Source organism: Pseudophryne corroboree (assembly GCF_028390025.1).
Source record: "Pseudophryne corroboree isolate aPseCor3 chromosome 3 unlocalized genomic scaffold, aPseCor3.hap2 SUPER_3_unloc_2, whole genome shotgun sequence".
Taxonomy (NCBI): Eukaryota; Metazoa; Chordata; class Amphibia; order Anura; family Myobatrachidae; genus Pseudophryne; species Pseudophryne corroboree.
This window is the reverse complement of record NW_026967508.1, coordinates 3,140,018-3,212,106: the sequence shown is the minus strand read 5'-3', so window position 1 is coordinate 3,212,106 and position 72,089 is coordinate 3,140,018. Positions and strand designations below refer to the sequence as shown.

The 72,089-nt window shown below is 47.6% G+C and overlaps 1 protein-coding gene across 2 annotated transcripts; it reads right to left on the bottom strand.

The window, feature by feature from the left end:
- Positions 1-22,509: 22,509 nt before the first annotated feature.
- On the bottom strand, positions 22,510-69,188 carry LOC134983610 (gastrula zinc finger protein XlCGF57.1-like). 2 transcript variants are annotated; one of them, XM_063949282.1, is made up of 7 exons: positions 68,990-69,188; positions 50,030-50,154; positions 34,400-34,591; positions 33,999-34,122; positions 33,785-33,882; positions 31,437-31,593; positions 22,510-23,770 (listed from the first exon to the last, which is right to left on the bottom strand). In XM_063949282.1, the coding sequence occupies exons 2-7, from the start codon at positions 50,105-50,107 to the stop codon at positions 22,686-22,688; spliced, it is 1,734 nt and encodes a 577-aa protein (XP_063805352.1). In that variant the 5' UTR covers positions 50,108-50,154; positions 68,990-69,188; the 3' UTR covers positions 22,510-22,685. The 2 variants fall into 2 exon arrangements, with proteins under 2 accessions (XP_063805352.1, XP_063805353.1); XM_063949283.1 differs by lacking the exon at positions 68,990-69,188 and adding an exon at positions 37,483-38,303 and having other exon boundaries at positions 50,030-50,096.
- Between the last annotated feature and the right edge of the window lie 2,901 nt (positions 69,189-72,089).

The window sequence follows — 72,089 nt, the reverse complement described above, 5'->3', positions numbered from 1 at the left end:
AATATATCATAGACAGGAATATTTAGACTATATACTATCTAAGAGTACAGAGGCAGCATGCACTCCAAGAAATAGAATAGTCCCGGCAACAGATGATTTGATTGAGGAAAATTATTTAATTACCTCTCCTGGGCTATTAATGCCGGGCGTCCCCGGTGTGATCCAATAGAGCCCTTTCTGTGAATAAATGCTTTTAGCAAATTGCTCTGATGAAGGTTGTTCCCATGTAATGGGAAGTATCTCTGTGTTAGACGGCTTTTTACTGTGATCTCCCGTGGGCTGGTGAAAATCCTTTAATATGCCCACTTACGTGCAGTGAGGAGTAAGCCGTCCAGTGCCGTTAGATGCTGTTAGCAGAGTTGCTGTATTTCTCGTGCATCAGCGCTATCCAGAATTTCCTGATGTAATAAGGTAAGTTATCTCACTGAGACTGGGATGTCCGTAAGCGGCAGCCGCCGCTAGCAGCAGAATGGAATCGCTCAGTGAGAAGCGCTGGCCGAAGCCGTCCGTGATGGAGCCGCTCGGTAAGAAGCGCTGGCTGGAGCCGTCCGTGATGAGTATGTGCAATGCCAAAAGTGGATGGGTCAGCAGTCAGAGAAATAAGGCTAGCAATCAACTTCACTGGTTGCAGACTACAGGTGTGGCCCAACCTCTATTGTATATTGTGACCTTCCCGCAGCGCACTGGCAGCTACCATATGTGAGGGGGGGTAACTGAGAATTTTTGGAGGTCTGCCAGTCCCTCCTAGGTGGGTAGCTCCTTGTTTCCCCTGCATGTGGCTCATAACTTCTCCTATGCGATTCCTGATCCCAATTATGTGTATTATAGTGTGGTTCATATCCTGGTCTAGGGGGTCGGTATACCTTGTGTGTGTTTTTATACCTACAATTCCGTGCAAAATGTCCTTCCTTCTGACAGTTATAGCATACTACTACACGTGACTTACCATCAGGGGTCTGGGGTTTTGGCTGATGCGGTTTTGTTGTAAGAGCATTTATACTTACTGTCATCAGCTTATCCCCCTGAGACTCCCTGTGCTAAATGACGTTCCGATCGTGCTCGATAGCGGACTCTCTTAATGCAGCCACCGAGATACCTCTCCAGTTAGGTAGAGTGGTTTGTACCCTTGTTCTTAATGCCTCTTTTAACCCGTCCATTAATGCTGACACAGCTACCTCCCTGTGATGTGCATTGTCCTTAATGTCCTCGATCCCAGTGTATCTAGCCATTTCCTGCAGTGCTCGGTGGAAATATTCAGATGCCATTTCACCTTCTTTTTGTCTTATAGAAAAGATTGTATTCCATTTGACAACAGTAGGGAAATATACTCCTAATTGCAGATTGATTTGTCGTACATTCTCCTGAGTGTACTCATCAGTGAGAGGTACTTCTGCGTCTAATTTACAATCAGTAATGAATTTTGCGGGGTCAATATTGGAAGGTAAACTTACTCGTAGCACTGTTCGCCAATCTTTGTGGGTTCGGTAGCGTTACCTAACTCTTTAATGAACCTCTGGCATGCGACTAGATCCTTTCTGGGATCGGGAAATTCTGACATAATTGCCCTCAATTCTGTCTGGGACCAGGGACAATGCATAGCAATGTTCCTTATGGGAGTGACTCCATGAGCGTCAGTCCTCCTATTGGGGACTGCTATCACCCTGACAGGATTTAATTCAATTACATCATTCTGAGTTGACTCCACAATCTGAGGTGCTATTGTCTCTGCATAATGTATGGTACCATACTTACCTGTGGACACGACCTCACTTATCCCTCCGCTAGGGGGCCTTACTACTGCTTTTGCTGGTTGGGCCGTGCCCACCTGAGTATTCTGTATGGTGGCTGCTGGAGAGAGTGCCGATATCGTGCTGGGCTCATCTTCCTGCTCGCAGTACTGAGGAAAATTTAAAATGGGATACAACTGGCAAGGGTTAGCGTTAGTACATTTATCAACTATACTCATACCAATATGCCATTGTCTGTAGCCAATATACGGTGGTGGTGGTGCGGTTGCCATAATTTTCCTGCTAGGTTTGGAACCTGCTACGTGAGATAATTCTCTTTGCATATCACCCTCTTGCTGCCATAAATTTAAACAATCTGTGTGTCTGACCCTTTGTTTTCGGGATTTTATCAGACATATCCTAATCCTTAAATTCTGCAATACCTCTGGTTCAAAACTGCCTACCTTAGGGAATGGTTCCCTATCTTCCGCAGTCATACGTTCCCATTCATTGCATAAAACTTCTGTGTGTGGTCCATACTTCTCACACATTATGAACCTCGCTGACCTCCTAGGCCGCGGTATGTCAACCTGAACCCTGGTTGAACGTCCCTTACTTGAGCAACTGGCCCCCATATTTTGCAGGTATTGCCCTTTCGGCTAATCCCACAAAAAAAACAAAATACTCAATATAAGGCAATGGTGAAAGTTCTCCGTGCGCTCTTCACCCGCTCACCGCCCACGTTGGCCAGTACTACCATACACTGTCGATAGCGAAGGCAATGTACCCAACTTAGGGCCCCTATGTAACCTCTATTTACTGGAAGTTTCTGGGAATAATTTACCCTTTCCAGTAAATATAGGCCGTTGGAGATTTCCTGAGAGAGGCCAGCGAAAACTCCCTAAACCTTTATTATAGTTTATACACAAATCACGCTTGCGTATGCTATATACTATACCGCGATTTTACGCAAAGCTCGTAAAAAGGTATCACGTTGCGCTAAATATTGCACCCACGAACGCGCGGTCCAATCGCACAGCGTATAGGTACTTTTTACTTATCCGCCGTACGACCACTGGAATCGAATCACAAGCTGTGAAACCTCAGCCGAAGCGTATAAAAAAAAACTAAATGGGTAAACCTCGCTAACCCCCTGGGCCGCGTTACTCTAACACAATTGCCTACCTTGCTCCTTTGTACTTAAATCTTATATTAACATGAGTCAGCTGCCTCACGCCACCAAGTCTCCACTCACTTGATGTACCACTCGACGGGATCCCGAATTCCCTGGGTAAACTACGTTCTTTGTTACGTTCTCTCACTTACGTTCGCTCACTCAAATACACTTTGGTTTTTCTGTACAGAAAATTATCTTTCATTCAGATAAACAGCTTTACTCAGAGGTAATACAGTAGAAAAGGTTTTATTGAAACTAAATCTTGGAAACCGAGCAATTTGTGCTAATGTAGCGTGGCTACTGTCCCGCCCCTAAACTAAACAATGCTATTGTGTAATTTGTACTTAGCGGTCGTACCCTTACGCACGTTGCGTAAACACATGAACGTGTGTATGTCTTTACGTTGCGTACGCAGTCCAGTACATTGTCCGAGACACGTGTACAAAAACCGTACGTCCGCAATAGTACAAATCCCACACTTCTATAAATGTAAGCGATATTACCTATAAATCGCTCACTTAACACAACAGTTTCTTTTTGTATAAACCTTTTTAACTAGGCCAGACTGTGTTTGTGTTTTATGTTTACTTCCTTAATATTTATTCTATATTTTAACTAAATAGCAACAAATTTCTCCGCACAGGTCTAAATGATTCTAGTAATCAGTACTTATGGCAACAATGTGAGCAGGTATACAGAGTACAGGTGTACGCTTGTGTTGTGTGCGCATTTGGCACCAAACAGAAATTCACAGACTTTTTAAATAGCTTTGCGTATTTACTTTATGGGTCCCACCAGCATCCCTAAAAACCATGCAGAGCAGACGCCATCTGATCAGCAAGAAAATAGGGTTTCCAGTGTATCCGCCGGCCGGCCAGTTTACGTAAGATACCTGTCCGGCCTTTGCTGATAGATAAAGTCTGCTTTAACCTGCTAGGCTGCGGGTATGTGAAAAAAACGGACGATGCCCCCAATTGATAATGTCGATATTATCTTAAAACATAAAGCTATACCTTTAAACACACTTTTACCATGGAGCCGCTGCGGCCGCTAGACTTAACGTGCACTCTACATACCTTTTACGCTATTTGAGTAAATGAGTCCCGTACCATGTACGGACTCTGCGTACAAACGCTGCGCTGTCGATACAAAGTGCTCGCAGCGCGTCCACACCCAATTAACACACTTTTAAACCTTAAACAGTTAGGCAATGTAATACACTTTAAACCTTAGCAGGGTAAAGAGGACACAACACCGATTTGTAGCAGAACCGCGGGAGCGACCATACGCAAATTGCGGATATGTGCACGTACGGCAGAACAAGTGCACGCGCAGTGGGCATGTGTGTGTATTTTGTACGTGATGTGTGCTTTGCAATATTTTTCGACTTTGACAGTATACATCTGCTTTTGTTGTATCTCGGTAACTCTGAATAGCACACAACTCGTAAATTCCCCCGCGTATTGTGCATTGAGTACGTGAGATGACCCATTTCAGTCTACCATCCCAACTCAGCCGTTGCAAAGGAAAGGATAACTTTCCTCAGGTACAACTGTGCAGCACAGACTGGATAACCACAGAGGGTCACCGCACTCTACAAGCAATTGAATATAAATGTAGAGAGGACAAACCTATCCTAGCACCCCATAGCTACACAATCCCAAATGTTACACACCTGCTTGAAGTTCTGCATGAGTCCTATTCATAGATAGGTCCTGTTGAGGGTCCTACGGGTTCCTGATGTCTCAACCTTCTTGAGATCCTTTCTCAATGCAGGAACATGACCATAGACACAAAGAGGGACACTAATATAGTATGGTATTTTGTTAATATGGTATGTATGAAGTATCATTGTCAAGATCCATGACAGTGCATATCGACGTCAGTATGTCCACTTTATGAATGCTGACATGGTGAGCTACCACGATATAATAGGATTTTGGTTACCTATCGGTAAATCCTTTTCTTATAGTCCGTAGAGGATGCTGGAGTCCACATTAGTACCATGGGGTATAGGCAGGTCCACCAGGAGCCATTGGCACCTTAAGAGTTTGAGAGTGTGGGCTGGCTCCTCCCTCTATACCCCTCCTACCAGACTCAGTCTAGAAACTGTGCCCGAGGAAACGGACATCTTCGAGAGAAGGATTTTACACAGATAAGAGGCGAGATTCACACCAGCTCACACACAAGGCACATCAAGCTAACTAGCTTGAAACACAGCAACCGCTGAGACATTACTTACCAAGTAACAATGCAGTACTCAACTAAAACTAAGTTGTACTGTACCAAATAACGATAGCAGAAAAACGAAGCACTGGGCGGGCGCCAAGCGTCCTCTACGGACTACAAGAAAAGGATTTACCGGTAGGTAACTAAAATCCTACTTTCTCTTACTTCCTAGAGCAGGGGTGGGCAATTAATTTCTGTAGGTGGCCACATGAAAAATCTGAACTGTGTTGGAGGGCCGTACCAATGATGCTGATGTTACTTGCGGTGGTTTATACCGCCACTGTTAGTACGTGATTCTATATTTAATTGTATGATATAACCAACTGAGGGATCTATCTATCAGCTCCATTCGGTGGCACTCAGGAGTAATCAGCAAACACCGGTTTTATACCATATCAACGTTTCACTGCTATAAGCATTATCATCATCAGGACCTTATACCATTGAAATGTTGATATGGTATAAAACCGGTGTTTGCTGATTATTCCAGAGTACCACCGAATGGAGCTTTTATATTATCACTGCTACGCAGTACACAACGTAGGGTACACACATACACATAATATTAATATTTTTTTTTTTTTTATGTACAGGGGATAGAATGTGTACCTGCCCAGAATCTCTATATTGGGGGTAGGAGAACGGTCCTCTATTCAGCAACGTTACAATACAGTACATGCCGGCCCCGGACAGTGATCTTGCTGTGTGCAGTTGTTACACAGCATGGTGCTGACTGAGCGGCGCACTGTCAGGCAAGGAAGGACGACGGACGTATCAGGAGGCGCCTTGGGAACATGCTGGCGGTGACTGACAGGGGAGGCAGGCAATGGGGAACGATTGTGTCCTGCAGGATGTTTTGTGAGTCACTCGTTCTGTGTGCGCCTCAGCAAATAGCATTTCAGTATTGGCTGAGGCACACACAGGACTGTGATTCACAGCGCGTCCTGCAGGACCCGAGCATAAAAATAAACATATCCATGATGCGGAGAGCCTACGCGGGCCAGACAGGGATTGCCAAAGGGCCGTATGTGGCCCGCGGCCCGTACTTTACCCAGGTCTGTCCTAGAGGATGCTGGGGTCCACATTAGTACCATGGGGATGTTCCAAAGCTCCCAGAACGGGAGGGAGAGCGCGGAGGCTCCTGCAGAACTGATAGACTGAACTTCAGGTCCTCAGCGTCCAAAGTATCAAACTTGATGAACTTTGCAAACGTGTTCTACCCAGACCAAGTAGCTGCTTGGCAAAGCTGTAAAGCCGAGACACCCCGGGCAGCCGCCCAGGAAGAACCCACCTGACAAGTAGAGTGGGCCTTAACAGACGTAGGATACGGCAATCATGCTGTATAATACGCATGCTGGATAGTGAACCTGATCCAGCGGGAGATTGTCTGCTTAGAAGCAGGACACCCAAGTTTCTTGGGATCATACAGGACAAACAGAGAGTCCGATTTTCTGTGACGAGCAGTCCTCTTCACAGATTTTCAGAGCCCTTACAACATCCAAGGACTTTGAAGAAATTGAGGAGTCAGTAGCAACTGGCACCACAATAGGTTGGTCCAAAGCTCAGCCCTATCTTCATGGAAGATCAAGTATGGGCTTCTACAGGACAAAGCCCCCAACTCCAACACACGTCTAGCAGAAGCTAAGGCCAACAAAGTGACAGCCTTCCCCGTGAGAAACATGACCTCAACCTCCTGTAGAGGCTCAAACCAGTCCAACTGGAGTAACTGCAACTTCACGTTAAGATCCCAGGGCGCCATAGGCAGCACAAAGGGAGGTTGGATGTGCAGAACTCCCTTCAAAAAAGTCTCAACCTCAGGGGGGGGCAGCCAACTGTTTTTGGAAGAAAATGGATAGGGCCGAAATTTGTACCTTAATGGATCCCAACCTCAGGCCCATATCCACACCTGCTAGCAGGAAGAGGAGAAAACGTCCCAGTTGAAACTCCACCGTAGGAAACTTCTTGGATTCACACCAAGATACATATTTTTTTCAAATACGATGGTAATGTTTAGACGGAACTCCTTTCCTAGCCTGTATCAGGGTAGGAATAACCTTTGTTCGGAATACCCTTCCGAGGCGGGTCAGTGATGAGGCGATTTTATAGACACGCCCTGGCTCCGCCCCTGTCCAGCATCACCCCTCCTGCATCACAGTACCCAGTATGCCGACCCATGCCCCCCCGCCACGCCGGCTGACTCCTCCCGCAGGATGCAGCCTAAATATCTGCAAGTATGATTAACATTATTACTCATAGAAAAATAATATACATATTGGTTACAGCAAGGCCATGAGGGGTCTATATACAAGTAGACGGAGATAAAGTACCAGCCAATCAGCTCCTATCTGTCGTGTTACAGGCTGTTTGAAAATTGAGTTACGAGCTGGTTGGACGGTACTTTATCTCTCTCCACTTTATCTCAGTCCAAGGCTTAGTAAATAGGCCGCTCAGGAGAGGGGGCCCTTGTGCTCTCTCTGTGCAGTCCACCCTCTATCGTTTCCGCTGAGCAGGTCCCAGAGTCTACTGTGCACGTGAAGGTCTCCAGGAAAATGGCACCGGCGCCATTTTCCCAGTGATTCCTGTACTGCACACGCGCAGATCTCCAGTAAAATGCCTCTGACCCCATTTCTCCAGTGCTCGCCCAATTTTCAAACTGCTGCACTACACTGACCTTTACTAGATGTTTTGTTTCTGTGCAGGGTAAATACCGGCTGCTTTATTTTTACACTGCAATTTAGATTTCAGTTTGAACACACCCCACCCAAATCTAACTCTCTCTGCATGTTACATCTGCCCCACCTGCAGTGCACGAGGGATAATTCGGACCTGATCGCTAGCAAGCGATTCTTGCACTGCTGCAGATAGTCGCCACCTACAGAGGGTGTGTATTTTAGCTGTGCAAGTGTGCGAACGCATGTGTAGCCGAGCTGTACAAACAGATCTTGTGCAGACTCTGCACAGCCCAGGACTTACTCAGCCGCTGCGATCACTTCAGCCTGTCCGGGACCGGAATTGACGTCAAGATCCCTCCCTGCAAACGCTTGGACATGCCTGCGTTTTTCCAAACACTCCCTGAAAACGGTCAGTTGCCACGCACAAACGCATGCCTGCGCATTGTGGTACACAGCAACCAACCAGATTCTAGCTACCACTTTATAGGATGTGTAGGCCCCACCTCCCAATGTTTGCTTTAGGTTTTATAAATCTCACCCTAAGTGAAATGTGTTCGCACTTCTTACATCTAGATGCTTTCTAATATTTCATCCTTACTGATTTATGAATTTATATATGTTCTCACTGCTGCTTCTTGGTACACAAGCTAACTCTGATAGGGTTCATTCGTACTCATTAACTCAGGGTGGTTCCCCTCTATGAATCATCTGAGGTAACAGCAGATACGGAGCAACATTACACATATACTGTACCTGTATACATAAAAGGGTGCTCTCATTGACTCGTCCAATGGTGGTCATTCCGAGTTGTTCGCTCGGTAAATTTCATCGCATCGCAGCGATTTTCCGCTTAGTGCGCATGCGCAATGTTCACACTGCGACTGCGCCAAGTAAATTTGCTATGCAGTTAGGAATTTTACTCACGGCTTTTTCTTCGTTCAGGCGATCGTAATGTGATTGACAGGAAATGGGTGTTACTGGGCGGAAACAGGCCGTTTTATGGGCGTGTGGGGAAAAACGCTACCGTTTCTGGGAAAAACGCGGGAGTGGCCGGAGAAACGGGGGAGTGTCTGGGCGAACGCTGGGTGTGTTTGTGACGTCAAACCAGGAACGACAAGCACTGAACTGATCGCACAGGCAGAGTAAGTCTGGAGCTACTCAGAAACTGCACAGAGAGGTCTTATCGCAATGTTGCGAATCTTTCGTTCGCAATTTTAAGATGCTAAGATTCACTCCCAGTAGGCGGCGGCTTAGCGTGTGCAAAGCTGCTAAAAGCAGCTTGCGAGCGAACAACTCGGAATGACCCCCAATGTCCTATCCGGACACAACGGACAAGAGCAGAAGCCCTGTATCTGATGTATGTGTGCCTTCCTTCCTTCCTTCACAAACTTCCTTCTTTTTGTATCATTTTGATATCATCTTATCTGTGTATGCACATATTACATGTGTGGCAACACTTTGGGTATTGTAGACTGCCCACTGAGGGGTACATTAACTAAATCTTCTAAAAATGAAGAGCGGATGTTGCCCATAGCAACCAATCAGATTCTGTCTATCATTTCTCTATTGCACCCTAGAAAATGATAGAATGTGATTGTTTGCTATGGGCAACATCACCTCTTCCCATTTTTAGACGTTTTAGTAAATTTACCCCTAAGGGGTATATTCAATAGGTGTCGGATCCTTTTGCGACAAGCATTGTCCGCACTATTCAATAAACTGCCAAATTCGACTGTCGGATTTGGCCGCTGCTGCTGCTCACCCCGATCCCAGTGCCGGCTGGGCATCCTCAACCTCCCCGCTGCTGCGGCTGCTGCTCCCCTCCCCGCCGGCTGGGCGTCCTCATCTTCTGTGCTGCTGCTGACCCCGGCGCAGACATGTCCCCGCGCTGTCAGCTCGTCCCGCCGATCTCAGCTCCCCCAGCCGCCCGCAGTACAGCTCGTCTCCTCACCTCAATCCGACTTGTTTTCAAGTCGGATTGAGTTTGTCGGAAAGGGGACCAAAACCGGTCGGATTTGGTGCCATTTCCAACAGAAGCACGCGGATCTGCGGCTATTCCGATCCACGTGTCGGGAATCCCCAAGTTGTCGGAAAAAAATCAGTCCCTATTGAATAGGTCGGAAGCCCTTCCGACCTATTTCTGTCGGAAACTGCCGTCTTTCCGACAAGACTGCAGCTTCCGACAGTTATTTATTTTATTTTTTTAAATTCAATACATTTTTATTTGATTTTCTGACATACATGTAAACCATAACAATAACAACAATAAAAATAAAAAAAAAAGGAAAACGAGAGCATGTGCTACGTGTGGTCGTTCTTGATTGATCAGTTATTGTAATCATCTACATAGCATCTCATAAGTATATAGAGAGTTGCAGACAGCTACATTGTATACACAATAAGCATCACTTTTGCATCACAGTAGGTCATATAATAATATTATATAGATTGATCAGAGACTAACAGTGGGGAAAAGCATGAGTATATTAGCACCATGGTGACGATAGCCACCTATCCCATATCTTGTAGTATTTTCCCGGGGTTTTCCTAGAAATGTAAACAAACTTTTCATGGGACACAACCGAATTGACTAGTGGTATCCATTTATTAACCTCCGGGCCAGCAGCCGCCATCCATGAGCGTGCTATCAGTACCTTGGCCAGAGCGCATAGGTTAAGGATATATCTCCTGGAATGGGTATCCAGTATGTCATCATCTATGACCCCGAGGATGCACACAAGGGGGGTAAGCACATCCAAGGAGATTCCCGTAGCGGCTATAATCCGTATCACCTCCCGCCAAAAGTCCCGCACCACCGGGCAGGCCCATAATAAATGCCAGAAGGTACCGTCAAGAGAGGCACACTTCGGGCATCTAGAGTCGCACCGTCCCCCTATATTGACAAGACGTCTGGGAGTGATGTAGACTCTGTGTAGTATAAACAGGTGTATCTGCTGAAAACGGGCCGATGTGGTAGCTGCACGCGCAGCCCCCAGGGCTTCCTCCCATATTTCTAGGGAGATCGGTCCTAAATCCACCTCCCATTTAGCTTTAAGGTATAAGAGACTGTCAGAATGATGGGCACCGAGCAGAGCGGAGTAGAGAGCGGAGACCGACCCCGCTCCTAGGCCATCAGACCGGAGCAGGTGAGCCGGAGACTTCCGAAGGAGAGGCGGAGCAGCCCCAAACTGAGACGCGCAAGCGTGGCGAAGCTGAATATATCTGTATTAGTAGGATGCTGGTATATTAAACTCAGTTTGCATTTGTCCAAAGGAAATGAATGTACCCGAGGAATATAAATGATTGATGGAATAAACTCCCCAGCGTCCCCACACCGATCCCACATGTAGGGATGTGAAGTGCGTGAGAGCCCGAGTGTACATCAATGGGGTGTCAGGATCCCATCCCTCCCCTCCCAACAGGGAGTGTATCTGTCTCCAAACCATAATCGCTTGTTTGACCAACGGCATCTTTAGGAGTGCAACATTATCACTAAGCAGGAGCTGGAGGGGTGACAAATTTATGTTAAGCGCTAGTAAGACATTAGAGATTAATAAGTCCCTGGACGAGTCAGATACCCAAGGAATTAGATGGAACAGCTGAGCTGCCAAGTAGTAAAATCTAAATTTCGGGAGAGCCAGACCACCCGAGTCCCGGGGCCTAGTTAAAGTGTCTAGTCTAATCCGAGCCCTACGATTGGACCAAACCAGTGAAGACAAGATACCATCTATGATACTAAATAATCTCTGGGGGAGGTAGACCGGGGAGTGTTGGAGGACATATAGCATTTTAGGTAATACAACCATTTTGATTAGGTTTATCCTACCCGTAACTGTAAGTGGCAGTTTACTCCACACCCTGACACGAGACCGCATATAGTCTATTTGTGGACGTATATTCAGCTCAATAAATTGCGAGGACCGGTTAGTAACCCATACCCCCAGGTATTTGAAAGAGTCCACCCAGCGAAGCGGCAGGTCCCCGGGAGGGCAGACAGGACAGGGGCCTCTTAACGGAAGGACACAGGACTTGTCCCAATTAATGGACAAACCAGAGAATCCCCCAAAAGTGACGATAATTTCCAAAATATGAGGCATAGTAGCAAAATAATCAGGAACAAACAACAATATGTCGTCTGCATAAAGAGCAATTTTGTCTGTCCTGCCACCCAACCGGAGGCCCGCCACCCACGAAGAAGATCTAACAATGCCGGCCAAAGGCACTATTGCCAGAGCGAATAAGATCGGGGACAGAGGACAGCCCTGCCTCGTCCCTCTCTGCAAGGAGAAAGAGGAGGATATATGGCCGTTAACTGAAACCCTAGCCTGGGGTGCAGAATAAAGCAACTGGACCCACTTTTTAAAAATAGGTCCGAACCCAAGTCTGTCCAGCGTCCCCCACAAGAAGCCCCACTTCACAGAATCAAATGCCTTAGCTGCATCCAGGGAGACTATGGCTGAGGAGCAGGACCCCTCGCGAGGGGCTTGGAGGTGCGTATATAGTCTGCGCAGATTAGGTAGAGTGGACCGGCCCGGCATAAACCCTGATTGATCTTCTAATTGTAGAATCACCTCACCGAGCCTTGTTGCTAGAATTTTAGCTAAAATCTTAACGTCAGTTGTTAACAAGAAGATCGGACGGTAAGATTCGACCCGTGTTGGGTCCTTATCTGGCTTAAGGAGGACTATAATTAGGGCCTCAGCCATAGAGTCAGGCAACCTACCCTGCACAAACAGAGTATTGTATAGAGTAAGGAGTTTAGGGCCATAAAAGGGTAAATGCTTTTTATACAGTTCCAGGGGGACTCCATCAAGGCCCGGGGTCTTCCCTCCCGGAAATGAATTGATCGCTGATTCCACCTCAGTCAGTGTCAAGGGGGAGTCCAGAAAAGCTGTAGCGTCTTGGGACAGCTTGGGTAATGGAATATTAGCTAAATACGCCTCTATTTCCATCTCGAAGTAAGTATGCCTAGAGCTATACAGTCGTCTATAGTAATCTACGAAGTCCCCCACAATATCAGGCGTGTTAAAATGGGTAATATTGTCACTGGTACAAATTGCAGGCACCGTATTAGATGCTCTGTCCGCGCCCGTCAGCACTGCCATGAAGCTACCAGGCCTATCACCCGTTGCATAGTACGTGTGTTGAGCATAGAGTAGGCGGTATTTAGCCTTCTCGGCCAAACAATCACGCCATTCAGCCTGCGCAAGCAGCCACCTCTCCCTCGTAGTATCCAGACCATCAGCCATATATTGCAGCTCCAGCCTCCTACATCCCGCTTTAAGGTTACGCTCATCCCGGGCATAGCCAGATTTCAAAGCTGCCACTCTCTTGATCAGGGTGCCACGGACGTGTGCCTTAAAGGCATCCCATCTTATTGTGTCAGACACCGAACCTTGATTTTCCCGCAAAAAGACCTCCCACATCTCCTCCAACTCCGCACCGGTGCCCATCTGAGTCAGCCAAAAGGGATTAAACCTCCCAAACCGTGCCCCCCTAACATCCCCCATATCTAGACTAAGGATTACCGGGGAATGATCTGATATGCCCCTAGTAGCATATTGAACGTCAACTACCCGCGGCAGCAGGCCTTTAGAGGTGAGGGCCAGATCTATCCTAGAAAAGGATGAGTAGGTAGGAGAAAAGCATGTATACTGTTGTGCACCAGGATGATGAACCCTCCACGCATCGACCAAGCCCAGACTGTCCACCAGTAGCGCAAAGTCCCTCCTCCGCACCACAGGAGCATCAGGGGACCGTCTAGTTCGATCTAGAGCTTGGTCGAGGACATTATTAAAATCCCCTAGACAAACTATAGCAACATTTGGGTACTTCGTGATAAACTCAGCTGCCTTGCTGAGAACCGCCGGGGAATAGGGGGGCGGTATATAGACAGCCAGGATAAGTACAGACATAGCATAAACTTGACATTTTATAAAGACATATCTGCCCCACTGGTCCAATTGGACCTGATCAAGGACAAACGGGACCGACCTCCAAACTAGAATTGACACACCCCGTGAATGCGTCGTGTGAGTGGAGTGATAAGCCCATCCAACCCACGGTTTCTTAAGAGCTAGGACCTTTGCCCCCACTAAGTGTGTCTCCATGAGGCAAACAATATCTGCAGCATACTGTTTAACATGTCGAAGCACTAGTGAACGTTTGACCCTATCGTTTAGCCCCCGGACATTCCAGGATAGTAATTTGAGTTGATTAGAGGCCATAAGTCAGGACAAAACAAATGATATGACCGGTCCCGCCTATCCCCGCCAGGCCCTCTACTTCACAATGAGATGCAGTAGTAAAAATCAATGAACCCATAGCGTCTGCAACACATACCAGAAAGGAAAAAAAACAAACAAACAACAACATACATTCCCTCCCATCCTGCCCCCCCACCCTGTATACCCTCCCGAACTGAGGCATACCTTCCCCCATTAACCTGTTCCCCTTCAACAAAGAGAAAAACAAAAAAGAACGAACACTAGCCTAACATAGAAGGGCAATGAATAAAATGACCCAAAGACAAAAAGCGTAGGTCCCCCTCCCTCAGCTAGAAAAGGTGAGGAGATCCCACCCCGAGCCCTAAGCATAGACATCAACAAAATCAGAAAGAAAACTTTGGCGGAAGTAATACAGTGTTAGCCTAGTAATGTACTGCAATATGGATAACAGTAAAAAAAAAAAAAAAAAAAATACCATCCTATACATAGGAATTCACATTACACATTAAGGATCAGGAGCAAGCGCCCGTCTGGCCGGGGCCCATCGATCCAACCACTGGGCAGCGTCCCGAGGTGTAGCAAAAAATTTTGATTCTCCGTCCGCCACTACCCTCAGTCTAGAGGGAAACAGCATCGCATATTGTAGATTAAGTTCCCTGAGGCGTCTTTTAATCGGAACAAATTGCGCACGCTCCTTTTGCACCTCCAGCGCAAAGTCCGGAAACACTGAAAATTTGGAACCATTCCACAACAGGGGCCCCTTGGTGCGTGCCAAGGATAGAACAGCATCCCGATCACGATAGTGGAGGAATTTCGCTATGAGTGTGCGCGGCGGCGCAGCCGGCGGCAGCGGCCTGAAAGAAGCGGCCTGAAAGGGATTCTGTAGGCTCGTTCCACCGTGAAGAATGGCGTGAAGGAGTCAGCTCCAAGAGAATTTTTCAGCCAAGATTCCACGAATTGTTCAGGGAGATTTATGCTGATTCTTCACCATTTTGTAGATATCTTAGAGTAGTGCAGAAACAGTAGTTCAGAGAGTATCAATCAGCAGCCCAGAGGTTATGTGGTTCAGAATAACAGTGAAGTATGCACACACTGGAAACAGCAGGATACAGCCTCAGCTCCTCAGACAACCACATATAGCAGTTCAGTGCATAAGCACACAGGGGAGACCACTGAGGAAGAGACCCGGCCCCTATAATATATGGGCTTCCCAACCCAAGGCTGTTTAGCACTCAAGCAGCACAGGAGATATGAGGGAACGGTGCACAGGGCCCAGCAGTCCAGTATCTTATTCCCCCAGGAGAGGGGGGGGGGGCCGCGGGCAGCACAGCACACAGCAGCTGAAAGAAAGAGGGCAGGCTCCAGCAGGGTCTTTCTTCTGTTCCCCGTGTGAGCGGCACCCGCACAGCGCGTGTTCCAGGGGCCGCGCCAGAGAGCCGGGACCGGAAGTCACGGCGCCATTTTAGGTGTGGAGGGAGGCCAGAGGAGAGAAACTTCGGCGCTCTGTAACTCCGCAATCCGCGCCCATCCGGCGGCTCCCGATGGCCACACTACTGCCCAGGACCTTCCCACGCCTGCCGAGGTAATTTGGGCTCGGGGGGTCCTCACAGGATATACTTTCGGATGTATGGGAGTGGAGAGCACTCACGCCGAGCTGCTACTCCATGTCCCATTAGGCCACGCCCCTCAGCTTCCGACAGTTATTGAATACACCCCTAAGTGTACATTCTGTTGCAGCAGACTTTACTCAACTCTAAGCAGAATTGCAGAGTACAATATGTCACATTCTTTTTAGAATATTATGTATACGTTCATGGTGATATAGTATTGCCAATTGATACCTTGGATTTAGTAGATCTTTACAGCGCTGAGAGTTGGTTCTAATATAATGGACATATGAACCCCATTAATTAATGAGTTTTGTGTGTTTTTGCGAAGTAGTGCCCCAGCCAACAGTGACCCAGATCTGCCAGATGAATGAACACAGTCACCCGTTGTGAGACAGTCCCCAGCCACTGGCAGCTGCGGCATTCCTTTTTCCCAGCATTAGTCCGATCGGGGTTTTGCTATTGTGGTCGGCTTGCTGTGTTCCATCTTTAGCCGCAAGAGACCGTGGCTTCGCTCCTCTGTTTGGGAGCTAGAGTGCAGGCAGCGCCGCTCTGCTGCAGGTATAATATAAATAGATCCATGCAGGTGTGTACAGTAAGAAGAGACAGTTGATTATATGGCTGACGCATTTCGCCACCCTACTCAAGAAGCTTTAGCGGCTATCACTTGGTCCTGTAAGCGGCTGCAGATTACATTTTAGGAGAAACATCACATCATTAAAAGTATGCTGGACAGAAAAGCTTTCAGAACTCATCACTATCCAATACACGTGTAGTCGATATCGGTAGTTTCGGCTCACTCTGCGTTATCGCTGCAATTTCTTGACAAAGCTCACTTTCATTGGTCTGGCTATGGTAACCAGCAGAATTTTCGTTACTGGACAGAAAAAATCCTCATCGGCTTCAAGACAGGCCTCAATGTAGCCAACATGAGATCTGAGGTCTACGCCCATCCACCAAGAACCATTGATGAACTGACGGCTGTTATACACCAAGAAATGACAATGTCCTATTAAAAAACAATTGAAAATAAACTGTATTCCATGCACTTTTAGATTATGTTCTAAAATTTTGTATAGCTTTTAACATGCCTTTTTTGTTAACCTTTAAAATCACTGAAGTTTGAAGCCACTGCGGTACCCCACATCACTTTCCGCATATTTACTAATCGCCTATATACTAACATATGCGATTAGTAGCATAAAGAACAGCTTTCCCCAATAAGAGCTGTCCTTAGCCAGGGAGTCATATAAAGAACTAGGAGTAGAGAATAATAATATATGTAGGCAAGTTTTGATAATATGCAGTATAAAAATCAGAGTTACGGTAAAACTTACCATTAACTATTTTTCTTTGAGGTCCATAGGATCCATAGGGATGAACTTGGGGTATGACGGTGGAGACCAGGATCAGGCACCAAACAGTTAAGCTTTTTAAGCTCCCAAGATGCACTGGTCCTTCTCCCTCATACCCCACCCACAGCTCAGGCACCTCAGTTTGAGTTAAGAAACCCAAAGCAGGAGCTGGAGAGAAGGAAGGATGGTACACACAGGAAACACTCTCACAACCAGGAGACGGGAACTGGCGACCAAGAAGAATAACCCATTGAAGCTAGGTGCTTCAGGGTGGGTGCCCTGTGGATCCTACGGACCCCTTACAAGGGTAAGTTTTACCATAACTCTTATTTTCTTCTTCAGGGTTCAGAGGTATTCACAGAGATGACCTTAAGGATGTCCCAAAGCAGTTGAAATAAGGAGGTGACTCTCCTAAGCTGAGAGGAGAACGTTGCGTCCAAAAGATTAATCTTGAGAGGCAAATGTATCAAAGGCATAGAACCTAAGAAACAGGTGGGCAGAAAACTATGTGGCTGCCTTGCACAGTTGTTTAGCAGTCGGGCCACGTAGGGCTGTCCACGAAGGTCCCACAGAGCGAGTACAGTGAGCAGAGACTTTTATCGTACCAGGGAGATCAGCCCGCGTGTAAGCCGGTGAGATGGTCATGGTCATGCGAAGCCAGAGTCTGTTTGTTAGTTTTTCTGATGGAACTAGTACAGTCCACGTCGGTTCGCAGAGCACCGAACACATCACAGGAGGCGGTTTCCCGACAGAGTTGCCTGGCGAGTGGAAGGCCGGAAAAACAATTTCTTTGTTGATATGGAAGATATATACAACCTTGGGGAGATAGCCCTGTTTGATTCGTAGGACTGCTCTGTCAGAATGAAAGATAAAAAATGGACAGAGGCATAAAATCCCTGTGTGCCGAGGCGATTGTCAAATGAAAGTCTTTGCGGTTTACAATTTGAGGTCAACATAGTCTAATGGTTCAAATGGAGACTGCTGCAGTGCACAACGAACTAAAGACAAATCCCAAAGAGTCACTGGAGGGACAAAGGAAGGTTGAATCCGGAGTACCCCGTAAAGGAAGGTATGAACGACCGGTAACTGAGCACTTTTTCTCTGGAACCAGACAGAGCAGAGACTTGCACCTTAAGAGAAGCAAGCCGGAGGCCTAGATCAAAGCCCGCCTGGAGAAAGGCAAGGATTCTAGAAATCTGAAACAGCAGAGGATCAAAGCGACGCTGAGCACACCACTGGAAGTAAGAATGTCAGATGTGTTAATATATACGAGCTGAAGCTGGCTTCTGCGCTTGGATCATAGTCTGGACTACCCAATAGGAGAATCTTTTAGCTCATATAGAGGGATGACTCAAGAGCCATGCCATTAAAGACAGCCAAGCTAGGTGCGGGTGGAGACAGGGACACTGTGACAAGAGGTCAGTTAGAAGAGGAAGCTAAAATAGTACGTCTATGGATAGACTCTGAAGATCCGTGAACCAATGGCGCCTAGGCCAGCCGGTGCTATTAAGATCACAGTGCCACCTTCCTCCTTGAATTTGCGAAGCACCCTGGGAAGGAGAGATACCGGTGGGAAAAGGTCTGCAGGGCAGAAGGGCCATTTGACTGATAATGCGCCCAGGAAGGCTGCACCTGGATCCCTTGTCCTGGACCCATATATGGGTACCTTGTAGTTGTGTCTGGAGGCCATGAGGTCTACTTACGGAAAAGACAATATTTGTCCACCAGAAGCCGAAAGACTTCTGGATGAAGGGACCACTCTCCGGCGTGCACATCTTGGTGACTGAGGAACTGCTTTCCAGTTGAGGACTCCCAGGATGATGGCCGGGAGATGGCGTTCTGCCCAAGCAAGAATCTGTGCCACTTCTGCTATTGCGAGTGACTCATTGGTGATTGAGATAAACCACTGCCGTAGTGTTGACTGAGCCAAAGTGAGGGGTCTGTAAACGGCTCAAAATTCCAGGGAGACCCCTTTCGGCTGGGGTCAAACGGCCTTGTAAGGTGTGATTTCCGGTGACGACTTCGCACCCATGGAGGCTCGCATCTGTGGTGAGGAAAACCCAGGCCGGAATCCAGAAAGGATAACCCTTGTCCAGGTTGGAGGATTGCAACCTCCACAAGAGGGACATCCGAACGTCTGGAGGGAGCACCATCGTCTGATATTTTAGCTGCGTGTGTTGTCCATTCCACTGGTGAGGATCAGGTGTTGTAGAGGCCTAGAGTGGAACTGAGCACCCGTAGGTGCAGTGCCACTATCTTGTTCAGAGGTAGGAAGATGTGTTGTACCTGAGCATCTAGAAGGGCTCCGAGCTGTAGAATCCTCAGAGGGGATCTCGGAGTACTTCTTCCAGTTCATCAGCCAACCGTGACCTTGAAGGAAGCTTTGATCACCTGAAGATGGTGGCTGAGGACCTACGGAGAGTGTGCCAGAATCAACAGGTCGTCCAGGTAAGGGAGTAGTTTGATTCCCTGATGACGAAGCTGAGTTGCCATTACTGCCACAAGTTTGGTAAATACCTGTGGAGCCAAGGAAAGGCCAAAGGGTGGAGCTTGTAACTGGAAATGCAGATGCAGGACAGCAAACTGGAGGTACTGCTGATGAGAGGGCGCTATAGGCACATGTAGGTAAGCATCCTGTATCTCCAGGGAGACCATAAAGGTTCCTAAGCCGCATAGTCAGGACAATGGAATGGAGGATTTCTATTCGAAACCTAGACACTCTGAGATATTTGTCAGGTAACTTGAGATTGAGGATGGGCCGATGAGACCCACCGGGTTTCTGAACCAAAAAGAGTGTTAAGTAAAAGCGCTTGCCCCGTTGAGACATGGGGACAGGAATAGTCACGCCTGATTGTAGTAAGGAGTTAATAGCTGTCTGTAGAGCCTTGGCTTTGCTGAGGTCTCTGGGGGGGCTTGTATGAAAGTAATGTCAAGGAGGATGCCTCAAAGAGGAGAGAGCGTACCCATAAGACAACTTCTGGCACCCAGGCATCTATTGTGATCCGACTCCAAGAATGGGTGAACTGAAAAAGTTAGCCTCCCACCCTGGGATAGCCCAGGAGGAGGCCCTTCCCGTCAAGCTGAGGGATTTTCCTCGGGCTTGGTGGTTGGACATCTAGCTGCCCATGCCTGCTTGGTTTCGGGGTTTAGAGGCTTTTGCGGAGGCAAAAGGACTGAAAGGAGGAAACCCGAAATCGTGTAGAGGAGGCTGATGGCAGGCAAGCTATGTTAGAGAACGCCAGGTTAGTGACTATTATTTACAGCTCCGGAGGCCAAAAAGAAATTCCCCAGCATAATGGATTGCCTTCCAGGGCTTTCTTCCATGAGCAAAGCCAAACAATGTGGTGAGCTACAACTGAGGTAGCTGAATCTTTGGAGGACAGTACCCAAAGCCACTTCTCCAATATAAAAGCTGCATCTCTGACGTTAGCAATGTATGACATTTGTTCCCGGGTAGCGCATGAGGAGAAACTGTGTTCTAGAGCATCTGCCCAGCTTTCTATGGCCCGTGGCCAGGCGAGAAGTAGCTCCAGTAACAGTATAAAGATTTAAGAGACACATCAAACTGTCTATCCTGCACCTCCTTCAGGTAAGATGCTGTAGGGATAGGTAAAGTTGAGCTCTTTACCAAACGTGTCAGATGGGAATCGACTGTTGGGGGAGTTTCCCACTTAGTACAATCAGTAGCTGGAAGAGGGTAAAAAGAACTAAGCCTTTTAGGGATGTGGAATTTATTGCTAGGAGCCTTCCACGCTTCGCCAATGGCCTCAGTGAAGTGATCTGAGTGGGGGAATTCTGCCACCACCACCTTCTGGCATTTACAAAGAGCGTCTTACTTTAGGTGCTGGTTCTTCATCTTCTAATGGACGAGTGAATTTAACCGCCCTCACTAAAGCAGCTGCATTGAATTTAGACTGAACGTCTACCTCCCTAGAGGGGTAGTCAGCATCAGATAGAGCTGCACTGTCTGTCTCACCAGATGATTCCTCAGAATCGGACAGTGGCGTAGACTGTGAGGATGGCACAGTATGCTTGGTAGTAGTAGTAGGCAAGAGTCCTTTGCCCTGCAAATTATAGTGAAAGGCAGCAGAAGAGGATGCCAGACTCTGCACAGAGGCAGAGACAGGCGGGACTGCTATAGCTGGATGTAACTGTTGTGGTAACTGGTGTGGCAATCCCATAGGGGGAGCCAGCGACTGGGCTGTAATGTGATCCACAATATTTGGCAGCATTTGTCAAAAAGTAGCCCAAGGAGGTTCTTGTACTGGAGTGGTGACTGGCCAGTTGGGGCATAACAAGAGGCACACTGACCATTTTGCAATACGTCCTGTGGAGATAAATCTGCTGAACAGGTCTTACAGGAGCCTGTTTAGGTCCTTTGCCTTTGATAAGATATAGCTGCAAAGAGAGATGTACACACAATATGGCAATGAGCAGTGTATAACACAAAACAGTATGTGACACTAATGTCCCCACAAATACAGTGTAATGTGGAGCACAGAGAACCCTGTACATATCAAGTATCTTAGGGTTACCGAGAGAAAAAGGGAAAGCTATATATCTGACAGCAGACAGCGGCACTAGCATAAGTCCTATACAATGTAGAAAAAAGGACACAATTTAACTGCAATGGGCACTAAGGTAATCTACTCAACCGCAGGGGCTCGTAGGAAATACCGCTGTGTATAACCTTACTCCTGGAAGACTGGACCCAGTGTTCCCTGATACTTGCAGTGCTGAAAATAGCTGCCGAGGGTCTCACAGTGGGAGGAGGAGCAGCTCAGAGCGGGAAGACCTCAGCAGAATGGCGCCCTGGGCTGGGGGAGGGGCCACTGGGGAAGCGCTGACCACCCCTTGCTGACTTTACCCACCGCTTCTCTGACTTGTATGAAATTGTTCCCAGCGCCAGTAACATATGCCCTGGTGGTCTAGTGCAGTCCACAGCCATGGACCGTCTCGCGGGTTCTGGAGGTATGGAGTGCAGCAATCACGGGTCCCGCAGGCAGGAGCCAGTCTTACCTGCCCCCGTGCTCCGGTTGCAGTCTGGAGCACCACTGTGCACCCTTGCCAGTAAACGGTTGTACAGTGTCCCTGGCGAAAGTTCCTCGCCATGGCTGGAATCGCGGCTACAGTGAAGGTGTTGGAGCAGCAGTGCTGGAGTCCAAAGGACTGCCTAGCACTGCTTGCTCGATTGTAGAAATACTGAAAGAAAACAAATCATAAAATAAAAGCTTGGGCTGCATAAACCAGTCCCACTGTTTAAACTGCGATCAGCTCCTGCTGGCATCAAACTCAAACTGAGGAGCCTGGGCTGTGGGCAGGGTATGAGGGAAAAGGACCAGTGCATCTTGGGAGCTTAAAAAGCCTAAATAGTCGGTGCCTGATCCTGGTCTCCACCACCATACCACCCCAAGGTCATCCCTGTGGATGCCTACGGACGCTGAAGAAAATGATATGACAAATACTACTATACACAAACACAAAAGTAAGAGCTTTATAATAAGCGCACTGAGGGTGAGGTATAATAATTTATAGTACAACGTACTTTGTTGATATTTCTTTACAATTCTAGTTTGTTATCAGACAACAAAAAGTGGGTGTACAAGTTATAACGTTATGAACAAGGTATCACAATAACCATATTCTATCCGATATTCTAGTGCTACTGCAATTCCATGTAGTATCTTTCAATCAGCTAATGGAAAATGATCTTTCTCCTGTGTGAGTTCTTTGATGTTTTACAATCTCTCTTTTAAAATGAAAACCTTTCCCACACTCAGAGCATGAAAACGGCCTCTCACCTGTGTGATTTCTCTGATGAGTGACAAGTGTTTCCTGACGTGTAAAACATTTCCCACACTCAGAACATAAAAATGGCTTCTCACCTGTGTGGGTTCTCTGATGAGCAAGAAGTGTGTCCTGACGCGCAAAACATTTCCCACACTGAGAACATGAAAATGGCTTCTCACCTGTGTGAGTTCTTTGATGAGTTAAAAGTGTTTCCTGACGTGCAAAACATAGACTGCACTCAGAACATGAAAATGGCTTCTCACCCGTGTGACTTCTCTGATGAATGACAAGATTTGATTTAGATGTAAAATGTTTTCCACAGTCAGAACATGAACATGGCTTCACACCTGTATGACATCTCTGATGACTGACAAGATTTGATCTAGTTGTAAAACATTTCCCACAGTCAGAACATGAAAATGGCTTCACACCTGTGTGACTTCTCTTATGTGTAGTAAGTGTTCCCTGACGTGTAAAACATTTGCCACACTCAGAACATGAAAATGGCTTCTCACCTGTGTGAGTTCTCTGATGATTAACAAGATCGCCTTTAAAAATAAAACATTTCCCACACTCAGAACATGTAAATAGCTTCTCTCCTATGTGAGTTCTCTGATGAGCAACAAGATTTGATTTCTGTCTAAAGCATTTGCCACACTCAGAACATGGGAATGGTCTCTCGCCTGTGTGCATGCTCCGGTGACTGGCAACTGCTGATTTCAGTGTAAAACATTTCCCACACTCAGGACATGGAAACCGTTTGCCACCAGTGTGAGCTGTATTCTGTATGACAACATCCAATATATCAGTAGAACTTTCCTCATGCGTAGATGGAATAAGTTGTACATCTGTACTGCAATGTACTGGATGTATAATTGAAATAGTGGGGTTTTCTCTGGAATCTTGGGCGATGTTGTTATCTTGCACTCTACAATCTGGAGATAAAATGAGATTTCTCCTAACTCTATTTCTGATGTTGCAGCCATCTGTTGGAAATAAAAATAGGATTTTGGTTACCGGCCGGTAAAACCTTTTCTCATAGTCCGTCTATACCCCATGGCACTTTAGTATCATGGGGTATAGACGGGTCCACTAGGAGCCATTGGCACTTTAAGAGTTTGAGAGTGTGGGCTGGCTCCTCCCTCTATGACCCTCCTACCAGACTCAGTCTAGAAACTGTGCCCGAGGAGACAAACATCTTCGAGAGAAGGATTTGACACAGAGAGTGGCGAGATTCATACCAGCCCACACATACAAGGCACATCAAGATAGCTTAGCTTGAAAACTCAGCAACTGCTGAAACATTACTTACCAAGTAACAATGCAGTACATAACTAACCAAAGTCGTACTGAATCAGATAACGAATGCAGGAAAACAAAGCGCTGGGCGGGCGCCCAGCATCCTCTGCGGACTACGAGAAAAGGATTTACCGGTAGGTAACCAAAATCTTATTTTCTCTTACGTCCTAGAGGATGCTGGGGTCCACATTAGTACCATGGGGATATACCAAAGCTCCCAGAATGGGAGGGAGAGCGGGGAGGCTCATGCAGAACTGATTGACTGAACTTCAGATCATCAGAGGCCAAAGTATCGAACTTGTAAAACTTTGCAAACGTGTTCGACCAAGACCAAGTAAGTTGCAGTTCGGCAAAGTTGCAATGCCGAGACACCCCGGGCAGCCGCCCAGGAAGATCCCACCTTACGAATAGAGTGGACCTTAACAGATTTTGGACACGGCAGTCCTGCCATAGAATAAGCGTACTGGGTAGTGAACCAAATCCAGCGAGAAATAGTCTGCTTAGAAGCAGGACACCCAATTTTCTTAGGATCATATAGGACAAACAGAGTCCGACTTTCTGTGACGAGAAGTTCTCTTCACATATATCTTCAGAGCCCTTACAACATCCAAGGTCTTTGATGTAATTGAGGAGTCAGTAGCTACTGGCACCACAATAGGTTGGTTGATATGAAATGCCGACACAACCTTCGGAAGAAACTGTTGACGTGTCCGGAGTTCAGCTCTATCTTCGAAGAAGATCATGTAAGGACTTTTACAGGACAAAAACCCCAATCCCGACACACGTCTAGCAGAAACTGAGGCCAACAACATGACCGCCTTCCAAGTAAGAAATTTGACCTCAACCTCCTGTAGGAGTTTCAAACCAATCCGACTGGAGAAACTGCAACACCACATTAAGGTACCATGGCGCCGTAGGCGGTACAAAGGGAGGTTTGGATGAGCAGAACTCCCTTCAAAAAAAGTCTGAACCTCAGGGAGGGCAGCCAATTGTTTCTGGAAGAAGATGGAGAGGGCTGAAATCTGGACCTTCACAGATCCCAACCTCAGGCCCATATCCACACCTGCATGCAGGAAGAGGAGAAACCATCCGAGTTGAAACTCCACCGTAGGAAACTTCTTGGATTCACACCAAGAAACATTTCTTCCAAATACGATAGTAATGTTTAGACGTTACCCCTTTCCTAGCCTGTATCAGGGTAGGAATGACCTTCTTCGGAATGCCCTTCCGAGCTAATATCAGGCGTTCAATCTCTATGCCGTCAAACGTAGCCGCGGTAAGTCTTGATAGGCGAACGATCCCTGTAGCAGCAGATCCTCCCAAAGAGGAAGAGGCCTCGGCTCTTCCTGTAAGAGATTCAGAAGGTCCGCGTACCAAGCCCGCCTTGGCCAGTCCGGAGCAATGAGGATCGCCTGAATCCTTGATCGCCTTATGAGCTTTAGAACTCTTGGAATGAGTAGAAGAGGTGGAAACACATACACCGGCCGGAACACCCACGGAGACACCAGGGCGTCCACTGCATGCGAGTCTCTCGACCTGGAACAATAGAGTTGAAGCTTGTTGTTGAGACGAGATGCCATCATGTCTGTTTGGGGTAACACCCAAAGGTCTGTCATTTCCTTGAACACCTACGGATGGAGACCCCATTCCCCTGGATGGAGAACGTGTCTGCTGAGGAAGTCTGCTTCCCAGTTGTCTACTCCCGGAATGAAGATTGCTGAGAGCACCAACGCATGTCTTTCTGTCCAGAGGATGATTCTTGTCACCTCTGACATTGCAGCTCTGTTCTTCGTTACGCCCTGTCGGTTTATGTAGGCTACTGTCGTTACATTGTCCGACTGCACTTGAACGGCCCGATTTATTAGAAGATGGGCCGCCTGAAGAAGACCGTTGTAGACGGCTCTTAGTTCCAGGATGTTGATGGGCAGCCCGGCTTCCAGACTTGACCACCTTCCATGGAATGTTTCCCTCTGAGTAACTGCGCCCCAGCCCTGAAGGCTCGCATCCGTGGTTAGAAGGACCCAGTCCTGAATCCCGAACCTGCGGCCCTCCAGAAGGTGAGGCAATTGGAGCCACCAGAGGAGTGAAATCCTGGCCTTTGGCGACAGACGAATCCTCTGGAACATGTGGAAAGGAGGATCCTGATCACTTGTCCAGGAGATCCAGTTGGAAGGCCCGAGCATGGAACCTCCTGTACTGGAGAGCCTCATAAGAGGCCACCATCTTTCCAAAAAGGCGAATGCAGTGATGAACTGACACCCGGGCTGGCTTCAGGACATCCCGGACCATTATTGTATCACCAACGCTTTTTCCTGCGGAAGAAACACCCTCTGCACTTCTGTGTCGAGGATCATCCCCAGAAAAGACAACCTCTGGGTCAGTTCCAAATGTGACTTTGGGAGATTCAGAATCCAACCGTGGACTCTGAGTGGTGAGAACAATGGACTGCAACAGCTTCTCCTTGGACGAAGCCTTTATCAGCAGATCGCCCAGATATGGAATGATGTTCATACCCTGTTTGCGAAGGAGAATCATCTTTTCTGCCATCACCTTGGTAAACACCCATGGTGCTGTGGAGAGGCCGAATGGCAGGGCCTGGAACTGGAAATGACAGTCCAGCAATGCGAAACGGAGATAAGCCTGATGCAGCAGCCAGATCGGAATGTGGAGGTACGCATCCTTGATATCCAGAGATACCACAAACTTCCCCTCTTCCAGTCTTCCAGACCTGATATCACCGCCCTGAGAGATTCCATATTGAACTTGAACTCCTTTAGAAAGGGGTTCAGTGATTTTAGGTTCAGAATGGGCCTGACGAACCATCCGGTTTCGTTACTACGAAAAGGTTCAAATAGTAACCTGTGGTTTGTAAATGAGAAGGAACTGGTACAATGACCTGTGCCTCCACCAACTTCTGGACAGCTTCCTGTAGTACAGTTCTGTCAGCCAGTAGAACTGGCAAGTCTGATTTGAAAAATCGGTGAGGAGGGAGATTTTGAAATTCCAGCCTGTATCCCTGGGACACAATATCTATCACCCAGGGATCCAGGCCGGACGATACCCAGCTGTGACTGAACTGTCTGAGTCTCGCCCCCACCTCCAGGCCGTGCGGTCCACCGTCATGCGGAGGACTTTGGCGTACCTGAAACAGGCTTTTGTTCCTGGGAACCTGCAGAAGGTGTAGAATTTCTAGGCTTGTTAGGCCGAAAGGACCGAGATGCTGATGAAGAGAAGTATTTCTTCGGAGCAGGAGCAGCTGAGGGAACAAACGGAGACTTACCTGCTGTAGCCGTGGATATCCACGCATCCAAAGCTTCCCCAAAGAGAGCCTGACCTGTGTAGGGTAGGGACTCCACACTTTTCCTTGATTCCGCGTCGGCAGACCACTGGCGCAGCCACAGTCCCAGACGAGCTGAAACAGACATGGAAGAGATCCCCGCAGCCATGGAACCCAGGTCTTTCATGGATTCTACCACAAAACCTGCTGAATCGTGAATGTTATGCAAAAAAAAATTCAACATCCCCTCTATCCATCGTATCCAAATCCTCTAGTAAGGTAGCCGACCACTTTACTATAGCCCTTGCAATCCATGCACTAGCAATAGTGGGATGTAATATAGCCCCTGAAGCAGTGTACATTGATTTAAGTGTATTATCAATCTTTCTATCAGCAGACTCCTTTAAGGCGGTAGATCCTGGAACAGGTAAAACCACCTTTTTTGACAGTCTGGACACAGATGCGTAAACAATAGGCGGGTTTTCCCATTTTTTCCTATCCACCTGAGGGAAAGGAAACGCACCTGGACCCTTTTAGGAATCTGGAATTTTTTCTCAGGGTTTTCCCATGCTTTCTCAAATATAGCATTCAATTCCTTTGACGCAGGGAAGGTTAGCGAGGCTTTCTTATGTTCAGTGAAAATAGCCTCCTCAACCTGCTTAGGTGTGGTATCATTTATATTAACACATCCCTGATAGCCTCCATCATTAATTGCACCCCGTTTGCAAGAGAGGCAGACCCCCGCAACACATCCCCATTACCGTCTGTGGTATCAGAATCGGTATCCGTGTCATCTTGCGTGATGTTAACAAGTGCATGTTTTTGGGGGTATATAGTGGGGCGTCCTGAGGTACCAGAATCAGGCCATACTGCCATGGAGTTCTGTAATACCTGGGTTGCAGACTCATTACTAGCAACCCTGTCAGAAATCTGAGTAATCCAAGATTTGATAGAGGAAAACCATTCAGGCTCCCTTGCTGGAATCTGTGCTAAACCAGTGCTATAATGATTACATGGAATGGGATCATCCTGTGAGTACATATCCTCCGCAGCATATGACACAGAGTCCGTGGACATAGCTAAGAGAGACCACAAAACACTCCACACACACACACATACACACACATACACACACACACACACACACACACACACACACACACACACACACACACACACACACACACGGGAGGGCAGACAGAGTTTCCCCCCCAAGAATGGCAAGAGAGACACAGAGATTGGAGCCAACCCACACACAGCGCTTATAACCAAAGGGAGACCTCTTGTCAGCGCTGACTGTGCACCTTAATAGGATACGCAGTCGAATTGCAGCCTCCCCCCTTCCCTTCTACAACCCCCTGGTACCGTTTACAGACAGCTGGAGTTGCTGTGGAGGGACCTTCTTTCTTGGTCAGCGCTGTGCAGGCAGGAAAATGGCGCTGAAACGCTGCTGGGTCCTCTCTAAGGAGAAGCTCCGCCCCCAAAATGGTGCTGTCTTCCCGCTCTTCTTCTGCTTATACTGGCCTGAGGATTTAGTGCTGGCTGAGATCCTGGGATATTACTGCGCTCCTACCTGTTGCCGCCATCTTCACACTGACCCCCCGCTTGCTAGGGCAGTCGGTGTCTCACTTGACACTGATTCTTCAGCTCTGCAAGGGGGCGGCAGTATGCTGCTGGGGCGAGCGGTCCCCTGTGGCGGAGAACGATCAGACCCCTCTGGAGCTCAGTGTCCAGTCACTGGAGACAGTGGCTCAGACCCCTCAGGGCGGACACTGCTCCCCCCTCAGTCCCTCGATGCAGGCAGGCTATTGCCAGCAGCCTCCCTGTAAAACAAAAAACTCTAAAACAACATTTTACCAGGAAAACTCTGTAGAGCTTCCCTAGCTGTGACCGGCTCCTCCGGGCACATTTTCTAAACCGAGTCTGGTAGGAGGGGCATAGAGGGAGGAGCCAGCTCACACTCTCAAACTCTAAAAGTACCAATGGCTCCTAGTGGACCTGTCTATACCCCATGGTACTAATGTGGACCCCAGCATCCTCTAGGACGTAAGAGAAATAAATGTATAGAAATAAATATAAGGGAATACAATTGATGCAAAGGTAAAATACACAACCAGTACATTACATGCCGCACATAGTGCCCCCAGTTCACATTACATCTCCTGTATCTAGATAATCTATGGAAGGTCTTATTATTAACATATACAACTGTCCTACCCTCACCAAGAAAACAGAGTCCCTCTGACCTTACAATATCCTCAGGGTCTCCCTACATCCTTTCCACTCCTGCTCTCCCCATCCAAATCATGTCACTGTGTGTTACCAGCCCAGAGATCTGACCAGTCTCCTCCCCACACTCTCTGGTGCATCTCATACATCAGGAGCCTAATAAAGGCCGATATATGAGATACACCACAGAGTGTGGGGAGGAGACTGGTCAGACCTCTGGGCTGGTAACACACAGTGACATGATGTGAGGAGGAGAGCAGGAGTATAATAGGGGCTGATGGCTCCTGATGTATGAGATACACCAAAGAGTGTGGGGAGGAGACTGGTCAGACCTCTGGGCTGGTAACACACAGTGACATGATGTGAGGAGGAGAGCAGGAGTGTAATAGGGGCTGATGGCTCCTGATGTACGAGATACACCAGAGAGTGTGGGAGGAGACTGGTCAGACCTCTGGGCTGGTAACACACAGTGACATGATGTGAGGGGGAGAGCAGGAGTGTAATAGGGGCTGATGGATCCTGATGTATGAGATACACCAGAGAGTGTGGGGAGGAGACTGGTCAGACCTCTGGGCTGGTAACACACAGTGACATGATGTGAGGAGGAGAGCAGGAGTATAATAGTGGCTGATGGCTCCTGATGTATGAGATACACCAGAGAGTGTGGGGAGGAGACTGGTCAGACCTCTGGGCTGGTAACACACAGTGACATGATGTGAGGAGGAGAGCAGGAGTGTAATAGGGGCTGATGGCTCCTGATGTACGAGATACACCAGAGAGTGTGGGAGGAGACTGGTCAGACCTCTGGGCTGGTAACACACAGTGACATGATGTGAGGGGGAGAGCAGGAGTGTAATAGGGGCTGATGGATCCTGATGTATGAGATACACCAGAGAGTGTGGGGAGGAGACTGGTCAGACCTCTGGGCTGGTAACACACAGTGACATGATGTGAGGAGGAGAGCAGGAGTATAATAGTGGCTGATGGCTCCTGATGTATGAGATACACCAGAGAGTGTGGGGAGGAGACTGGTCAGACCTCTGGGCTGGTAACACACAGTGACATGATGTGAGGAGGAGAGCAGGAGTGTAATAGGGGCTGATGGCTCCTGATGTACGAGATACACCAGAGAGTGTGGGAGGAGACTGGTCAGACATCTGGGCTGGTAACACACAGTGACATGATGTGAGGGGGAGAGCAGGAGTGTAATAGGGGCTGATGGCTCCTGATGTACGAGATATACCAGAGAGTGTGGGGAGGAGACTGGTCAGATCTCTGGGCTGGTAACACACAGTGACATGATGTGAGAGGACTAGCAGGAGTATAATAGGGGCTGATGGCTCCTGATGTATGAGATACACCAGAGAGTGTGGGGAGGAGACTGGTCAGATCTCTGGGCTGGTAAAACACAGTGACATGATGTGAGGGGGAGAGCAGGAGTATAATAGGGACTGATGGCTCCTGATGTATGAGATACACCAGAGAGTGTGGGGAGGAGAATAGTCAGATCTCTGGGCTGGTAACACACAGTGACATGATGTGAGGGGAGAGCAGGAGTATAATAGGGGCTGATGGCTCCTGATGTATGAGATATACCAGAGAGTGTGGGGAGGAGACTGGTCAGATCTCTGGGCTGGTAAAACACAGTGATGTTTGGGGGGGGGGGTTAGCAGTTAGCAGGAGTATTAAGTATTAGAGGAGCTAATGGATATTAACTTTACGACTGGGCAAATACTTTGTCCTTATTAGTTTGTACTGACAGAGGAGAGTGTAAGATAAGAGATTGCTGTAGTGTCTGAACAAGGAGAAAATGTGACTGAGAATATGTGACTCTGGCTATTACTCACCTGTGCTGATATCTGTAGGGATTTCCTCCTCTTTATACTGCTGATCATCCCTCTCATACGTCTCTTCTCCCTCTGTATCTCCTGCCTTCAAATCAGTTACATATGTCTCTTCTTCTCCCTCTATATCTTCTACTTTAATAACAGTCAGTCCTTCGCCCTATATAAGACACAACACAATAAAATAACACTTTTTATAAAGTCTGACTTAATAAAATGCGATCAACACATCTATAAAGGGATATTAGCGCCACTGCGACCACAGTGCATTTCAGTTTTGCTATGTGTCAAATGAAAGTTCATTTTCTAACTACTTTGTTATTCCTGCTGAATTTCAGATCTGGATTTTTATTTATTTATTCTTTTGTAAGTGTATTAAAGGCCCCGGAAAGGAGAACATTAGCAACATCACGTTTTCCATTTTCCCTCTCATTGTTATATTTAGCAAGTGACTATGATTCCAGTAAGAAAAAACAAAAATTAAACAAATGTCTCCATAACAAATATATTTAAGTTTTGTGAGGTGTGAGAGAATGGTTGGGCCTAGAAAGGGACAGTGAGGTGTGAGAGAATGGTTGGGCCTAGAAAGAGACAGTGAGGTGTGAGAGAATGGTTGGGCCTAGAAAGACAGTGAGGTGTGAGAGAATGGTTGGGCCTAGAAAGAGACAGTGAGGTGTGAGAGAATGGTTGGGCCTAGAAAGATAGTGAGGTGTGAGAGAATGGTTGGGCCTAGAAAGTGACAGTGAGGTGTGAGAGAATGGTTGTGCCTAGAAAGTGTCAAAGTCGGAAAAATATCATGCTACACGTTGCCATATATTCACCCCATGCGCTTGCCCGCTGCACGTGCACATTCTCTCCCGTGCGTACGCATACTCGCAGTTGCATGACGGCGCCTCCACGGCCGTGCGCTCGGGCGCGTGGTATGTGCATTTACGGTAGAGTTTGTGTGCGTCTGGCGGGCGACTCAATCGTTACATAGTAAATCCAAATAGTATGTTTTATAGGTAATGTTCCCCTTAATAATAACTGTAAGTTTGTTTATTGTAATTGGTCCCTGGACAGAGGAATTCCTCTTTGCATGATACAAAGGGTCAGATAGGGTCTGAGCGGTGGTGTTTGGTACCTAACTAAAGAACATTTTATTAGGAACAATCCGGTGCTGGTTAGGTAAAGATTAATTGCTCCTGCGTATAGTTATGTCTATTAGTAGTTTCTGGACATTTACTATATTTGCGGTTCATTATCTATGCGGCGGGAATCCTGAGATTCCCTCCCACCTGAGCAGTTTGATATAGTCACAGCCCACCTGTTTAAACCAACCTATGACCTTTTGTTATAATGCGGGGAGACATTCCTGTGTCCAATGAACAATGAGATTATAGGTCCCTTTGTAGTATACTGTATGCAGGGTATATAAGAACAGCCAGCCTGGACCAGCTCAGTCTTCTCTCCACAACGGTTTTCATCATTGACTAACTGGGAGCTGGATTTCCAGATTGCGCCTGTGATTCATTCCCATGTGTGTAAGTTTCTCTCTGTGACCATCCTTATTCTCTGACTGTATTTTGCCACGTTTTCTCTCTCTCTCTCATTGTATGTTATTGTTTGCGATTGTGCCGCTATTGTATATTTATGTGTAGTTATTCTGTTAGATATTGATGTTAGCCTGTAGTGTATAAGATGTTAACCGTGTTTTCCCTTTTGATATAACTAAATCTCGTTAGTAAAGGTTTTGGAGCCTTAGCAAGGTATTGTGTGTTTATTACATTGCTGAGGGTATTCGGAGCGTCTCAATCGCTCAAGCAGCTTTTATATTAACAGGGTTAAGCAGCGTTATATCGCTACAGTATCTCAGTAGTAAGGTTTACAGTATAAACTCAATCTTTTAGTGCGTTTCTAACAAGGTTTACCGAGTGTCATCCAGTGAGCGTCTGAGCCGCTCGTGTTCCTCTCGTGGTCACAGCGTCCGCTACGCTAGTAGCGTAGCATTACGGTAGTCGGCCGCCTATAGCGTGTTCGATACCAAGCGTAAGCTGTGAGTGAGCGTGCCGCTCGTGCTTCTCGACCACGGCTAAGCGTCTGCTACGCTAAATACGGTACCCCATACGCCAATTGTATATAGTGAATGTTATAAGGTAAATAATCAGCTTTATCAAAAGAGACAGTGAGGTGTCACACAAAGCCAGGAACAAAGACCATCAAACATGTATATGCAGACAGAATGGAGCCACTACAAACCAAATCCAAATGTCCATATATGAACCATGAAGGTAAAATGTGTAGTTCAGTGTTACCCTGATGTTCGACTGCTGCTGAGATCACATTCCCATTCCACCCTCAGTTCGACCTACCTGACCCTCCTGTGGGACACTGTGATTCTCCTCTGTATGATCCTGGGAATAAAGAGGACGGGGACATCTCTCTGGGGTATTCCTGTTACTGGCCCCATCTGTAGGAGACACACAGTGACTGAGTACATTGTATATATGCGATTATCAGATGATGTGTATCTAGGTGGCCCCATAGCTGCTCTCTCCATTACACTACATGACAGTCTCCTCTTACCCAGTGATGTGAGGGGCCGGTGATTCTCCATCATCACGTCCTTGTACAGGCCCCTGTGTTCCTCTATATACTCCCACTCCTCCATGGAGAAATAGACCATGACGTCCTCACACCTTATAGGAACCTGACACACACAATGATACAGTCATCACCCAGACACATCCCCTGGTGTTACTGTATAATGCCCCATTCCCAGCAGTCACCTCTCCAGTCATCACCCAGACAAATCCCCTGGTGTTACTGTATAATGCCCCATTCCCAGCAGTCACCTCTCCAGTCATCACCCAAACACATCCCCTGGTGTTACTGTATAATGTCCCATTCCCAGCAGTCACCTCTCCAGTCATCACCCAGACACATCCCTTGGTGTTACTGTATAATGGCCCATTCCCAGCAGTCACCTCTCCAGTCAGCAGCTGAATGATCTTGTTGGTGAGTTCCAGGATCTTCTGGTCATTGTGTCTCTCATGTATCAGTGAATGTGGTGGAGACACCGGGATGGGGCTCTGTGTCGTGCTCAGTCCTCCTGACACACGAGGGTGGCCTTTGGGTGACTCCTGCTGGACAGATGTCTTTTTCACTACTGTGTAATTCTGTTGAAGGAAAAAATTCAGAACACTTATGAAAAATATACATATAATAGGATTTCTGGTCACTTACTGTTGAATTCCTTTCTCTTAATCAGGATGGGGGACACTGGACCATGGGAATTGCAGGTGGGGGCTGGAGATGGTAATGTAAACTGTAGCTTTAAACCTATGCTCCTCCCCACCTGCAAACCCCATGATCCCAGTACTTCAGAGTACTTCCAGAGTCTGGAAAGAAGTAGAGGTAACCTAGTGAAACTGTTAAAACAATAAAACAAGCCAGTAGAGAAAAGACGGTCAAGTACCAAAACCACGCATGGCTGAGTATGAAGTAGGGAACAGTGTTCCCCAGCCTGCTTAACAGAGAAGGATTCAACTGTAAGTGACCACAAATAATATTTTTTCTTGCAGCAAGGCTGGGGGACACTGGACCATGTGACGTTCAATAGCCGCCCTCAGGGGAGGGGGAACGCTCAGGCTGCCTGATCAGAGAACTGTACACACAAAGTGGGTGCCACCGGAGGCAAAAATCTGGAAATTAGTAAACATGCAGATATAGGACCAGGTAATTGCATTAAAGCCTATTCCGGCTGAAGCCCCGTGTTGCACTGCCCAAGAGGTTACCACCACCCTAGTGGAATGCGCTGATATCTGGTGTGGTGCCGGCCAACAGAGCAGACTCAACACGCAACAGTCTGTTTTGTAGCCAGCCAACCACATGTATGTGCATCGTAAAGAACAAGCAGAGAATCCAAGCGCCAGACAGAAGTTCTATCCAAGTAAATTCAGAGCTCAAACTACATCTAGTAGAGCCAGATTATCTCAGTCCTTCGAAAGTCACCGAAGGAGAAAAAATTGAAAGACAATGTCCTGGCTAAAGTGAAAAAGGCAAAACAACTTTCGCTAGAATATAGGAACCACACTATCTTCATGGAAGACGAGAAAAGGTGGTTTCCAAAGCAAGGCCCTTACGTCGGACTCATGCCAGATTTATGCAATAGCCATAAGGAAGACCAGCTTCCAAGTAACGAGCTGACGAGCCGCTGAAGTCACAGGCTCAAATTAAGCCTGTTGGAGAGCTGGTAGGACCAGATTAAGATCCTACAGTGCTACTGGCAGACGAGATAGCGGTTTAATGTGGACAATACGCTGTAAAAAAATGTGAAACTCCGGAAGAAGGGGCCAAGCGCTGCAAGAAATTAAATTGACAGGGCCAAAATCTGTATTTTCAATGAACTAAGCCTTCAAGCCCCCTTGAAGGAAAGCTAGGAAACAAGAGAGCCAAAAACTTGGAGCTATGAACCCTTCATTGCTCACAACACAAGATGTTGAGTTACCATGCTCTGTGACAATTGCGTGACAAAACTGGTTTCCAGTTCACAGTAGTATGGACTGCCGAAAAAGAACAACCTGTTGTGTTTAATAACTTGGTTTCAAAAGCTAGGCTGGCCCTAATGACATTTAGGGAATGTCGGCATATGATAACCTGCATGGCCAGTCTGAAGCCACTAGGATTACCGTCACCTATTGAACCTTGATGAGCTTGAGTGCCCGAGGCAACATTGGGGTCGTGGAAACAGATATGCTAGATGAAACGGTCATGGGATTCACTGAGAAAGCCAGCAAGTCCCTGGATCCAGTACAAAACTGGGGAACCTTGAAATTGTTTTGAGAGGTCATGAAATCCACCTGTGGAAAAAGTACCACTTTCCAATTAATTGTTGGAAGACCTCTGGAGTGAGAGACCACTGTCCCGTGAGAAGGTGGTTCTGCTGAGGAAGTTTGCTTTTTAATTTTCCTCTTCCGGTATGAACACTGTTGAGTGTGCCGGAACAAAGGTCTCTACTCAGGAAAGGATGTGGCTTCCTCCATCACTGCTGAGATCTTTGTACTTCCCTGATGATTGACATACACCACCGCCGTGGCGTTGTCTGACTAAATACAAACTGGCCGGCCAGGATGGACTGGGCTCCCAAGAGAGGTAGAAAGATGGCTTTGAGTTTGAATATACTGATTGGCAGAGCAGTCTCCGACAGTGACCAGAGGTCTTGGAGCTGAAGATGTAATGACATGGTACCCCATGGCAGGAAACTCGTGACAGTGGTCACAATGACCCAATCTGGAGTGACGAAGGATAGTCTGTGGAGATGACCAGAAAACAGCCACCAATTAAGAGATTGCTGTCAGACAGAACTAGAAACTGAGACGAGAGGGGTGCTGAGCATCTCAAGCTAGTTTCGGAGCATTTTCCATTGAAATTCCTCTTAGGGGAAACTGGCGTACTGAATGGTTTTGAAAGTGGAGACCATCGTACACAACAAGATGGATGGACTAGGCATTGACAGTACCGTCGTGACCAAGTTCAGTAGGGTTTGTGATGTCAAGATATCCTAAAGTCAGGATTCGTACTGACATACTTGAACTGTGTGATCCAGGGGCCTTTATAACGGTGAAGCTGAATCGGCCTTCACAAACAGATTGCGTAAATAAGGTATAATCGTGATTCCTTACTAGTGCAGGAAGCTCACCATCACTGACATGATGTTGGTGAAACTGTTGCTATACCAAATGATAGGGCCTAGAATGCAAAACGGAGGAGAATGATGACCTGACCGAAACGGACGGGAAAATAAATTTTCCGGACGTCCAGTGATGTACATAAGAAACTAATCTACAACAAGGGCTGCATAGCAGGCCTCCCAAAATGTGCTATGCTCCTAAAGAGGACTGGAACAATGGGGTTACAGGGGGAAGGAACTTAGGTTTAAATCTCAAGTTTACATTAAGTGCCATCTCAAGGCCCCAACCTGCAGTCCCATGGTCCGGTGTAACACAGCCTTGCTGCAAGAGAAATAAATATATACTATTAAAAAATATATGTTATGGTAAGAACTTACCATTGATAACGGTATTTCTCCTAAGTCCACAGGATAACATTGGGATATGATGATGCAACAGCAAATTTGCAAAAAACAGTCAAAGCTTTTCAGCCTCCCATCATGCAATGGGCCCGTCCATATATCCCCGCCTCCTGGCTTAGGCAAATCAGTTGTTTTTCCAAAGCTCAAGGCAGGAGCATCATAGAGAGCCCTAATCAGGCGAGAAGAACACACATGCACACCCTTCCATACAAGAGGTTAGTGAGTAAAAGGATCCTCAAATCAGGTGCGTCAGGGTGGGATCCCTGTGGAATTAGAAGAAATACCGTTATCAACGGTAAGTTCTTATCATATCGTATATTTCTACTGCAGGGTCCACAGGTTATCCACAGGATAACATTGGGATGTACCAAAGCAATTTAGTAATGGGGACGCTCCTGATTAGACAGGAGAATTCTACGCCCAAATTCAGCGTCCTGAGAGGCAAAGGTATCAATGGCATAATGTCTAATGAATGTGTTTATGAAAGACCATGTGGCTGCCTTACATACCTGTTCTGCTGAAGTACCACATTGTGCTGCCCATGATGGACATACCTTACGAGCAGAGTGAGTAGAGGCATTCGCCAGAACAGTGAGATCAGCTTGAGAATATGCTTCTGTAATAGTCACCCGAAGCCACCTCGCCAGTGTCTGTTTATCAGCAGGCCATCCTCTCTTGTGAAATCCATAGAGAACAAAGAGAGAATCTGGTCTTTCTGATAGCACTGGTACGATCCGCGTAGATCCTTAAGGCATGGACTACGTCCAACGATGCATCTCCTGCAGAAAGATCCGGCCCTTGGAAGGCCGGGACTACAATTTGTTAAGGTGGAATTTAGACACCACCTTAGGAAGATACCCAGATTTAGTTCTGAGAACCGCTCTATCTTGATAAAAGAAAAAAAAAATCAGAAATGGAGGACGACATAACAATGCCCCTAAATCAGACACTCTCCTAGCTGATGCCATGGCCAGTAGAAAGAGAACTTTAGCTGTCAACCATTTAAGATCCAATCTTTTAAGTGGTTCAAATGGGGCAACTTGAAGGGCCTTTAGGACTCAACTTAAATCCCAAGGCACTGCAGGAGGAACAAAAGGAGGTTGAATGCGCATCATTCCCTGGAAAAAAAGTACGCACATCCTGTAGGTTGGCAATTTTCTTTTGGTAAATGAATAATAAACGGCTGCGCAATGTAGCAGGGAAACAGAGAAAGACTGAGAGCCAACGTGCAGATATAAATAAGCAATATGATTAAAACATGTGTAAAAATATGTAGTAAATACGTTTTGTATATCTATATATTTTTAATCTTTATATATTATAAATTATTTTATTTTTGGTTTCCCGCATGATATGTGACAAATCTGGTCTCTATATAGAACATTTCTGTAATAAAGTATTTAAGAACGGTGTTCTTTTATATTTATATATACTACATATATTCTATTCTTTATTTACATATTCTTTATTAATTATAATAAGAATTTACTTACCGATAATTCTATTTCTCGTAGTCCGTAGTGGATGCTGGGAACTCCGTAAGGACCATGGGGAATAGCGGCTCCGCAGGAGACTGGGCACAAAAGTAAAGCTTTAGGACTACCTGGTGTGCACTGGCTCCTTCCCCTATGACCCTCCTCCAAGCCTCAGTTAGGATACTGTGCCCGGACGAGCGTACACAATAAGGAAGGATTTTCGAAGCCAGGGCCAACAGCATGACCACTTTCCATGTGAGATATTTTAAATCCACAGACTTAAGTGGTTCAAACCAATGCGATTTGAGGAACCCCAAAACTACATTGAGATCCCAAGGTGCCACTGGAGGCACAAAAGGAGGCTGTATATGCAGCACCCCCTTGACAAACGTCTGAACTTCAGGAACTGAAGCCAGTTCTTTCTGGAAGAAAATCGACAGGGCCGAGATCTGAACCTTAATGGATCCCAATTTGAGGCCCATAGACACTCCTGTTTGCAGGAAATGCCGGAAATGACCCAGTTGAAATTCCTCCGTTGGGGCCTTACTGGCCTCGCACCACGCAACATATTTTCGCCAAATGCGGTGATAATGCTTTGCGGTTACATCCTTCCTGGCTTTTATCAGGGTAGGGATGACTTCATCCGGAAAGCCTTTTTCCTTCAGGATCCGGCGTTCAACCGCCATTCCGTCAAACGCAGCCGCGGTAAGTCTTGGAACAGACAGGGTCCTTGCTGAAGCAAGTCCCTTCTTAGAGGCAGAGGCCATGGGTCCTCTGTGAGCATCTCTTGAAGTTCCGGGTACCAAATCCTTCTTGGCCAATCCGGAGCCACGAGTGTAGTTCTTACTCCTCTCCGTCTTATAATTCTCAGTACCTTGGGTATGAGAGGCAGAGGAGGGAACACATACACTGACTGGTACACCCACGTTGTTACCAGAGCATCCACAGCTATTGCCTGAGGGTCCCTTGACCTGGCGCAATACCTGTCCAGTTTTTTGTTGAGGCGGGACGCCATCATGTCCAACTTTGATTTTTCCCAACGGTTTACAATCATGTGGAAGACTTCTGGATGAAGTCCCCACTCACCCGGGTGGAGGTCGTGCCTGCTGAGGAAGTCTGCTTCCCAGTTGTCCACTCCCAGAATGAACACTGCTGACAGTGCTATCACATGATTTTCCGCCCAGCGAAGAATCCTTGCAGCTTCTGCCATTGCCCTCCTGCTTCTTGTGCCGCCCTGTCTGTTTACGTGGGCGACTGCCGTGATGTTGTCCGACTGGATCAACACCGGCTGACCTTGAAGCAGAGGTCTTGCTTGGCTTAGAGCATTGTAAATGGCCCTTAGCTCCAGGATTTTATGTGAAGTGATGTCTCCAGGCTTGACCACAAGCCCTGGAAATTTCTTCCCTGTGTGACTGCTCCCCAGCCTCTCAGGCTGGCATCCGTGGTCACCAGGACCCAGTCCTGAATGCGAAATCTGCGGCCCTCTAGAAGATGAGCACTCTGCAACCACCACAGGAGAGACACCCTTGTCCTTGGGGACAGGGTTATCCGCTGATGCATCTGAAGATGCGATCCGGACCATTTGTCCAGCAGATCCCACTGGAATGTTCTTGCGTGGAATCTGCCGAATGGAATCGCTTCGTAGGAAGCCACCATTTTTCCCAGGACCCTTGTGCATTGATGCACTGAGACTCGGCCTGGTTTCAGGAGGTTTCTGACTAGCTCGGATAACTCCCTGGCTTTCTCCTCCGGGAGAAACACCTTTTTCTGGACTGTGTCCAGAATCATCCCTAGGAACAGCAGACGTGTCGTCGGAATCAGCTGCGATTTTGGGATATTTAGAATCCACCCGTGCTGCCGCAGCACTACTTGAGATAGTGCTACTCCGACTACTAACTGTTCCCTGGATCTTGCCCTTATCAGGAGATCGTCCAAGTAAGGGATAATTAAAACGCCTTTTCTTCGAAGAAGTATCATCATTTCGGCCATTACCTTGGTAAAGACCCGGGGTGCCGTGGACAATCCAAACGGCAGCGTCGGAAACTGATAGTGACAGTTCTGTACCACAAACCTGAGGTACCCTTGATGAGAAGGGTAAATTGGGACATGGAGGTAAGCATCCTTGATGTCCAAAGACACCATATAGTCCCCTTCTTCCAGGTTCGCGATCACTGCCCTGAGTGATTCCATTTTGAATTTGAACCTCCGTATGTAAGTGTTCAAAGATTTTAGATGTAAAATAGGTCTCACCGAGCCGTCCGGCTTCGGTACCACAAACAGCGTTGAATAATACCCCTTTCCCTGTTGCAGGAGGGGTACCTTGATTATCACCTGCTGAGAATACAGCTTGTGAATGGCCTCCAATACCGCCTCCCTGTCGGAGGGAGACGTTGGTAAAGCAGACTTTAGGAACCGGCGAGGGGGAGATGTCTCGAATTCCAATTTGTACCCCTGAGATACCACCTGAAGGATCCAGGGGTCTACTTGCGAGTGAGCCCACTGCGCGCTGAAATTCTTGAGACGTGCCCCCACCGTGCCTGAGTCCGCTTGTAAAGCCCCAGCGTCATGCTGAGGACTTGGCAGAAGTGGGAGAGGGCTTCTGTTCCTGGGAACTGGCTGTCTGCTGCAGCCTTTTTCCCCTTCCTCTGCCACGGGGCAGAAATGAGGAGCCTTTTGCCCGCTTGCCCTTATGGGGACGAAAGAACTGCGCCTGGTAATACGGCAGAAATGTACAGCGCACTTACTCTTGATGCCAGTCGGCAAATATCCCGCTGTGCATCACGCATATATAGAAATGCATCTTTTAAATGCTCTATAGTCAGTAATATACTGTCCCTATCTAGGGTATCAATATTTTCAGTCAGGGAATCCGACTAAGCCACCCCAGCACTGCACATCAAGGCTGAGGCGATTGCTGGTCGCAGTATAACACCAGTATGTGTGTAAATACATGTTAGGATACTCTCCTGCTTCCTATCAGCAGGATCCTTAAGGGCGGCCGTCTCAGGAGAGGGTAGAGCCACCTGTTTTGATAAGCGTGTGAGCGCTTTATCCACCCTAGGGGGTGTTTCCCAACGCGCCCTAACCTCTGGCGGGAAAGGATATAATGCCAATAACTTTTTAGAAATTATCAGTTTTTTATCGGGGGAAACCCACGCTTCATCACACACCTCATTTAATTCCTCAGATTCAGGAAAAACTACAGGTAGTTTTTTCTCACCGAACATAATACCCCTTTTGGTGGTACTCGTATTATCAGAAATGTGTAAAACATCTTTCATTGCCGCAATCATGTAACGTGTGGCCCTACTGGAAGTCACGTTTGTCTCTTCACCGTCGACACTGGAGTCAGTATCCGTGTCGGCGTCTGTATCTGCCATCTGAGGTAACGGGCGCTTTAGAGCCCCTGACGGCCTATGAGACACCTGGACAGGCACAAGCTGAGTAGCCGGCTGTCTCATGTCATCAACTGGCTTTTGTAAAGAGCTGACACTGTCACGTAATTCCTTCCATAAGCTCATCCACTCAGGTGTCGACTCCCTAGGGGGTGACATCTCTATTACAGGCAATTGCTCCGCCTCCACATCATTTTCCTCCTCAAACATGTCGACACAAACGTACCGACACACAGCACACACACAGGGAATGCTCTGACAGAGGACAGGACCCCACTAGCCCTTTGGGGAGACAGAGGGAGAGTATGCCAGCACACACCAGAGCGCTATATATATATATATATACAGGGATAACCTTATATAAGTGTTTTTCCCCTTATAGCTGCTGTATTGTTAATACTGCGCCTAATTAGTGCCCCCCCCCTCTCTTTTTTTTACCCTTTTCTGTAGTGCAGGACTGCAGGGGAGAGCCAGGGAGACGTCCTTCCAGCGGAGCTGTGAGGGAAAATGGCGCCCGTGTGCGGAGGAGATAGGCTCCGCCCCCTTCTCGGCGACCTTTTCTCCCGCTTTTCTGTGGAATCTGGCAGGGGTTAAAATTCATCCATATAGCCCTGGGGGCTATATGTGATGTATTTTCGCCAGCCAAGGTGTTTTTATTGCTGCTCAGGGCGCCCCCCCCCAGCGCCCTGCATCCTCAGTGACCGAACTGTGAAGTGTGCTGAGGAGCAATGGCGCACAGCTGCAGTGCTGTGCGCTACCTTGGTGAAGACAGGATGTCTTCTGCCGCCGATTTTCCAGACCTCTTGTTGCTTCTGGCTCTGTAAGGGGGCCGGCGGCGCGGCTCTGGGACCGGACTCCGAGGCTGGGCCTGTGTTCGGTCCCTCTGGAGCTAATGGTGTCCAGTAGCCTAAGAAGCCCAATCCGGCTGCAAGCAGGCGAGTTCGCGTCTTCTCCCCTTAGTCCCTCGATGCAGTGAGCCTGTTGCCAGCAGGACTCACTGAAAATAAAAAACCTAAAACTAAACTTTTCCTAAGAACTCAGGAGAGCTCCTAGAATGCACCCTTCTCGGCCGGGCACAAAATTCTAACTGAGGCTTGGAGGAGGGTCATAGGGGGAGGAGCCAGTGCACACCAGGTAGTCCTAAAGCTTTACTTTTGTGCCCAGTCTCCTGCGGAGCCGCTATTCCCCATGGTCCTTACCGAGTTCCCAGCATCCACTAGGACGTCAGAGAAATTAGTATATTAAGTTATATTTATATAAGAACGGCACCCTTCGTTCTTTTTTTCTTTAATTATATATACTTTACTGGTTACATTTATCTTGGATTGCAAATGTATTTATTTCTTTTGAGAGCTGACGTGTAGCAAACTTTCTAATTAATTATTCTTTACACTTGTTTGTTTTTGCCCATTGGCCCTAAATACTGACTCCTAGAGATGAGAAAATACACCTTTGAAAAAGTCACGTGGAGCGTGACGAAACGCGTTAAGTCCCCGCATCTGCCAATACCTTGGACCAGTTACCCTTCTCATCAGCACTGAGCTCCGCACGAGTGCGAGTCACACTGGCACTGCAGTTCCCGAAGGCTACTTTCTTTCTCCCCACGCGGCTATTTAGCCACCACGGCCCGCTCAGCGGTGCAGCACCATCTTTCTCTCTGTACAGCAACGTAGTGGGCACTGCAGGACACATTAACCGAGGACGCTCGGTTGCACCAGCCCAAGGGAGAGGTAATTCTTCTTGCTCAATTCATTGAACTCCAACATACAGCACGGGGAGCCTTCTACTAACCTCGGGACTGCAACACCTGTATATTGCAAATAGTGGAAGGCTGATTCAGCATGAGAATATGTGACTTAATGTGACTATGGACATTATCCTTATGGAGGATTTAATTGAAACATTTATACCGGTTCATCTGTACCATTGCTGCCATTTCAGTTTTCTTACTGGTTAAACAGACTTCATGGTCAATCTATTTGGGTATCTGGCTACACAATTTTATGGTATCATTCAGTCATATTATTTTATGCTATACACACGTTTTAATCATATTGCTTAATAAAATCATTTATAGCTACACGTTGGCTCTCAGTCTCTCTGTTCCCCTGCTACATTGCGCAGCCGTTTTTTATTTTTTCATTTACCTGCATCCTTAAACATATACACTGTCTTTATACGGCAGCGCACTATATCAGGGGAATCCAATTACATTGATTGTTAATCCCAGAGGTGCTGTAAAGCAGCTATTTGTTTTTACAATTTTCTTTTGGAACCATAGAGTCAATGCTGACACTTGCACTCTCAAGGAAGTCCCCTTTAAACCTTTATCCATTCCTGCCTGAAGGAATGCTAAGACCCTGGAAACTCTGAAAGACCTAGGGTCAAATTTCCGTTCACTGCACCGCTGAATATAGGCTTGCCATATTCAGTGATAAATGCGAGCTGAGGAAGGTTTCCTTGCTCTAAGCATTGTTTCAATTACCTGTTGTGAGAATTCTCTTGACTTCAGGATAGAGGTCTCAAGAGCCACGCCGTCAAAGACAGTGGATCCAGGTGTCTGTTATAACAGGGACCTTGAGACAGCAGATCTGGACGTTGAGGGAGAAAAAAATGGAGCATCCATCGATATCCTCTGCAGATCTGTGTACCAATGTCTTCTGGGCCAAGCCAGAGCTATTAGTATCACGGCACCCCTTCCTTGTTTTACCTTTCTCACCAACCTGGGTAATAAGGCGATTGGTGGAAACACATAGGCCAGATGAAAGTCCCATCTCACCGACACTGCATCCACAAAGATCGCTTTGGGATCCTTTGTTCTTGACCCGTATGCGGGAACTTTGTTGTTCTGACGGGATGCAATGAGCTCTCTCTCTAGCAACCCGCCACCTGTCGACCAGGGTCTGGAAGACCTCCGGGTGTAGATCCCATTCGTTTGAATGAATGGCGTGCCGACTGAGAAAATCCACTTCCCAGTTTAGGACTCCCAGAACGAACACTGCAGACAAGGCTGGATGATGAAATTCTGCCCCCTTTAACGTGTGACTTACCTCCTTCATTGCTTTATGGCTGCGAGTTCCACTACTGCGGTCGCATTGTCTGAGCGGAACTGAACTGGTTTCCTTTGTCTGAATCAGCGCCATGTAGATGGCCTGGAGTTCCAATATATTTATTTGCAGGCAACTTTCTTCCTTGGTTCACTGCCCCTGGAAGCAACTCCTTCCTGACACCGCTCCCCAGCCTTGAAGGTTGGCATCCATTGTCAGAATTTCCCAATCTGATATCCAAAAGGGTCGCCCCTTGTCCAGATGGGATGTATGTAGCCACCAGGCTAATGACCGCCTTACTTCCAGAGTAAGGACCATAGTCTGCATTTTTATTGTCTGATGAAAACCATTCCATTTGGTAAGTATCAGATGTTGCAGAGGCCTCGAATGGAATGGAGCATACTCTACCATGTCGAATGTTGACACCATCAATCCCATCACACGTGCGTGAATGGATACCTTTCGACTGTGTAACAACTCCTGAATCCTTGACTAAACTTTTGTTTAGAGGTAAAGTTACTCTCTGAAGGCTCAAATCCAATACAGCGCCCAAGTGAGTCATCTGTTGTGACGGAACTAGAGACGATTTCGCCCAATTTATGAGCCAACCGTGCTTTTCCAGACACACTATTGTCTGTTGCAGATGACACAGAAGCAATTCCTGAGACTGTGCCAGGATTAAAAGATTGTCGAGGTATGGAAAAATTCTTATCCCCTGCAGGTGGAGATAAGCTGCCATTACCGACATCATTTTGATAAATACTCTGGGGACTGTGGCCAATCTGAATGACAGTACCTGGAACTGAAAATGCTGTTGGAGGATAGCAAACCTGAGATAGCGTTGATGGGACAGGGCTATAGGAACATGTAGGTAAGCATCCTGGATATCCAGGGATACCATAAAATCCCCTGGCTCAATGGCCAAAATTATGGAACGTAAATTATCCATATAAAAACAAGGCACCCAAATATATACTTGTTCAGCACTTTGAGATTGAGTATGGGCCGGAACGACCCATTTGGATTCTAGACTAGAAACAGGTTGGAGTAAAAACCCTGTCCTCATTGTGCAGGAGGAACTGGAATGATTACTCCTGACTGAATCCATTTCTGAACCGCCTCTTGCAAAGCCCTGGCCTTCATCTCTACTAAAGACGGGCTGGTACAAAAAAAACCTTTAAGGAGGGCGCTTCTTGAAAGCAAATGCATAAACGAGATATACCGCTTCCTGCACCCAGGCATCTGTGGTAGACTGCTGCCAGATCTGTGCAAATTGATGAAGTCGGCCTCCCACCCTGGGATCCTCCAGGTGGAGGCCTGCACCATCAGGCTGATGGCTTATCTTCTGTTTCAAAAACCGGTCCTCTTGTAGCCCAATGCTTTTTAGTCTTACCAGACCTGTTGTATTAGGACTTTTTGCACTCACCTTTTCCTTGAGACCGAAAGGGCAGAAAAGCTGGAATTTTAGGCTTGAATTTGTGTGTGGAAGGAAACGTCACTTTCTTGGAGTCTGCTTCTGGCTCCAAAATACTGGTTAATTCTTTACCAAAAATGAATATCTCCAGTAAAAGGCAAAGACTCCAAAACTTTTTTTGGATTCTGAATCAGCTTTCCATGTACGTAGCCAACTGCTCTGCGAGCGGCTACTGCGGAGGCTGATGCCTGAGAGGCAATTGTACCCATAGCCAAGGCTGCTTCTTCCAAAAACATTGCAGCCTGTTTGATATGTACAACATGGGATTTTTGCTCTCTACATGCAACTGAAAACTCCCCTTCCAATGAATCAGCCAAGGCAGCCACTGATTTTGACATCCAGGCTGAAGACATGGCTGGTCTTATGATTGCCCCAGACAGGGAAAAAATGGTTTTTAGAAAACCATCAGCTCTGCTACCCATGACATCATTTAACGATGTTGAAAGCTGAGGTAATGTAGATTTTCACACTAATCAAATGACAGGCGTATCTACTTTGGGGGTCAGTCCCCAGCCAGAAAAGGATAATTGGAATTCCATTTCCTTGGAAGTCTAAATTTCTTACTGGGTGTAGCCCAAGCCTCTTCCATAATTTCCATCAGCTAATCTGACCCAGGAAACTCAGTCTTAACCATTTTGGGACATTTAAACACAGGTGCCTTGGATTTTAGCACAGGCTCTGCTGATCCTTCTAAGGACAGAATGGCTTTCATTGCATTAATTAACTCAGATATGTCCACTGAGCCGAGACCTTCCTCTTCATCTGCGTATGCAGAACCAGAGTGTAATGAGACTTCATCCTCTGATGAATCATCATCTGAAATATGTGTAGACTGAAGATGTAGTTTCATGCCTATGTGATTTACTTAACACTGGCCTTTCAGCCTGTTTTTGTTGAGAGGCTGCTGCTTCCCCTGCTGGAAGTGATAAACCGCAGGTGGAATGCTGCATGTAAGGGTTAATAGTGTAACCTATCCCTGGTACAGAAGTTGGAATTATCCGCTCAGATATACTGGATGTCTGTACAAACATAGCCCATGGGCATCAACTTGCACCTGTGTCTACCCTGTATTTTTCAAGAGACCTTGGTGAAAGCTAAAAAAAAAAAAAATTACACACAAACCATCCTGAACCAGATCCTGAGAGGTTTACCCAGCTTTTCAAGATAAACATGATATGAGTGTTGGTGCTGCTGTGAGTATATTTCCTCACCCTTGCTACTCTTATACATGATAAATAATATCACACTTGTACAGTGTATTACAGAATTTGTAACTGTAATTACTGTAAATATTGTTAAAGTGACATACAATCAGACCCTACCCTGCTTTGCACCAGCATTGAGGATCGGAATAGACAGAAAAGACTGACAGAATTATAGTAAAGTCAGCAATCACACTAGCAATCAGTCACAGGTTATAAGCAATATGAGCACATAGTCAACTACAAATACATTTTAAGTATGTAGGAGAAACATTTTACTGCATTACCTTATATAAGATTTAAACGTATTCAGTCGCACAGCGAAAGAAAAACAACAGTATTAATTATCAGACTTATATGCATTAAGCACTTATCCTACTATTCGTACTCAAAAGGTAGATAGAGACTTAGTGCTGTATTACCCGTGCTCAGTAGAGAGGGATACATGGAGACTCGACCCGCTTCCAGGACCAATCAATACGTTGCGAATGCTGAGTGGATCCAGACGCTACTAGTGTACACACTCGCCCCGTGAACCTACAGTGAACATAGACGTCCAAGTGAACACTGACGCACCAGTCACACAGCCGCCTATGCTGCGACTGGGTCCTTTCAGATACACAGCGTCTCAGATGGTAGCAGGAAAACAGTTCATGGCGGGGGACTCGGAGGAAACTGGTTATGAACCGCTGGGAGGGGCGACCAGTTGAGCATCTGACTCCCCACTGTTGACATCAACCTTATGAATCGCGGCCTCATACTACTCCTGGAGCCTATGATTCGTAAGGCCTAGCGCTGGTGCTCTCCAGGTGGCAGCCGCGTCAGCGACTGTTTCGTAGTCTACTCCCAAAACAGTGTGGCTGTGTCCGCCCCCCCCCCCCTCTCTCCTTGCACATTGCCTGCTGGCCTATGCCGCTTCCTCTGTTCTTCCAGTAGGTAGGTTAGGTCTCTAATTCTTCTATATAGACATGGGCCAGTGATGGGCAGCCTGATCAGTGGCGGTTTATGCGGCCATTCCACCTTTAAAAGGGGCCTGCCTTACCTTACTTTCCATAAATGAAAAAGCAGACGGAAAACAACTGTGGCACCCATATCGCTCATCCCAAAGTGCCCTGTATGCTCCAATATTTCCCTACATGCCTCACACCTCCTCACATGACTATAGTCATCCCCCACAGAAGTCAGATTGAGAGAAGCTGAAGGCTAACCAACCACTGTTGCCTGCCAGTGACAGACCCCCCCTGAAGACATGTCCCTCCTGAGAGATGGTGAGTGGACATATGAACAAGCTCCTCAGTGGAAGCAGCCAGATTGGTTAGGAATTGGGAAATAAATAAGCTGATGCAGATATTGTGAAACGATCTCTCTCTCATGGACAAGTTCTCTGAGTCACAGATCCACCTTATTACACCGAGTAATTAAATCATCAAGAGCAGCTATGAGACCCCTGGGAGCCAACATGTCCTTACTGCATTGCTAAAGACCTTGCCAGAGTGTTGCAGTCAATTCCTGAGGCCAGGCTCCGGAGCTGTATGAGATATTCACCTGAGATCAAGTTACCATCTGTGAGATGAACAAAGCAGGCAGATGCAGAGAGGACAAAGAATAGTTCTTCAAAATAGGTGTGATATATTTTGTCGACATTTATCCTTTTTTAATTCCAAGTCCCCCAGTATTACTTTCTCCACTAAGTGCTAACTCTATTCAATGGCTACTGGAACCTGGCGAACATTGTGTGGATGAGACAGTAGTTATGTCACTGTGACACTCCCAGACTCCCTCACCACCCCAGTCAGGTCCCTGTGTTAGTAATAGAGATAAGAGTGATGTCACTGTGACACTCCCAGACTCCCTCACCTCCCCAGTCACATCCCTGTGTCAGTAATAGAGATAAGAGTGACGTCACTGTGACACTCCCAGACTTCCTCACCTCCCCAGTCACTAGGTAGATGATCTCCAGGGTGAGACTCAATATCTCCTCAGTCACATGACTCCCGCCCTTCTCCATCCTTAGTGAATCAGTCTTCGAGATTTCCTGTTTATGTGATCTCACAACTGAAATGGAGAAAAAAAAAAAACGAGATTAATGGTAAGAACTAACCGTTGTTAAATCTCTTTCTTCGAGGTACACTGGGCTAAACAAGGATTAACATCGGGGTGTAGAGTAGGATCTTGATCCGAGGCACCAACAGGCTCAAAGCTTTTGACTGTTCCCAATATGCACAGCGCCGCCTCCTCTATAACCCCACCTCCGTGCACAGGAGCTCAGTTTCGTTAACCAGCCCAATGCAGAAGCAGGTACCAGAGACGACAATCTCTCGTAGCCAATTATACCACACTCTCACCACAGGAGAGGGTGTCAGCGGCTATGCCAATACCAACCCAAAGAAGCTAAGTGCGTCAGGGTGGGCGCCTTGTGGAGCCCAGTGTACCTCGCAGAAAGAGATTTAACAATGGTAAGATCTTACCATAAATCTTGTTTTCTGCTGCGGTGTACACTGGGCTCCACAAGGATTAACATCGGGGATGTCCTAAAGCAGTTCCTTATGGGAGGGGACGCACTGTAGTGGGCACAAGAACCCGGCGTCCAAAGGAAGCATCCTGGGAAGTGGCAGTATCGAAGGTATAGAACCTTATAAACGTGTTCCCTGAGGACCACGTTGCCGCCTTGCACAACTGTTCAAGGGTCGCACCACGGTGGGCCGCCCAAGAAGGTCCAACCGACCGAGTAGAATGGGCTTTAACGGTAGTAGGAACCGGACGACCAGCCTGTACAATCACCATTCTAATCCATCTGGCCAAAGTCTGCTTGGAAGCAAGCCAACCACGTTTGTGAAAACCAAACAAAACGAAAAGAGAATCTGATTTCCTAATGGAGGATGTTCTCTTCACATAGATACGGAGAGCCCGTACCACATCCAAAGACCGTTCTTTGGGAGACAACTCAGGAGAATTAAAGGCCGGAACCACAATCTCCTGGTTAAGGTGGAAGGAAGACACCAACTTAGGTAAATAACCTGGCCGCATTTTAAGAATCGCCCAGTCACGGTAAAAAATCAAATAGGGAGACTTACAGGATAAGGCACCCAAGTCCGAGACCCTTCTAGCTGAAGCAATCGCCAGCAAGAAGAGGATCTTAAGGGAAAGCCCCTTAAGGTCAGCAGAGGCAAGAGGCTCAAACGGAGACTCTTGCAAGGCCTCCAAAACCACCGACAAGTCCCAAGGGGCCACACGTGGCACATAAGGAGGCTGAATCCGCAACACACCCTGAGTGAATGTATGGACATCAGGTAGGGTAGCAATTTCTCTGAAACCAAACCGACAAGGCAGATATGTGAACTTTGAGGGAGGCCAGACGCAGGCCTAAGTCCAGGCCGTGTTGTAGAAAGGCTAAGAGTTTGGCCGTACTAAACTTGAAAACGTCATGATTGTGAGACGCACACCAAGTAAAGTAAGCATTCCAGACCCTATGGTATATCCGAGCAGAAGCCGGATTACGGGCCTTCAACATAGTTTGAACGACCGCCTCAGAAAAACCCTAGGCCCTCAGGACGGAAGCTTCAAGAGCCATGCCATCAGAGCCAGACGGGCCAAATCCTGGTAAACACAAGGGCCCTGAACTAGGAGGTCTGGTCATTGTGGAAGTAGAAGGGGACGATCCCATGAGAGCCCAAGTAGGTCGGCGAACCAGTGCCGTCTGGGCCACGCTGAAGTGACCAGAAGCAGGTTTCCTCCTTCTTGCTTGAACTTCCGTATTACTCTGGGCGGGAATGACACCAAAGGGAACACATACGGTAGCTGAAAGATCCATGGAATTGCTAGAGCGTCCACGAACGCAGCTTGAGGATCCCTTGTCCTTGCTCCGAAGACCGGAACCTTGTGATTGTGTCGAGACGCCATCAGATCCACATCTGAAAGACCCCACGTGTCCACGAGAAGTTGAAACACCTCCGGATGGAGGCTCCACTCTCTGGCGTGTACGTCCTGACGACTGAGATAGTCCGCTTCCCAGTTAAGGACGCTCGGAATGAACACTGCGGATATGGACGGCAGGTGGCGCTATGCCCACTGAAGAATCCGTGATACTTCCCTCATTGCCATGCGGCTTCGAGTGCCGCCTTGATGATATATGTACGCCACCGTGGTGGCGTTGTCAGACTGCACTTGAACAGGTCTGTTCTGTATTAGATGATGGGCCATTGTCACGCATTGAACACTGCCCGCAGTTCCAGAATATTGATCGGGAGCAGAGACTCCTCCTTGGTCCACCGACCCTGAAGAGAGTGTTGTTCCAACACCGCGCCCCAACCTCTCAAACTGGCATCAGTCGTCAGAAGGACCCAGCTGGATATCCAGAAGGGACGGCCCCTGCTCAATTGTAGGTCCTGAAGCCACCAGCTCAGTGACAGGCGGACCTCCGGAGTCAATAAGATCATGTGAGATCTGATCCGGTTAGGTAGGCCATCCCACTTGGTCAGAATTAACTTCTGCAGAGGGCGAGAGTGGAATTGAGCATACTCCACCATGTCGAAAGCCGACACCATGAGACCCAGCACTTGCATTGCCGAATGTATCGACACTTGCGGACGAGATAGGAAGCATCGAATCCTGTCCTGAAGCTTCAGGACTTTCTCCTGAGACAGGAACAACCGTTGGTTGCGAGTGTCCAATACCGCTCCCAGATGTACCATGCTCCGAGCAGGTACCAGGGAGGATTTCTTCCAGTTGATCGGCCACCCGTGGGCTTTCATGCACTAGACCGTCAAATTGAGATGACACAGGAGAAGTTCTAGGGAATTTGCCAGGATCAACAAATCGTCCAAGTACGGTAGGATCCTGAACCTTTGACGGCGGAGTGTAGCCGTCATGACCGCCATAACTTTGGTGAAAACTCAGGGAGCCGTTGTCAAACCAAAGGGTAACGCCCGAAATTGGTAATGAAGATTGCCCACCGCAAACCTCAGGTACTGCTGATGAGATACCGCAATAGGAATATATAGGTAGGCATCCTGTATGTTCAGGGAGACCATATAGTCCTCAGGGCTCCAAGGCCAGAACAATAGAGCGCAGCGTTTCCATACGAAACTTGGAGACCCGCACATGCTTGTTCAAGGACTTCAGATTGAGAATGGGCCGCGAGTAACCATTCGGTTTCGAGACTAGGAACAGCGGTGAATAGTACCCCTTGCCTCTCTGAGCCAGAGGCACCTGTACTACTACTCCTATGGTCAGGAGGGAATGTACCACCGAGTGCAAGGTGTTTGCTTTTGCCGATTCCAGAGGCACATCAGTCAGGCAAAATCGATGAAGGGGACGATTCTTGAAGGGTATGGCGTAACCTCGAGAGACGACTTACCTCACCCAGGTATCTGAAGTGGACTTCAACCATTCCTGGGCAAAACCTAGAAGTCGGACCCCCACCCTGGGATCCCCCAGAGGGAGGCCCGCCCCGTCAAGCTTCGGTCTGGGCTTGGCAGGTCTGAAAGCACGAGCTTGCTTTGGGTACGTTTGACCTTTTGCTTTTCCTGGAGGACAAAAGGGCAGAGGGAAAGTACTTTTAGCCTTCTGAGCGGAAGGAACCGTACTAGGTAGGCAAGCTGTTTTAGCAGTAGCCAGATCAGCCACAATCTTATTGAGGTCTTCTCCAAAGAGAATGTCTCCCTTGAAAGGAAGCACCTCCAGGGTTTTCTTGGAATCCATATCCACCGACCAGGATCTCAACCAAAGGATACGTCTGGCCAAGACGGACGTAGTAGCAGCCTTGGCCGCGAGCACCCCGGCATCGGAGGCCGCCTCTTTAAGGTACAGAGAAGCCGTGGTAATATACAAAAGAGACATTGTCAAGCATGCTCAGATGCGTTGGAAGGCAGTTACGCCTCAAGCTCCTGAGCCCATGCCTAAACAGCTTCAGCAGCCCAAGTTGCTGCAATGGTTGGCCTATGCACAGACCCCGTTAGGGTATAAATCGCTTTTAAACAACCCTCCACACGTCTATCTGTCGGTTCCTTCAGAGAGGTGACGGTAGTTACTGGCAGAGCAGAGGAAACAAACATACACGCCACATGAGAATCTACAGGCAGAGAGGTTTCCCAATTCTTACATATCTCCGCAGAGAGAGGATAGCGAGCCAACAGTCTCTTATTCGGTGTGAATTTTGTCCCCGGATATTCCCAGGATTCCTGACGTATGTCAACCAGGTGTTCAGAATGAGGTAAAACTTGTTTAACCACCTTCTTTCGTTTGAACCTATCCGGTTTCTTAGAGACAGCCTCAGGATCATCAGACACCTGAAGAATGAGCCTAATCACTTCAATCAAATCCGGGACATCCACCAATGACTTCCCTTCCCCATCAGAAACATCTGTGTCAGTGTCTGTGGGATCAGTATATGCACCATCCTCGTCAGAGGACGTGTCTGGGATAGCAGTGGATTGGGAGGAAGTAATGGCCCTTTTAGAAGACGACTTCTTCTTAGGCGGGCGAGAGTGACACTTAGATTTAGTCAGTGACCGGTTCAAATGCTGTAACTGAGTGGAGATTTGATCTGCCCATGGCGGATTAATAGCAGGGACCATAAACTGCTGCATTGGCACAGGTGGTCCCACAGGCGGCGCCAATTTAGTTACAAGCGTATTTAACAGCGTGGAAAATGTAGCCCAAGGTGGGTCCTGTGAAGCCCCAGGTGCTACCGACCCACTGGGGGGTAAGGAACCCCCTGAACCTTAACTCTCAGCTGCCATATTATCCTCCATCACGTCCGCGGCCTCACTACCAAGCAATGTGGGAGAAGCCCCAGCGTCGTTGCCACGTGTAGCAGACATAACAATGTGCACAATATCGGGCAACCTGGTACAAGGTGTAGCAGCAATATACCCAGAAAGAACACCCGGTGAAGTGTGACTATGACAGCACAGACCGGGAGTTCAAGAGATACATGGAGTGACCATAAATCACAAGTAAAAATACACAGCAAGTATATCTTGTGATACAATCCTATATTATACAGAAAGAAACCTGATACACTTGGCCCCCTCAGGAATAGCAATATAGGAATAGCCTTCTGAGTGAAATACCCTTTAATAAGGCAACCACGCAGCAGCTACATGCACACATACATATATATATATATATATATATATATATATATATAGTCACAAGCGTACCATGCAGAAATTATGTACCATAAACTGCACGGGACTAGCAATACAAAGTAATACTCAGTATGGCTATATGAGATAATAATAGATATAACAAAACACAGTAAGCACTGGATGTATATCACAGGGTGTTTGTACCACACAACCCTGACAGTATGGACTCTTTCTTAACTAGCACAGTCACAGTGACAGGTAGAATACTTAAGTGTCCTGTAGGAAGCACAGCGCTGGCAGTCAGGTGGTTTCACAGAGGAGGATTTGCCCCAGCAGTCCCAGGAACAGCTCAGCTCTACCTGTGATGGCTGCTGGTCAGGAGTGAAGGAGAGAAATGCAGCTCCAGGGCGGGAACATTTGCAGAAATGGCGCCCTGGGGCTGGGGGGAGGGGCAACAGGTCCGACCTAATCCCACTGCTGGCATCCCCACCGGGCGCTGCGGGCAGTGAAAAGTGGGGTTTATACAATGAAAAATATAACTCAGACCTGTGTCCCTTAATTGTCCCTGGTGGCTAGTGGAGCGGCTGCCCAGTAATCAGTGTCCACGCCAGCGCGCGGCCCGCCTCATATGGCCGCGCTGGTTCACAGTAAAGTGCAGACAAAGAGACGCCTTACCTCATCCGCACCTGCAGCCCTACGATCCGGGAGGACGGCGGCATGTGTGTGACTGACCGTTTGAAGGAGCCTCCGCTGCAGTGACCCGGCAACCAGGGCGCGGGAGTATACAGCGCCGCTGGGGGTGACAGAGCTGCAGACAGAAAAGTCTATGAGACTTTACCTGCTGCAGCCATTGTAGTCTGTCAGAAGAATCTTCAGTTCTTTTCTTTAAAATAAAGCTATCAATAGGCTGCCCGAGGCAGCCCTCCTGTTAAGTGCCTGCTTACTGCATGGCACCAATTTACAAACTGAGGAACCTGTGCATGGAGGCGGGGTTATAGAGGAAGCGGCGCTGTGCATCTTGGGAACAGTCAAAAGCTTTGAGCCTGTTGGTCCCTCGGATCAAGATCCTACTCTACACCCTAATGTTAATCCTTGTGGAGCCCAGTGTACCCCACAGCAGAAAAAATAAGATATTAAACCTACCGGTAAATCTTTTTCTCCTAGTCCGTAGAGGATGCTGGGGACGCCGTAAGGACCATGGGGTATAGACGGGCTCCGCAGGAGACATGGGCACTCTAAGACTTTAGAATGGGTGTGCACTGGCTCCTCCCTCTATGCCCCTCCTCCAGACCTCAGTTAGGACTGTGCCCAGAGGAGACGGACAGTACGAGGAAAGGATTTTTGTTAATCCAAGGGCAAGAAACATACAAGCCCACACCATACATACCGTACAACCTGGTATATAATAAACCAGTTAACAGCATGAACAAAGCAGTATCAGCCAGAGAATGAACTCAACTGTAACATAACCCTTATGCATGCAATAACTATATACAAGTCTTGCAGAATTTGTCCGCACTGGGACGGGCGCCCAGCATCCTCTACGGACTAGGAGAAAAAGATTTACCGGTAGGTTTAAAATCTTATTTTCTCTTACATCCTAGAGGATGCTGGGGACTCCGTAAGGACCATGGGAATTATACCAAAGCTCCAGACCGGGCGGGAGAGTGCGGATGACTCTGAAGCACCGATTGAGCAAACATGAGGTCCTCAGCCAGGGTATCAAACTTGTAGAATTTTGCAAAAGTGTTTGAACCCGACCAAGTAGCTGCTCGGCACAGCTGTAATGCGAGATGCCTCGGGCAGCCGCCCAAGAAGAGGCCACCTTCCTAGTGGAATGGGCCTTTACCGAATTTGGTAACGGCAATCCAGCCGTAGAATGATCCTGCTGAATCGTGTTACAGATCCAGCAAGCAATAGTCTTCTTAGAAGCAAGAAGAACAGTGCCTCTGTTTTCCTAACTCGAGCCGTCCTGGCTACATACATTTTTAAGGCCCTGGCTACATCCAGGGACTTGGAATCCTCCAAGTCACCCGTAGCCACCGGCACCACAATAGGTTGGTTCACATGGAACGATGAAACCACCTTAGGTAGAAATTGAGGACGAGTTCTCAACTCCACTCGATCCACATGAAAAATCAGATAGGGGCTCTTGTGAGACAAAGCCGCCAATTCAGACACCCGCCTCACAGATGCCAAGGCCAACAACATGACCACTTTCCAAGTGAGAAATTTTAACTCCACCGTTTGACGAGGTGTAAACCAGTGTGATTTAAGGAACCGTACCACAACGTTAAGGTCCCACGATGCCACTGGGGGTACAAAAAGAGGTTGGATGTGCAGCACTCCTTTCACAAAAGTCTGGACCTCTGGGAGAGAAGCCAACTCCTTCAGAAAGAATATAGATAAGGCCGAAATCTGCACCTTAATGGAGCCTAACTTTAGGCCCATATCCATCCTGTCTGTAGAAAATGGAGAAAACGACCCAGCTGAAAATCTTCCGTAGGAGCATTCTTGGCTTCACACCAAGAAACATATTTCCTCCAGATACGGTGATAATGCCTCGCCGTTACCTTCTTCCTAGCTTTGATTAGAGTAGGGATGACCTCCCCCGGAATACCCTTCCTAGCTAGGATTTGGTGTTCAACCACCATGCCGTCAAACGCAACCGCGGTAAGTCCTGGAACACGCAGGGCCCCTGTTGTAACAGGTCCTCTCTGAGAGGAAGAGGCCACGGATCTTCTGTGAGCATTTCTTGAAGATCTGAATAACAGGCCCTTCGAGGCCAATCTGAAACAATGAGTATTGTCTGCACTCTTGTTCGTCTTACGATTCTCAATAGTTTTGAGATGAGTGGAAGAGGAGGGAACACATAGACCGACTGAAACACCCACGGCGTCACCAGGGCATCCACTGCCTGAGGGTCCCTCGACCTGGAACAAAACGTCCAAAGCTTTTTGTTGAGGCGTGACGCCATCATGTCTATTTGAGGAAGGCCCCAACGACTTGTCACCTCTGCAAAGATTTCTTGATGAAGTCCACTCTCCTGGATGGAGATCGTGTCTGCTGAGGAAGTCTGCTTCCCAGTTGTCTACTCCCGGGATGAAGACTGCTGACAGAGCGCTTACATGATTTTCCACCCAGCGAAGAATCCTGGTGGCTTCTGCCATTGCTGCTCTGCTCCTTGTCCCGCCTTGGCGGTTTACATGCGCCACGGCTGTGACGTTGTCTGACTGAATCAGCATGGGTAGGTTGCGAAGAAGATTCCCCGCTTGCTGTAGGCCATTGTATACGGCCCTTAAGTCCAGCACATTGATGTGTAGACAAGCCTCCTGGCTTGACCATATTCCCTGAAAATTTCTTCCTTGTGTGACTGCTCCCCATCCTCGGAGGCTCGCGTCCGTGGTCACAAGAACCCAATCTTGAATGCCGAACCTGTGACCCTCTAGGAGGTGAGCACTCTGAAGCCACCACAGGAGAGAGACCCTGGCCCTGGGGGACAGGCTTTCCTCCGATGCATTTGTAGATGGGACCCTGACCACTTGTCCAGAAGGTCCCACTGAAAAGTTCTCGCATGGAACCTGCCGAACGGAATTGCCTCGTAGGCCGCCACCATCTTTCCCAATACTCGAGTGCATTGATGAACAGACACTCTTTTTGGTTTTAGCAGGTCCTTGACCATGTTCTGGAGTTCCTGGGCTTTTACCATCGGGAGAAAAACCCTCTTTTTTTCCGTGTCCAGAACCATGCCCAAAAATGACAGCCGAGTTGTCGGAACCAACTGCGACTTTGGTAGATTTAGAATCCAGCCGTGTTTTTGTAGTACTCTCAGGGAGAGAGACACGCTCTTTAGTAACTGATCTCTCAATCTTGCCTTTATCAGGAGATCGCCCAAGTACGGGATAATTGTGACTCTCTGCCTGCGCAGGAGCACCATCATTTCCGTCATCACCTTGGTGAAAATTCTCGGGGCCGTGGAAAGCAGAAACGGCAACGTCTGAAACTGGTAATGACAGTCCTGTACAGCGAATCTCAGGTACGCCTGATGAGGAGGATATATGGAGACATGAAGGTATGCATCCTTTATGTCTAGTGACACCATAAAATCCCCCCCTTCCAGGCTGGAGATCACTGCCCGGAATGATTTCATCTTGAATTTGAACTTCTTCAAATATAGGTTTAGAGATTTTAGAATCAGAATTGGTCTGACAGAACCGTCCGGCTTCGGGACCACAAACAGGGTCGAATAAAACCCTTTTCCCTGTTGCTCTAGGGGAACCTTGACAACCACCTGTTGTTGACACAGTTTTTGTATGGCAGCTGAAACTGTTTCCCTCCCTGGGGGAGAAGCTGGCAAGGCCGATTTGAAAAATCGTTGTGGAGGCACATCTTCGAACTCCAGTTTGTAGCTTTGGGATACAATTTTGATTACCCAAGGATCCAAATCCGACTGAACCCAGACCTGGCTGAAGAGACGAAGATGTGCCCCCACCGGTGCGGACTCCCGCAGCGGAGCCCCAGCGTCATGCAGTGGATTTTGTAGAGGCCAGGGAGGATTTTTGTTCCTGGGAACTAGCCGTAGCTGGTGCTCTTTTCCCTCTACCTCTGGCGAGGAAGGAAGAGCCCCAACCCTTTCTGAACTTATGCGACCGAAAGGACTGCATCTGGTATTGAGGTGTTTTTTTTTGCTGTGGGGGCACATAAGGCAAAAAAGAAGACTTACCCGCGGTAGCTGTGGAAACCAGGTCCGCGAGGCCCTCCCCAAATAAAACTTCACCTTTGTAAGGCAAAGCCTCCATATGTCTCTTTGAATCAGCATCACCTGTCCATTGACGGGTCCATAGGGACCTTCTAGCAGAAACTGCCATGGCATTGGCTCTTGAACCCAACAGCCCAATATCTCTCGCAGCCTCTCTCATATATAGCGCTGCGTCCTTAATGTGACCCAAGGTCAACAAAATACTATCCTTATCTAAGGTGTCAATGTCCGAAGACAAGTTATCTACCCACGCTGCAATTGCACTACCAACCCACGCCGACGCTACTGCAGGCCTGAGTAGGGCTCCCGTATGCGCATAAAATTGATTTTAAGGTAGTTTCCTGCCTGCGATCCGCAGGATCCTTTAGGGCCGTCGTGTCCAGGGACGGTACGCCACCTTTTTGGATAAGCGCGTCAAAGCCTTGTCCACCGTGGGCGAGGATTCCCACCATAGCCTGTCCTTTGTGGGGAAAGGATATGCCATAATAATTCTCTTGGGAACCTGCAGTCTCTTGTCTGGAGTTTCCCAAGCTTTCTCAAATAAAGCGTTCAGCTCATGAGATGGGGGAAACGTTACCTCAGGTTTCTTCCCCTTAAACATGCAGACCCTCGTGTCAGGGACAGAAGGGTCCTCTGTGATATGTAATACATCTTTTATTGCAATAATCATATATTGAATACTTTTGGCCACTCTTGGGTGTAACCTCGCATCATCATAGTCGACACTGGCGTTAGAATCCGTGTCAGTATCAGTGTCTGCTACCTGGGAAAAGGGACGTTTATAGGACCCTGAAGGGTCTTGTGATACAGCCAAAGCCATGGATTGACTCCCTGTTTTGTCCCTGGTCTCAGGTTTGTCCAATCTCTTATGTAATAAAGTCACATTAGCATTTAACACATTCCACATGACCAACCAATCCGGTGTCGGCTGTGCCAACGGAGACACCACCACCATCTGCTCTGCATCCTCCCTAGACGAGTCTTCCGCTTCAGACATGTCGACACACACGTACGGACACCCCCACACACACTGGGATATATGAATATGGGGACACGCCCAATAAGGCCCTTTGGAGAGACAGAGAGAGAGTATGCCAGCACACACCCAGCACCACTAGACACTGAAAACACAGTCCCAGCCTATACAGCGCTTTTATGTATAAATGATTTGCGCCAAATAAATGTGCCCCCCCCCCCCCCCCCCCCTGTTTTTTATCCCGTTACTTGGTTCAGCAGGAGAGAGTCTGGGAGCAGCTTCTCTGTAGCATGCTGTGGAGAAAATGGCGCTGGTTAGTGCTGGAGGATCAAGCCCCGCCCCCTCGACGGCGGGCTTCGGTCCCGCTCAATTTTTTTATACTGGGTTTTATACTATACTGCCTCCGCAGTATCTGAGCCTGGTGCCAGTCTTATTTGAGGTAAATATTGCTGCCCAGTGCGCCCCCCCCCCTGCGCCCTTGCTGTGCCGTGTGTGTGTGTGTGTGTGTGTGTGTGTGTGTGTGTGTGTGTGTGTGAGCAATGGCTGCGCGGTACCTCAGTGAAGATCTGAAGTCTTCTGCCACCTGTGAAGTCTTCTTTCTTCCTATACTCACCCAGCTTCTATCTTCTGGCTCTGTGAGGAGGACGGCGGCGCGGCTCCGGGACGAACAGCGAGGACGACACCTGTGTTCCGACCCTCTGGAGCTAATGGTGTCCAGTAGCCTAAGACGCAGAGCCTATCAGTAAAGTAGGTCTGCTTCTCTCCCCTCAGTCCCACGAATGAGGGAGCCTGTTGCCTGCAGTGCTCCCTGAAAATAAAAAACCTAACAAAAGTCTTTTCAGAGAAACTCAGTAGAGCTCCCCTGCAGTGCACCCAGTCTCCTCTGGGCACAGGATCTAACTGAGGTCTGGAGGAGGGGCATAGAGGGAGGAGCCAGTGCACACCTAGTCTAAAGTCTTAAGAGTGCCCACGTCTCCTGCGGAGCCCGTCTGTACCCCATGGTCCTTACGGAGTCCCCAGCATCCTCTAGGACGTAAGAGAAATAATAAGATTTTACTCACCGGTAAATCTATTTCTCGTAGTCCGTAGTGGATGCTGGGAACTCCGTAAGGACCATGGGGAATAGCGGCTCCGCAGGAGACTGGGCACAACTAAAAGAAAGCTTTTAGACTACCTGGTGTGCACTGGCTCCTCCCACTATGACCCTCCTCCAAGCCTCAGTTAGGATACTGTGCCCCGAAGAGCTGACACAATAAGGAAGGATTTTGAATCCCGGGTAAGACTCATACCAGCCACACCAGTCACACCGTATAACTTGTGATAAGAAACCCAGTTAACAGTATGATAACAATGGAGCCTCTGAACAGATGGCTCTCAACAATAACCCTTTAGTTAAGCAATAACTATATACAAGTATTGCAGACAATCCGCACTTGGGATGGGCGCCCAGCATCCACTACGGACTAGGAGAAATAGATTTACCGGTGAGTAAAATCTTATTTTCTCTGACGTCCTAGTGGATGCTGGGAACTCCGTAAGGACCATGGGGATTATACCAAAGCTCCCAAACGGGCGGGAGAGTGCGGATGACTCTGCAGCACCGAATGAGAGAACTCCAGGTCCTCCTCAGCCAGGGTATCAAATTTGTAGAATTTTGCAAACGTGTTTGACCCTGACCAAGTAGCAGCTCGGCAAAGTTGTAGAGCCGAGACCCCTCGGGCAGCCGCCCAAGACGAGCCCACCTTACTCGTGGAATGGGCTTTTACTGATTTAGGATGCGCAAGCTGAATTGTGCTACAAATCCAGCGAGCAATAGTCTGCTTAGAAGCATGAGCACCCAGCTTGTTGGGTGCGTACAGGATAAATAGCAAGTCAGTTTTCCTGACTCTAGCCGTCCTGGAAACATAATTTTTCAGGGCCCTGACTACGTCCAGTAACTTGGAATCCTCCAAGTGCCTAGTAGCCGCAGGCACCACAATAGGTTGGTTCAAATGAAAAGCTGATACCACCTTCGGGAGAAACTGAGGACGAGTCCTCAACTCTGCCCAATCCATATGGAAAATCAGATAAGGGCTTTTACATGACAAAGCCGCCAACTCTGACACACGACTGGCCGAAGCCAAGGCCAACAGCATGACCACTTTCCACGTGAGATATTTAAAATCCACGGTTTTAAGTGGCTCAAACCAATGTGACTTTAGGAAACTCAACACCACGTTGAGATCCCAAGGTGCCACTGGGGCCACAAAAGGGGGCTGAATATGCAGCACTCCCTTTACAAAAGTCTGAACTTCAGGCAGCGAAGCCAGTTCTTTCTGGAAGAAAATCGACAGAGCCGAAATTTGGACCTTAATGGAACCTAATTTTAGGCCCATAGTCACCCCTGACTGTAGGAAGTGCAGGAAACGACCCAGCTGAAATTCCTCCGTTGGGGCCTTCCTGGCCTCACACCAAGCAACATATTTCCGCCATATGCGGTGATAGTGTTTTGCAGTAACATCCTTCCTAGCTTTAATCAGCGTAGGAATGACTTCCTCCGGAATGCCCTTTTCCTTTAGGATTCGGTGTTCAACCGCCATGCCGTCAAACGCAGCCGCGGTAAGTCTTGGAACAGACAGGGCCCCTGCTGTAGCAGATCCTGTCTGAGCGGTAGAGGCCATGGGTCCTCTGATACCATTTCTTGAAGTTCTGGGTACCAAGCTCTTCTTGGCCAATCCGGAACCACGAGTATCGTCCTTACTCCTCGTCTTCTTATTATTCTCAGTACCTTTGGTATGAGAGGCAGAGGAAGGAACACATAAACCGACTGGTACACCCACGGTGTCACTAGAGCGTCCACAGCTATTGCTTGAGGGTCCCTTGACCTGGCGCAATATATCTCTAGCTTCTTGTTTAAGCGGGACACCATCATGTCCACCTGTGGCCTTTCCCAACGGTTTACCAGCAATTGGAAGACTTCTGGATGAAGTCCCCACTCTCCCGGGTGTAGGTCGTGTCTGCTAAGGAAGTCTGTTTCCCAGTTGTCCACTCCCGGAATGAACACTGCTGACAGTGCTAACACGTGATTTTCCGCCCATCGGAGAATCCTTGTGGCTTCTGCCATCGCCATCCTGCTTCTTGTGCCGCCCTGTCTGTTTACATGGGCGACTGCCGTGATGTTGTCTGATTGGATCAGTACTGGCCGGTTTTGAAGCAAGGGCCTTGCCTGACTTAGGGCATTGTAAATGGCCCTCAGTTCCAGAATATTTATGTGTAGAGAAGTCTCTTGACTTGACCAAAGTCCTTGGAAGTTTCTTCCCTGTGTGACTGCCCCCCAGCCTCGAAGGCTGGCATCCATGGTCACCAGGACCCAGTCCTGTATGCCGAACCTGCGGCCCTCTTGAAGATGAGCACTCTGCAGCCACCACAGCAAAGATACCCTGGTCCTTGGAGACAGGGTTATCAGCCGATGCATCTGAAGATGCGAGCCGGACCACTTGTCCAACAGGTCCCACTGAAAAGTTCTTGCATGGAACCTGCCGAATGGAATTGCTTCGTAGGAAGCCACCATTTTTCCCAGGACTCGCGTGCAGTGATGCACTGATACCTGTTTTGGCTTCAGGAGGTCTCTGACTAGAGATGACAGCTCCTTGGCTTTCTCCTCCGGGAGAAACACTTTTTTCTGGTTTGTGTCCAGAACCATCCCCAGGAACAGTAGACATGTGGTAGGAACCAGCTGTGACTTTGGAATGTTTAGAATCCATCCGTGCTGTTGTAGCACTTCCCGAGATAATGCTACCCCGGCCGACAACTGCTCCTTGGACCTCACCTTTATAAGGAGATCGTCCAAGTACGGGATAATTAAAACTCCCTTTTTTCGAAGGAGTATCATCATTTCTGCCATTACCTTCGTAAACACCCTTGGTGCGGTGGACAGTCCAAACGGCAGTTTCTGGAATTGGTAATGGCAATCCTGTACCACAAATCTGAGGTACTCCTGGTGAGGATGGTAAATGGGAACATGCAGGTAAGCATCCTTGATGTCCAAGGATACCATGTAATCCGCCTCGTCCAGGCTTGCAATAACCGCCCTGAGCGATTCCATCTTGAACTTGAATTTCGTTATGTATGTGTTCAAGGATTTTAAATTTAAAATGGGTCTGACCGAACCGTCCGGTTTCGGCACCACAAACAGAGTGGAATAGTAACCCCGTCCTTGTTGAAGTAGGGGCACCTTGACTATCACCTGCTGGGAATACAGCTTGTGAATTGCCTCTAGCACAGCCTCCCTGCCTGAGGGAGTTGTCGGTAAGGCAGATTTGAGGAAACGGCGTGGGGGAGACGTCTCGAATTCCAGCCTGTACCCCTGAGATACTATTTGAAGGATCCAGGGATCCACCTGTGAGCGAGCCTACTGATCGCTGAAATTTTTGAGGCGGCCCCCCACTGTACCTGGCTCCGCCTGTGGAGCCCCACCGCCATGCGGTGGACTTGGAAGAAGCGGGGGAGGACTTTTGTTCCTGAGAACCTGCTGCTTGTGGCAGACTTTTGCCTCTACCTCTGCCCTTGGGCAGAAAGGACCCGCCTTTCCCCCGCCTGCTTTTCTGGGGTCGAAAGGACTGTACCTGATAATACGGCGCTTTCTTAGGTTGTGAGGGAACATGGGGCAAAAAAGCTGACTTCCCAGCTGTTGCTGTGGAAACTAGGTCCGAGAGACCATCCCCGAACAACTCCTCACCCTTATTAGGCAAAACTTCCATGTGCCTTTTAGAATCTGCATCCCCTGTCCACTGCAGAGTCCATAAGCCTCTCCTAGCAGAAATGGACATTGCACTTATCTTAGATGCCAGCCGGCAGATCTCCCTCTGTGCATCTCTCATGTATAAGACAGAGTCTTTTATATGCTCTATGGTTAGCAGAATAGTGTCCCTGTCTAGGGTGTCAATATTTTCCGACAGGGAGTCTGACCACGCCGCAGCAGCACTGCACATCCATGCTGACGCAATAGCTGGTCTCAATATAATGCCTGAGTGTGTATATACAGACTTCAGGATGGCCTCCTGCTTCCTTATCAGCAGGCTCCTTGAAAGCGGCCGTATCCGGGGACGGTAGTGCCACCTTTTTTGATAAGCGTGTGAGCGCTTTATCCACCCTAGGTGGTGTTTCCCAACGTGACACCTATCCTCTGGCGGGAAAGGGTACGCCATAAGTAACTTTTTAGAGATTACCAATTTCTTATCGGAAAAAGCCCACGCTTCGTCACACACTTCATTTAATTCTTCAGATGGGGGAAAAACTACTGGAAGTTTTTTCTCTCCAAACATAATACCCTTTTTTGTGGTACCTGGGGTAATATCAGAAATGTGTAATACCTCTTTCATAGCCTCAATCATGTAACGAATGGCCCTACTGGACATTAAAGTAGTCTCATCGTCGTCGACACTGGTATCTGAATCCGTGTCAACATCCGTGTCTGCCATCTGAGGTAGCGGGCGTTTTAGAGCCCCTAATGGCTTTTGAGGCGTCTGGGCAGGCACGAGTTTAGAAGCCGGCTATCCCGCATTTGGCATGTCGTCAAATTTCTTATGTAAGGAGTCGACACTAGCTCGTAATTCCTTCCATAAATCCATCCATTCAGGTGTCTGCCCCGCAGGGGGTGACATCACATTTACAGGCATTTGCTCTGCCTCCACATAACTCTCCTCATCAAACATGTCGACACAGCCGTACCGACACACCGCACACACACAGGGAATGCTCTGATTGAAGACAGGACCCCACAAAAAGCCCTTTGGGGAGCCAGAGAGAGAGTATGCCAGCACACACCAGAGCGCTATATAATGCAGGGACTAACTGAATTATGACCCCTTATAGCTGCTTATTGTATTAAACTGGGCCTAAATTTAGTGCCCCCCCTATCTTTTTTACCCTTTCTGTAGTGTAGACTGCAGGGGAGAGCCAGGAAGCTTCCTTCCAGCGGAGCTGTGAGGGAAAAATGGCGCCAGTCTGCTGAGGGAGATAGCTCCGCCCCTTTTTCGCTGACTTTTCTCCCGCTTTTTTATGGATTCTGGCAGGGGTAATTATCACATATGTAGCCTCTGGGGCTATATATTGTGATTGTTTAGCCAGCCAAGGTGTTTTTATTGCTGCTCAGGGCGCCCCCCCCCCAGCGCCCTACACCCTCAGTGACCGGAGTGTGAAGTGTGTATGAGGAGCAATGGCGCACAGCTGCAGTGCTGTGCGCAACCTTGGTGAAGACAGAAGTCTTCATGCCGCCGATTTTCCGGACCTCTTCTTGCTTCTGGCTCTGTAAGGGGGACGGCGGTGCGGCTCCGGGACCGAACACCAAGGACGGGTCCTGCGGTCGATCCCTCTGGAGCTAATGGTGTCCAGTAGCCTAAGAAGCCCAAGCTAGCTGCAAGCAGGTAGGTTCGCTTCTTCTCCCCTTAGTTCCTCGGTGCAGTGAGTCTGTTGCCAGCAGGTCTCACTGTAAAATAAAAAACCTAAAATATACTTTCTCTCTAGGAGCTCAGGAGAGCCCCTAGTGTGCATCCAGCTCGTCCGGGCACAAAAATCTAACTGAGGCTTGGAGGAGGGTCATAGTGGGAGGAGCCAGTGCACACCAGGTAGTCTAAAAGCTTTCTTTTATTTGTGCCCAGTCTCCTGCGGAGCCGCTATTCCCCATGGTCCTTACGGAGTTCCCAGCATCCACTAGGACATCAGAGAAATTATCATGTTACCGACTGTGAAGCCGAAAAGATGATTTTGGAACTTCAGTAGTCACAGCTAGCATTTCCCAGCCACCGTGCATTAATAGACTCATATGTATGGTTACAATGCACAGTAGGAAAGGAGGGAAATTATGAGGGCTTCCAGAAAATTAGTAGCTTCCAGAGCGATTAAGGGCCTGATTCTGGAAATTGAAGGATTGTGAAAGTGACTGGATGAGGGGGGATAGGAGCAGAGACAAGGGTGACACATCAGTCTGGGGGTAACAAAGGAAACTTAAAGAGGGAGAAGGTGGGAGCAGAGGGAATGAGGGCTGTATAGTAAGAATGGTTAGCGAGTGATAGCGCCATGCTATAGGTTTCAGCAATGAGAGCGCAACTTCTTCCATCGGCAGGAGACCACTGATGGATAAGGCAGGTACATGGATAATCAATCAGAAATCCAAAGCATGGAAATGAATGGATGTCCAAAACACAAAGCCAGGAAAGAAAGCCAGGGGACTCCGTGGCAGAGGGGTGGTCACTCCGGCCCAGCTCCAAAGACCAGGAAACCCTGAAGCAGAAGCAGGGGGTGGTATTCATATCACCACCGGTCAACTGACCGACAGTCACATGACCTCCTCCAACAGCCCGACGGGTCACTGTCCCGATGGTCGGCATGCCGACCAACAGGGACTATTTCCACTCGTGGGTGTCCACGACACCCATAGAGTGGGAACATAACCGCAGCGTGGCGAGCGCAGCGTGGCGAGCGCAGCGAGCCCGCAAGGGGCTTGCTGCACTCGCCCCTCCCCGCCGGGATCCCGGCGTCGGTAAGCTGACCGGCGGTCAGGAGACCGCCGGTCAGCCGTACTACACCCGAAGCAGGCAGCGGGTAAAGAAGTCTGCGAGTGCAATCTTCAGGTGGCATGCGGGGCCTCATGTCCAGCCTTATGTCGCCGCAACCTGCACGGGATTGGCTGAGGTCAGGGAGTGAGTAGATGGGAAATGGTTGGCTGATGGTAACAGAGTGTGTGTGTGTGTGTGTGTGTGTGTGTGTGTGTGTGTGTGTACACACACACACATATATATTAAACAACTGTAAGCACTAATTCACATCTAAAAAGTGCAAATTAATGTTAAAATGTATTATACTGTGTATGAGGGAATAACATTACACAGACAGGAGACACCAGAGTCTGCTCCATCTGTACAGTGTATGAGGGAATAACATCACACATACAGGAGACACCAGAGTCTGCTCCATCTGTACAGTGTATGAGGGAATAACATTACACAAACAGGAGACAGCATAGTCTGCTCCATCTGTACATCACAGTTCCGGGGACAGAATGAGCAGCAATGAGACCCGTATTACCTGCTGCTGCCGCCTCCCCATGTGTCACCCGGAGGATAGCATCGGGAATGAGACACAATCGTCACTCATTCTATGTTACTGGTTATAATATCGCTTCTCCTCTCCTCCGGAAACTGTTACACACAACTACTGGCGTGTGAGGTGTACAGCAGAAGGGCTGCAATAAAATGGCCGCCGCCGTGTATGTAACTGGAGAAACATCTGCCTGCCCCTTTTACATGACAGCAGCGGTCAGAGGGGGGCGTGGCTATGCAAATAAGAGGGCGCGGCTTCAGAAGATGTGACTGGCCTAAATCTGTTGCGTTCCTGCCTCATCATGTGATACAAGGAGGGTAGATGCTAGATCCAAGTGGCCTAATGGACCTATTATGTCAGTACAGGGAGGGGAGAGGCAGCATGTTATACTCTCATACACAGTCTGCCATTATATCACATTACTACACCCCAATACCTAATACTAATAATGTATAGTATATTATTATTACCACCTGTACTGTTATATCCCAGATTACCGGCATGCTGGTACACCTCATACTAATAATGTATAGTGTATGTATTATTATTACCACCTGTACTGTTATATCCCAGATTACCAGCATGCTGGTACACCTCATACTAATAATGTATAGTGTATGTATTATTATTACCACCTGTACTGTTATACCCCAGATTACCGGCATGCTGGTACACCTCATACTAATAATGTATAGTGGTGGTCATTCCGAGTTGTTCGCTCTGTATTTTTCTTCGCATTGCAGCGATTTTCCGCTTATTGCGCATGCGCAATGTTCGCACTGCGACTGCGCCAAGTAAATTTGCTATGAAGTTAGGTATTTTACTCATGGCTTTTTCTTTGTTCTGGTGATCGTAATGTGATTGACAGGAAGTGGGTGTTTCTGGGCGGAAACTGGCCGTTTTATGGGTGTGTGTGAAAAAACGCTACCGTTTCTGGGAAAAACGCGGGAGTGGCTGGAGAAACGGAGGAGTGTCTGGGCGAACGCTGGGTGTGTTTGTGACGTCAAACCAGGAACGACAAGCACTGAACTGATCGCAGATGCCGAGTAAATCTGGAGCTACTCAGAAACTGCTACGAGGTGTGTAATCGCAATATTGCGAATCCGTCGGTCGCAATTTTAAGAAGCTAAGATTCACTCCCAGTAGGCGGCGACTTAGCGTGTGCAAAGCAGCTTGCGAGCGAACAACTCGGAATGACCACCAGTGTATGTATTATTATTACCACCTGTACTGTTATACCCCAGATTACCGACATGCTGGTACACCTCATACTAATAATGTATAGTGTATGTATTATTATTACCACCTGTACTGTTATATCCCATATTACCGGCATGCTGGTACAGCTCATACTAATAATGTATAGTGTATGTGTTATTATTACCTGTACTGTTATATCCCAGATTACCGGCATGCTGGTACACCTCATACTAATAATGTATAGTGTATGTATTATTATTATTATTATTATTACACCTGTACTGTTATACCCCAGATTACTGGCATGCTGGTATAGCTCATACTAATAATGTATAGCGTATTATTATTATTACCACCTGTACTGTTATACCGCAGATTACCGGCATGCTGGTACACCTCATACTAATAATGTATAGTATATGTATTGTTATTACCTGTACTGTTATATCCCAGATTACCGGCATGCTGGTACACCTCATACTAATAATGTATAGTGTATGTATTATTATCACCTGTACTGTTATATCCTAGATTACCGGTATGCTGGTACAGCTCATACTAATAATGTATAGTGTATGTATTATTATTACCACCTGTACTGTTATATCCCAGATTACCAGCATGATGGTACACCTCATACTAATAATGTATAGTGTATGTGTTATTATTATTACCACCTGTACTGTTATATCCCAGATTACCAGCATGCTAGTACACCTCATAATAATAATACATACACTATACATTATTAGTATGAGGTGTACTAGCATGCTGGTAATCTGGGATATAACAGTACAGGTGGTAATAATAATACATACACTATACATTATTAGTATGAGCTGTACCAGCATACCGGTAATCTAGGATATAACAGTACAGGTGATAATAATACATACACTATACATTATTAGTATGAGGTGTACCAGCATGCCGGTAATCTGGGATATAACAGTACAGGTAATAACAATACATATACCATACATTATTAGTATGAGGTGTACCAGCATACCGGTAATCTGGGATATAACAGTACAGGTGGTAATAACAATACATACACTATACATTATTAGTATGAGGTGTACCAGCATGCCGGTAATCTGCGGTATAACAGTACAGGTGGTAATAATAATAATACGCTATACATTATTAGTATGAGCTATACCAGCATGCCAGTAATCTGGGGTATAACAGTACAGGTGGTAATAATAATAATAATAATACATACACTATACATTATTAGTATGAGGTGTACCAGCATGCTGGTAATCTGGGATATAACAGTACAGGTGGTAATACTAATAATGTATAGTGACTATACATTATTAGTATTACCACCTGTACTGTTATATCCCAGATTACCAGCATGCTGGTACACCTCATACTAATAATGTATAGTGTATGTATTATTATTATTATTATTACCACCTGTACTGTTATACCCCAGATTACCGGCATGCTGGTACACCTCATACTAATAATGTATAGTATATGTATTATTATTACCACCTGTACTGTTATATCCCAGATTACTGGCATGCTGGTACAGCTCATACTAATAATGTATAGTATATGTATTATTATTACCACCTGTACTGTTATATCCCAGATTACCGGCATGCTGGTACAGCTCATACTAATAATGTATAGTATATGTATTATTATTACCACCTGTACTGTTATATCCCAGATTACCGGCATGCTGGTACACCTCATACTAATAATGTATAGCGTATGTATTATTATTACCACCTGTACTGTTATATCCCAGATTACCGGCATGCTGGTACACCTCATACTAATAATGTATAGCGTATGTATTATTATTACCACCTGTACTGTTATATCCCAGATTACCGGCATGCTGGTACACCTCATACTAATAATG

Bases quoted from the DNA above. Each gene is read 5' to 3' on its own strand.
- LOC134983610 (XM_063949282.1), bottom strand. From the start codon at position 50,107: ATGGAGAAGGGCGGGAGTCATGTGACTGAGGAGATATTGAGTCTCACC. The intron at 34,123-34,399 runs GTGACTGCTGGG...TGTGTGTGTCAG, and splicing joins TTCAGCTGCTGACTGGAGAG to GTTCCTATAAGGTGTGAGGA. The intron at 23,771-31,436 runs GTGAGTAATAGC...TATTTCCAACAG, and splicing joins CCCTACAGATATCAGCACAG to ATGGCTGCAACATCAGAAAT.